This window comes from Calidris pugnax, unplaced genomic scaffold, assembly GCF_001431845.1.
Source record: "Calidris pugnax isolate Ruff unplaced genomic scaffold, ASM143184v1 scaffold20, whole genome shotgun sequence".
Classification (NCBI taxonomy): domain Eukaryota; kingdom Metazoa; phylum Chordata; class Aves; order Charadriiformes; family Scolopacidae; genus Calidris; species Calidris pugnax.
The window spans coordinates 19,502,566-19,566,193 of record NW_015094510.1 but is presented as its reverse complement, the minus strand read 5'-3'; the positions used below and the strand labels follow the sequence as shown (position 1 = coordinate 19,566,193).

The 63,628-nt window shown below is 44.5% G+C and overlaps 2 protein-coding genes across 4 annotated transcripts; one reads left to right on the top strand and one right to left on the bottom strand.

Annotated features, from left to right (window-relative positions):
- Window positions 1-9,553: 9,553 nt before the first annotated feature.
- RFXAP (regulatory factor X associated protein) lies at window positions 9,554-17,280 on the top strand. The gene is made up of 4 exons (XM_014965744.1): window positions 9,554-9,581; window positions 9,687-9,937; window positions 12,485-12,592; window positions 15,679-17,280. The coding sequence occupies exons 1-4, from the start codon at window positions 9,554-9,556 to the stop codon at window positions 15,787-15,789; spliced, it is 498 nt and encodes a 165-aa protein (XP_014821230.1). The 3' UTR covers window positions 15,790-17,280.
- Window positions 17,281-22,513: 5,233 nt separating this feature from the next.
- Window positions 22,514-48,840, bottom strand: SMAD9 (SMAD family member 9). 3 transcript variants are annotated; one of them, XM_014965707.1, is made up of 6 exons: window positions 48,227-48,840; window positions 40,496-40,753; window positions 37,524-37,661; window positions 35,630-35,851; window positions 30,874-31,130; window positions 22,514-26,019 (listed from the first exon to the last, which is right to left on the bottom strand). In XM_014965707.1, exons 1-6 carry the CDS (start codon window positions 48,636-48,638, stop codon window positions 25,876-25,878), a joined length of 1,431 nt encoding a protein of 476 aa, XP_014821193.1. In that variant the 5' UTR covers window positions 48,639-48,840; the 3' UTR covers window positions 22,514-25,875. The 3 variants fall into 3 exon arrangements, with proteins under 3 accessions (XP_014821193.1, XP_014821194.1, XP_014821195.1); XM_014965708.1 differs by having other exon boundaries at window positions 37,551-37,661; XM_014965709.1 differs by lacking the exon at window positions 22,514-26,019 and having other exon boundaries at window positions 30,587-31,130.
- Window positions 48,841-63,628: the final 14,788 nt, after the last annotated feature.

Genomic DNA, 63,628 nt, shown 5'->3' with positions numbered 1-63,628 from the left:
CAGGAGAGACCCCTGTAGGACAGGACAGAGGCGCTGCACAGCCCCGCCATGGGAGGAGGCCCGGAGACCCACCAGAAGGTGACGACACAGGAGCCTGAGGGCCAGAGGAAGACAAGGGACTTGGTGGCCTTGCCTCGCTCTTTCTTGGCGCCATCGCCGGCCGCCTCCTTCCCGCTGCCCAGCACCTGCAGCATGGCCAGGGCCAGGCAGAGCTGCGGGCGCGGGGCGCTGCCACGTCTGCAGAGAGGAGCGGCAGGGAGTGAGCTGGAGGTGGCCCAGCCCGGTGGCTGCCCTCTAGCAACCGCCTGCCATGGGTGCCGGGGGCCGGTCCTTGGCTGTCCCCAACCTGGGGCCAGGGCCAGGGCTTGGGAGGAAAGGCAGCTGGGCTCTGCCGCTCTTACTTGGCCTTGGCGATGACCAAGGTGTCCCTGAAGAGGAGGAGGTCCCTCTTCCTCGTCCGCCGGCCCTGCGTCACCTTCACGCGCTGCCGTTGCAGCGGCTCGGGTGATGCTCCCCCAGGCAGAACCTGCTGCACGGGCTCCAGGTCGACCCTGCAGAGCAGACGCCATCGGGCATGAGAAAGGCGGCTGCTGCTGGCCCGGCTCTGCCGGCGGGTCCCCAGCCACGGGGGGAGCTCACCTGGAGCCACGGCAGCAGTTCACCTGACCCATCTTGCCGAGCTCTAGTCAAGCCTCACGTGGGGCTCAGGACGGTGCCCAGCTGACCCAAGTGAGGCTGCCAAGAGGTCTCCCGGTGCAGACAGACACACGACAGGAACGCTGCGCAAGAGCTGGACTCTCCTGAGCGCCGCTCTGGCTGGAACAGCACCGTTCCTGCAGGCGCTGGGGCTGTTGCCGGGCCAGCGCCGGGGCAAGCCCTGTGACATCAACAGTCGCTTTGGGGGGGTGAGGGGCACTCAGGGGCTCTCCCCAGTATGCCCTTCTCCTCTGAATTCTCTCTCCTCCACTGGGGAGGTGTGCTGCTTTGTCACAACCAATTGACCGCTGCTTTCTCCTATGTATAAATTCACAATATCTTTTCCCAACAAACGCATTGCATACAGTAGAAATATTACACCTCAGGGTTTTTTTCTGGAACAAAAGTGCACAGAAGATGGGAACAGTCTAACACAATGGAAACTGCAGAACACAGCCCCTACTCTTACCTTATGACTCCTTTCAATTGAGTATGACCATAACAATTAATTAGTTATAATTTACCTTCTGAAACATCTTCTGAATTATTTTTTTTTTAATTTATTAGGGATTATGTTCTGCTTTGAAACACAAAAGTCTAAATACTATGAGGAGGTAAATACCTAAGAACTTATAATTCCCTTGATGCTTAGATTAACATTGAAGGAAGACAGGGAGTAGGTATAGGTATTTTGCTTGGAAATATCCTGCAAGAATTGATATTTTCTCATAGCTGAGTCATATAATGCAGAAAATCAAGCAGAGAGGTCATTGCTCAGGTGAAGCAAAGGACTAGGAACATAAAAATTATGACTCCTCTCTTCTACCCTACTGTTCAGATTTTTTATTTTTTCTTTTTTAAGTGGTGGGTGGGGAGAATACAGAAAGTGTTGGTTTTTCTAGTCTTTTTTTTTTCCTCAAAAAATCCTCTCCAAAGAAAGCATGCAATATGAGAATGCAGCATTCTCAACAGGCCACTTGTACAAATTATTTTTTTAATTCATACACATATTCCAGTATAGGTTATGAGACAGGTTACAGGACTACTTCTGTGGAAGTATTGCTAGGTTTACCCAGAGCATGTGTCCAGGTTTGCCTATGTGTGTAAGGCAACATCACCACACTTTCTGAGTGACATGTAGCATACAAAAAGTACACAAAAGTACAAACAAAACTACAGAGGAATGAAGGGACTCACTCAAATACAGTCACAGGTTGTGTCCGTACAAGTACCTTCAGTATGCCTAAGAATATTTCCAGGCAAACCAGTATTTATTAGAATTGATTCAGTCACAGACTGGACAGTAGAGTTAGATGTATAACACAGATTTCTCTAGACTCAAAGTTGTTCAGGATCCTAGTCTGCAACTGTACGTCATATTGCTGAACCTCTCTTTTGACTCTAAGGCTAAAACGTGGCTTTCACCTCACCCAGCTCTTGAAATGCCTTCACAAAAGTCCCTTCATGGATAAGTCAAGTAGGTATCTTGCAAGTATCCATCCTCCCTAATTCCCTTCAAAACACATCTACAGGCAGTTTTCGGATAGTTCAGAGAAAACTAATGACTGTTCTAGAGGAACTGAGTCTGAACCACAAAATCATCTTCCACCTGGTTTCTGTCTGCTGAGTGACTGCTAATGGCATGATGTGTGTTTTGGTTCTGGCTCATTACTGGTGGATCTTTCAAAGCCATTAAATTGACCTATTACCACCAGAAAGGCAGAATTGAACTGATAATAGCAATGAAAAGTATTTTTTTAAGTTTTCCTTTCATTAACTAGAGAAATTATGTTAGCCATCACACTGTTTGAAATTATTCAAACTTCATTTTTGTATATTAATTTTCTTAATTTGTAACCTAAAAAGGAGGCAGTGTTATGCTTGTATGTGAAAAGAGAAAATGATTGACACATCTTGGGGAGAGCTGTAGTGGTACAGGGCTGCTCCAACTTACTGGTTGTCCTGGCTGGAGGCAAAACAGAATCCATTTTCTTGTCGGTCATTTGACTTGGCCTCCTCTAAGTAACTCACTCTCTGAAATTAACAGCATCGTTTTCAGACAGTGTCCACTTCTAGCAGATAAGGTCTGATGTTTCTAGCAAATACCAAGGCATGGTACGCAGCGAGGTTCCTGCTTCTACCTATTGCTGGAACAACCAAGGCTGGCTCACTTTATTTATGCACAAAGTTGGGGGATCGGAAGGTGTGTCAGGGTCACACCTGCAGGGAGGAGCAGAAAGGACAGGTGACCCAAAACTGACCAACAGGGTATTCTGTCCCATCTGCATCTTGCTCAGTAGGAAAGCTGAGGGGTGCTAGTGGTCAGCCTCTTTCTTCCATTACCAGTGTCCAAGGAGGACTCTCTCTGTCTGCCTTTGATGCCAATCCGTGCGTCCCTGAATCAAGAGGTGGAAACGAGCTCCTGTCCATTGCTGAGTCCAATCTAGGACTGTCCAAGTGCCTGCCGGTGACGTGGTCATCATCCTGAGAGCTCAATATGGATCATCTATATTGCAGCTAGTTCATTATTAATATTCTTTTATTTTCTTCCTATTATTGTATAAATAATACATAACATAAATAAACAATCCATAAAAGTAGCTGAGTTTCTTTTAAATTCGTAAGTCTCTCTCTTTTTCTCTTTTTTTCTCTCCCTCCTTCTCAGAAGAGGAGAGAGGTTGAAGAGGGCATCTGTTGTTTGGTTTAGTGCCCAGCCCAGCCCAAACCACAGCAGTGGTGTGCAAGTGAAATCTGCCGGCCAGAGCAGAAGGGCAAGCGTGTGTCTCTCCTCGCCTCCGCCGCAGTGGTACTTGCCCAGGCATCAGAGCTCATCCAGGAAATCCAAGCAGGAAAAAGAAAGCAGCACCTACAAGGACAGAGTCAGAAAGCACGGATGAAACCAAGGAGGCAGGAAGAGGTGTGACACTGTCTGCTCTTCTTTGGGAATCACAATGAAAAAGGGGCAGTTCCTGGCACAGGAGAGTGAGATTTGGCCCCTTCTCAACATGTGCACTACCCTCAGGGCACGGCAAGTAGGCAGAGATGTGCAGTGTCCCTTTGCCAAGCAGTAGGGCTGAGCAAGGAGTCCCCAGGGAGGAGCTGTGATGAGGTCCTGTCCAACACCTGAGCGGCGGCGTCCCCAGTGGTAGGATGGCCAGCTGACAGGAAAAGCAGGGGACTTTGCCTCTTTGTGTAGGGAGTGGGGCAAAGAACTCCAAATTGTGAGTCTTGTGACCTTGCTGGGGTATCTGCTCAGCCTTGCACAAGCAGAGCTTCAACAAGGGACAAATGAAAATGGCCAAGGCTGGAGCGGTCTGTTTTTGTCTGTGTTTGAGCAGGAGAGCCAGCAGGTCCTGCGGGGCAGAAAGGAAGAGAGTTGCTTGGCTGGAGACAGGCTTTGGGGGAGGTGAACCTGCCTCAGGGACAGGAGCAAGCGTGGACAGCTTGCTGCGGGTCCTGCCTGCTGCCAGGGAAGAGAGGGCAAAGAGCTGTGGAGGAGAAGTCCCCAGCGGGAGCTCCCGCACCCTCACAGCACTGTCCCCCCACCGCTGAAACATGGGAGAGGTGGCGTTTGGGAACATTTTAGCTTTTTTTTCAACCCTTTTTCAACCCTTAAGTCTCTCTCCCTTACTCCCTCTCCCTTCCCCTTCTGGGTAATAGCAAACATCTCTTGTTCGTCTAGTGGCCAGAACTTAACGGAGCTTCAGGCATATTCTAGATCCTGTCCTGAGAACTTTTATTCAGCTCTGGTTTTGATTGGTTTTATTATATTGTGGAGGCTATTTTTATTTAGAAGCTGATCAATTTTTCTCTAATTAAATGTAAATAAATGAAAAGGGGTATTTACTTTCATCAGACTTTTAATTTATCTGTTGTCATGGGGCAAAGATAACCATGCAAAATGAGAAGGGCCTGGGGAAAGAAACCCATTTCTGACGGCCATCTGATGTCATACATATACAATAACCAGAATACATACCCATAATGCAAACCAAACTTCTGTTTAATTAGTTTTTTATTTTCATGATTTGCAAAAATAGATTTGTCTGTAATTCATAAAGTCTAATAAGTTTATGACTTCCTAGTATCATTAAGAAACAGAAACACTTGAATAGTGTAAAAAGGGATGTTTATAAGATTTGATTAAATTTTCATCAAATTTTGGTACACTTAACTGAAAATCAAGTTTTCACAAACTGACTAGAGTGAGTAGCTTGAAGTAATATGCTTGGCTATTCATAGTAAGACTTCAGCACTCATTGTCACCTGGAAATTCATATCAAAATTGATCACTCTGCACTTTGCCTTCTGTTGAGGGAAGATTGTTTTGAGGCTGAGGAGCTTTGGAACTTTTCCATGACTGTATCACTGTACAATTCGACTTGAACCCCAAGAGATGGAGAGATGGGGAGATCACTAAGCAGTAAGAAGTACAATTAAGTAGAAAAATCTCTCTTGACTACATACTCACATCTTGATTCCCCCATCAAATTGTGTGTTTCTAAAGAGATGTGCTTTAAAAATCATTAGTTCTCAGTTTTCTCCAGCAGTCTTCATTCCCTTGTATCTTTCAAGTACCTTTCATAGCTGTTTTAAAAACCCAAATGCTCTGACTAGATTTTTTCATTTTATAACAGAGCAATAAGGTTACAAGATAATTTGCATTTAGATTATGTTTTCTTTGTAGGGATACCACAACACCGGATGTATGAATTTCATAGTCCTGCTTCTCACAGAAGTTCTGAGTATGGCCTCTGCTCTTAAAACACATGATAAAGGCTGATGCACTTCCGTGTAAAAGACAAACAGATAGATAGATAGACAGACAGACAGATATTGAGTGAACAGAATTCGTATCATCACTCATAGGAAAATGCTGAAATAACTTTCACAATTTGGAAATATTATTGCAACTCTAATCATTAGTTCTATCTTCGTCTGTAAGTCGGATAGATCAGCCTCTCTAATCATGATTACTTTACTGAATCTTACCCTGTATCTGTTTTTTTTAATTCATGTTGTTTCCTAAGATAATTAAGAACTGGATATTAAGAACTGGCAAAGAAACCTAGAACATTAAAATGAACTATTTCACAAACGCAAATTATAGAGACAGCAAAAAAATACAGAATCTATTTAAACAACTAGCTGTCAGCTACAGACAAATTAACTTACTAGTTTTCAATAATCACATTTGCCATCTCCTCTTAATTGTACCTGGGAAGGCGAAACATGATGCAGCTGCTCCTGGCAATGATGTACAGACTAGTGACAAAATTTTCCAAACACAGCCTTCTTTCCCCAAAAGCTGGATTGCCAGAAATGGAACCCAAGGAAACTGATACTTTGCCTGATTTCTTTTCCATCACAATGTTTCCCTTTTCTGAGCAAGCCAGGCAGGAAAAAGAGCATCAATAGCGGCTTTTTAAAACGAGCTTCATTTGTTAGCTGTCACCAATTTAATTCCTGTTTGTGTTTCTATGCCCTCAAGCAAGCAGATGATAAGGTTCTGGGATAAAAAGAATTGGATAATACATCATATTACAGTCCAGTAATAGGTTCATTAAATATCAAATCAGTTTGCTAATTAATTAACACCCTCAATATCTTTGTAAGGTATTGTTAGTTTTCTGGTGGTTTTTGTTGTTCTTTTCTCTTCAGATGAGGAAAACGAAAACTAAAGCGTATGCTTCCAGGCACACTCTCCAACGAGATTCCTGTGTGTTACCAGGGTGTCTGAGGTAGAATCCAACAGATTAAAAAATTCATTTGCTTGGAAACCTTAACTTTGGAAATATTTTTCTCATTTGGCCTCGAACGGCTTCAATCTACCGGTCTGACTGGCCTGTGCCAAACCTAGCTGTCTCAGCGGGGCTTCAGAAACGTGTTGGGGAAGGGCACAAGCAACTCTTCTTCCTGGGATTTAAAAGGTATAAGCTTCCCAATACTTGTTTGCATTTTAATTAGTCATAGTGTGGATACGTGCAGGGAGCATGGGGGGAGAAAAATGCTGGGTTTGATTCATTATTATTTTTGATTTTGTTTTAATTTATGTAAGGGGCACTTAGAATTTTGAGTAGGCATTCTGTCAAGACACATTTAAAGCAAAAAAAAAAGAAAAACAAACTAAAATTATTTCAATGGAAGTGTAATGTGAAAAAAATCCAGACATTTACTGACAACAACCACTGCCTCAAAGAGCTCACATCTTAAGAAGTAAGAGGGAGGAAGACTCCCTCCCAGTAGAGCTGGGAGTCACCTTGTCCATGTTAAGGGTGACTGGTGGGTCACAGGCGACGAGGACAAGGTTACCAAGGTTCACCGTGATTTGTCTAGGACTATACCACATCATTAGCTATTTTGACAAATGAGGGAGAACTGTATTATGACATGGTCAGGGGTGAAACCTAATGGCCACAACCGTAAACAGCATAACCATTTACCTTAACGACAGGAAAAGGGAGGTGTGGTAATTTCACTGAATTTCACTGAATTTTAGAGTTGGAAGGGACCGTAGAGATCATGTAGTCCAAATGCCCTGGTGAAGCAGGACCACCCAGAGCTTGTCAGGGCATGTTACTCAGGACTGCATCCAGGCGGGTCTTGAAAATCTCCAAAGAAGGGACTCCACACCCTCCCTGGGCAGCCTGTTCCAGGGCTCCGTCACCCTCACCGTGAAAAAGTTCTTCCTCATATTCAAGTGGAACCCTTTCTGTTCCAACTTGTGCCCGTTGCCCCTCGTCCTCTCACTGGGAACCACTGAAAAGAGTCTGGTTCCCTCCTCCTTCAACCCTCCCTTGAGATACTTGTAGGCATTGATAAGGGCTCCCCTCAGCCTTCTCTTCTCCAGACTAAAGAGTCCCAGCTCTCTCAGTCTCTCCTCATAAGGGAGATGCTCCAATCCTTGAACCATCTTTGTTGCCCTTTTCTGGACTCTTTCTAGTAGTTCCCTGTCGCTCTTGAACTGGGGAGCCCAGAACTGGATGGGTGGGGTCTGCACAGTTACTTAAATATGGGATGAACAGACGTGTGCAATGAGAAAGACAAGAACCCCCAGAGAGTAAGGAGGTAAGAAAAAATAAGGGGGGCAAACAACAGATGATCAAGGAGATGGAGGAGCGAGGAAAATTCAGTGCCTGTGACACAGAAGGAGGAAGTAGAAGGAAAACTGAGGGTCGATATGATAGTTGCGTTACAAGTAACTTTTTTCTTGGAATAAAATGTTAAGACTTTTGCAGAAAAAAAGGACTGGACTGAGGAGTGAAAAAAAATGGCTAAGATTATGGATACAGCATTCATTTACATTTCAAAATAAAGATGTTAACTTAGGAAGTTAGATGTTAACTTGGTTGCCCAGAGAAGTTGTGGATGCTCCATCACTGGAAGTGTTCAGGGCCAGGCTGGATGGGGCTTTGAGCAACCTGGTCTCATGGCAGGTGTCCCCGCCCAGTGCAGGGGGGTTGGAACTCCATGATCTTTAAGGTCCCTTCCAACTCTAACCGTTCTATGATTCTATGAATAATGTATTTGTAATGGCATAAGTTGGGTGAATTTGGTCTTAGCTCCTCAGATGAACATTGTAATATGGAAAAAGTATCCAAAGAGCCAGGAAGAGTTGAGCCAAGGAGAGAATTGATATCCAAATGAAGGAAAGGCAAAGAGCAGCAAGCTGAAAGGTACAAGAGCAATAGTGGGCTGGAGGCCCTAAAAAGGCCAAGTGGGAAAAGATACCAAACTGCAGCTCTGTGTTCCCACTCTCCAGCTGGCTGTGGTTGGAGAACACAAGCACAGCCAAGGGACGGTGCTTGCGAAGATCAGTGGTAGGACAGTTTGGGTCCGGATGGCCATCATGGTGATGAAGGCAACACAAATAAGATGTTGCTAAGGAGGAAAAGACCCTGGGCAATGAAAGAAAACAAATGTGTTGTATCAGCCTGTAGATTGCAAAAAGACACATGGAACCTAATCTGGGAAAACTGGGGCATTCCCTTAAAACTGCAAGGTTGCTAGCTCTTACAAAATGTTGAAAATAAAAAAATGTGTGTCCTTTAGGTGAACTTAGCTGGTTAGAATATGAAAACCACACCTCCAGATCTTAAGCTGTAGCCTGCCAGATGAAACCCCTACTCACCCAGCAGGCGTAGTAATTGGCAAACGTACTATACTTTTATGGAATCACGGAATTGTCGGAGTTGGAAGGGACCTCTAGAGATCATCTAGTCCAACTCCCCTGCCAAAGCACGGTTGCCTTGACCACATTACTCAGGACTGCATCCAGGTGGGTCTTGAAGATCTCCAGAGAAGGGGACTCCACGACCTCCCTGGGCAGCCTGTTCCAGGGCTCTGTCACCCTCACCATAAAGAAATTTTTCCTTATATTTGAATGGAACTTCCCATGTTCCAGCTTCTGCCTGTTGCCCCTTGTCCTATCACTTGAAACCACTGAAGAGAGTCCAGCCCATCCTCCTTCAACACACCCTTTAGGTACTTGTAAACATAGATAAGGTCTCCCCTTTAACTCAAAGCCAGAACACAAGCAGCCAAGAGAAGCTTACTGTGAAATTATGAGCTGCTGATGGTATTAGTTGATTTTTGAAAAATATTAAAGCTTACAATGTGTAAGCCAAGGCGTGCTAACTTCATGGAGCTCCCACCTCTGCGCAGACATGAAATAAAGAAAACATCTCGACTCTGCGCGTGGGCCGGCTCTTTGCACACCGGGGCACAGAACCCTGATTTGGGACAAGGACAGGGCCACATGCAGCCAGGGGACCAAATACGCAGAAGTGGCCACTGGTGGCAGTGACCCCCTGGCTGCAAGGGGAGTTCTTCGCACTTGGGTAGACGCGAGGGCTCCATGCTAGCGGAGCTGGCCCAGGCCCAAGGCAAGGTCCCAGAAGCCCGCCCAGGCCCCTGCGCCGCCTTGAGGGGGAACCCCGGGCCCGTCCCCTCAGCGCCGCCGGGCACGTGACGCCGAGACGGCCTGGTAGAGGAGGAGGAGGCGGCGGCGGCGACAACGACGGCGGCGGCTTCGAGCGGGGAAGCGGCGGGCGGCGGCTGCAAGAGCTGCACCTACCAGGGCTGCAGCGAGACCACCACGCAGGTGGTGAAGCAGCGCAAGCCCTGGATGTGCAAGCGGCACCGCAACAAGATTTACAAGGACAAGTACAAGCGCAAGAAGAGCGACCAGGCCCTGGGGGGCGGCGGGGCGGCCGCCGCGGGGGGCGGCCCGCGGGCCGAGGTGAGGCACCCCGGGGCTGGAGGTGGTGGGGGTGGTGGGTCTCTGCTGGGGCCTCCTCGGGTGGTGGAGTCTGGGTGGCAGCCCGACTGCCCGGTGATCCCCTGGGAGTAGGGGATTCCTGCGCAGACTTGGTTTCGGAGAGAAAACGGGAGAGAACGGGAGCTTTTTGCCCAGAGGGAAGGGTGGACGTCTCGGGCAGCCCTAGAGCTCGCTGCCACGGCAAACCTTGCCTCTTTATTTTTCTCTGATACAAATTGTAGCAACTTACAACTGTACCAGAAGATTCCAGGAGAAAAATTCTTGCTAAAGAGGAGGCTCCTGGGAGACTTTATAGCAGCTTTCCAGTATCTGAAGGAGGCCCGCAAGAAAGCTGGGGAGGGACTTTTTACAAGGGCGTGTAAAAAAGACGAAGGGTAATGGCTTCAAACTGGAAGAGGGTAGATTTAGATTAGATAACAGGAAGAAATTTTTCACTATGAGGGTGGTGAGGCACTGGAACAGGTTGCCCCGGGGAACTTGTGGATGTCCCATCTCTGGAGGTGTTCAAGACCAGGCTGGATGGGGCCAGGTGTCCCTGCCCATGGCAGGGGGCTTCAGACTCCATGATCTCTAAGGTCTGTTCCAACCTGAGCCATTCTGTGATTCTATAAAAGATGCTTTGCTGTGCCGCATGTGTTTATTATGCAGGAGGAAAGTTAAAACTGTAGATCTGAGAGAGATGTTGGTCTTCTTGACCAGTTGGTACTGAAATGTGAGGTTTTAAAGCCCCAAAGGCTGTTTGGTATCAGATTATATTGTATATAAAATATTAATATAAAATACTAATATAAACTGATATTGTATATCGTTGTGTGGGTTCTTAAATATACTAGCTTTTTATTTTTTTATTAAATGGCAGTTAAATATTTAGACCACTAATAGTTTATACTTATTTTCATAGACTTATATGTATTGTTTAAATGAGGAAATATTGTCAGTGATAGAACTGATGCTAATGTTTAAAGACTTTTTAGCTAGTCTTTTTTCCTACAGTTTGTGACTCAGGATAACAGTTTCTGGTGGTCACTAGTACTTTTGGTTTTACTTTTGAAGGTGCTGGCTAATTTGTGCTTGAAGGGACAAGTATAAAATAGTGGTTGCCAAAAGAAAAAAGTCTTACCTGGCACTCCTGCTAAAAGTGGCCCTTTTTTGTCAGCACAGCTGTCTCTGGAGTTGTGACTGTGACTGATCTAACTGCAAGCTAAACATCAAAAAAACTTTACTTTTTCTGTTTTTCTTCACATAAATATAGTAGTAACCATACTGGGTGTTGCACCAAAGAATCTTTTTTTTTGTCTAGCTGTAAGGCAAGTGTATGTGATGCTGCTAGGGTCAGGCTTGCCTCTAGCTTGTTTCCTTCCTGCGTGAAAAGGCGTAGCATGCTCGCTGCCAAGTGAAAAGTTTTGTACTTTTACCATCCTTGTTGCCGTTCTGTGAACCTTCTGTAGTTCTACCAGCTACTTCTCTTTTTGATGAGAGAACAGAAACTGCACACGGTGTTCAAGATGTAGGTGAATTCTAGATTTGTATACTGGCATAATCTCTCCTCTTTTGTCTTCCTTTCCTAATAATTAATCGTGCTTAGTCCATGAAGTGTCTACCCAAATATTTGTGTTGCTTCAGAAAAGGAGAGAACGGTAAAATTGCTGCATTTCATGTAGTAATGGGTTAAGACTTTTTGATCTGTAACATGAAGTAGTGATTATTGCATGTTGGAAGAGAGCAGGCTTTCTTCTCCCAGTTTCTGCAAGTGCAGGTTGCTTTGAGTGTTATGAAATTAAGGCCTGAACTTGCAGAATAAAGCAAGATATTTAGTGTGAAATTTAGCGTGCTTTTTTGCAGTGGTGTCTATCAAGAATCTGTCATCTTGTGAGGTCAGAGTTATATTCCTAATAGAAGTTTCATTTTTCGCTTCTGTGGACAGCAGTGAAGTGAAAGATGTCGGGATACTTTGGTGGTGGTGGTGCTTGAATCCTTTCAGGTAAACGGAAGTGTCAGTAGGTTGTGATTCAACATTGGTTGCAATTTTCCAAACCATGAATATTTTCTCTACAGCAGATTGTAGAGACACGTTGTTTAGAAGACAGTCTAATTCATATGACTGCTGACTTTACAAGGAATAGAATAAACTTACAAAGAAAAAAACATGTAGGTTTTACTGTCTCTTGCCTATGTTTTTGACAAGTTCATAATAGTAATCTGAAGTATGTTTTGTTTTGCTATTAAAGATGTTATTCCTGCCTAATTGCAAATGTTAAATACCATTCACTTCCACAAGTTGGAGATTGAGTTGTGAATGGCTTCATTTTTAAGAAATGCAGTCAAATAAATTCAAGCCATTAACTGTCCATTGAATAGGTAAGTTTCTGTTCTTGTGTTGTTATTTTCCTCTGCAAACTGAGGCAAATATTCTTTACTCTGGGGACTTTCTGTGATGAAAAGTAAATTATTACTACATCAAGATTTATAGTCTCACTTTTTTTTTTAATATTTTTTTTTCATGTGCAGGATAGTGTTGAAGGTTCAGTTTCTGTTACAAAACAGAGGACAGGATCCATTGGGGATCGCCCAGCAAGGCCTACTCTTTTAGAACAAGTGTTGAATAAGAAGAGGCTGGTAAGTTTTGTTTTCTTAGATGTTTTGAACTCAAATACAGAGAGTGTAACAATGGGGAACTGTCACCCTTGTGAAAGATGAAAATCAGTTTAATGGTTGTACACTACATGTGCATATTTTCAAATTTGAAATACGCTCTAGAGCAGATGTGTGTCTCAGTGTCTCTGAAGAATACTAAGATGACTAAATGTAATGCTCACTGCCACGTTACCTGAAGTTGAATATTTATGGTAGTATTAAAAAGATGAAAAAGATGTGGTTATTTCTTTAGAGTAAATAGTGCTTATACTGAGATGTATTTAACTTGTTAAACCAACATTTCTGTAAAGCTTCAGATAGAAGAATGCATGGACTTCAGGTCTGATGTAAGGTTTAATTACTGTAGTGTGTTTTAAAAGTTGTGAACCTATCATATACTTAAAATTGTATATATTTGTTTTGAAAAGCAGACTTTGTAAGCAAATAGTGTGACTTGTGATATTTGTAGACTGCATGCATGGCATGTGTTGTAAGTTCTGAAATGGTTTTGTTGCTCCCTTAAGTATATTTAAAGAATTAAGCCCAATGAGGGGAAATAATTCAGTACTTACTGTTCCTTCGTCTTCATTACAACTTTTTATGTTGCTGTTTTTTACAGTCTCCTTTCTCCAGAAGCTAACAGGACTGTTTGGCTTTTTTCTCTGTTAGCTGTGCAAAGCAATTTAACAGTCCTCATTAAAGTGCTGTAGTCCTTGTTCAGAATTTGAAAAGTCTTTAAAGAAACATCATATCAGTCTTAAGCATACAGTTATATAGATTTATTTATTGAATTCTGAAGAATAGCACCTATTTTTCTAAAACTTAGAGGGTGTCTGTAGCTCTTCAGACTTTACAAGAAAAAAGTAATGAACTATGAAGTTTATTTTTCACATCTGTCATTCTTCATGCCCTGCTTACTGAATTGTTGCCCCCTGTCCTGGCTGGTTTTGTTCATGTGCTTTTTTAATTAAATTTGAAAGTATCTGATTAATGAAACATTTTTTCCTAGAAATAGAACAATCAGAAGCTCTGAAAATAAATAAGTGTTGAGAGCTTTTGCACACAGTTATGTCAAGGCTTTTCAAGAATTGAGGTTTCCTTGCAGTATCCTGGGGAAGTAAGATTCAGATTCTCCTTGATCTGGTTTTTGCTTCTCTCTCTCCTGACTCAGTATCTGTCATTCAGCATTATTTCTTCTGGAATTTCTTCTTTGTTTTATGCATATCTACACAACACAAGGGATACATGTTGACCCAGAAAGGTCTCTCATGGCCTGCTGTATCCAAGACTGTCCCACAGCTTATGTTCCTGCACGTAGAAGTTACTGCATGTCACTGGTAGCTGCCTGCAGGTTTATAATGTAGAAGGGCTAAGTCCTTTGTGCTTGCTCATAAGTTTCTTTTATGTGGTTAATGTCTGTGAGAAGAGGCTTTTGTGGTGGCCCGTGTGTGCCTGGATGTGCAGCTTGCGCTGGAGAAAGGTGTAGAAACCTATAGCAAGGGACTGAGAAGCAGCAAGTTGTGGACCTGAGGCACTTTAATGTCATAAACCAGCAGCAAATTAAGAACTACTTACTGCAGAACTGCCCTGTGCAGTGAAGTGACGTGATAAAGCCAGTGTACAGTAAGGAAAAGGTGGCCGCGCATCTGCTCAGTGAGCCTGTTTGTTATCAATAACTGCTTTCAGTAGCTCATTCACTGTCTTCTCTGTTCATTGCTGGTGGAGGTGTGAGTTATGTGCAGAATAATTGTTTTCAGTTGTAATCTCGGTAGAATTTCCCCTAATGGCATAAAGTTTGAAACCCTGCCCTGGAAGTTCCTGGTCCTTTTGAATGTAAATCTGGATTACAGAGTTGCAGGGCCTCTTTGGTTGCATCAGTGAAGTGACCATGCATATATGAGCAAGCAGTTTAGGGAGTTAGTTCAGCTGAAAAATAACCTTTCTCCTGTGTTAATTTTTGGAAGGATCCATTCCCAACCTCATTTGACCTTACAAACACTTGTGCTGCCACCATGCAGGAATGAGAGTGAACAGCCAGGGCTGGATCACAGACTGCAACTGTTCAGGCTGGGAGCCAGATGCAAATAGTTTTAGATACTGCTGTCTTTTTGACTGAAGGCAGAGAGTTTTTTAAGTTACTCCTTGTGGCTGGGCTGCTGTTCTGAAATGTTGGGAAATTATTGAACACTTGGTGAGCATCAAATCATACAGTGTCTCAAGTTGGAAGGGATCTACAAGAAAAATTGAGTCCAATTCCCTGTTCCTCAGAGGATTACCTAAAACTAAACCATATGACTAACAGCATCTTCTGGATGCTTGAACTCTGACAGGCACATGAGCTTTGTTGTAGAGTTATAGCATTTTATTTATTTACTATATATTTTTAACTATCTGGAGTGGGAAATGCAAAAACCAACAGCATCTTCTGGATGCTTGAACTCTGACTTGTTGTAGAGTTACAGCATTTTATTTATTTACTATAGTATTTTTTAGCTATCTGGAGTGGGAAATGCAAAAATTGGCTCAAAATTGAAGCACAATTGGAAAGTGTTTGTTTTCAGTATGTCAGTAGATTACTCCTGTTTGTTATGTTTATGGTTTATGTGATATTGTATATTCTTTACATTCTGAATCTGCTTTCAGTACGTGTATCAATGCTGCTTCTGATTACCTGCTGATGGCCTGCAATGGTTTCAAGATAGTTTTTGTGAGCATATTTGCAGCTCTTCAGTGTCTAATTCAACTCTCATGTGTATGGGTGTACTGGTTTTGACTAAGATACAGTTAATTTTCTTCACCGTAGCTTGTATGGGGCTGTGTTCTGGGTTTGTGGTGAAAACAGTGTTGATAACGCAGCGATGTTTTAGTTATTGCTGAGTGGTGCTTCATCCCACTGGGGGGGAATGAACAGGAGGCTGTGATGTGCTTAGTTGCCTGTCGGGGTTAAATCACAATGATGAGTATTGTGCAAATTGATTTAATGGAAAAATATAATATAAACTTAATCATTGTAGCTATTTCATATATGTGAGTTCTTTAAAGTAAAGTCCACTTTCTGTTTCTTGCAGTCCCTACTCAGAAGTCCAGAAGTAGTGCAATTTCTACAGAAACAGCAGCAGCTGTTAAGTCAGCAGGCTTTGGAACAAAGGCAGCAACAGTTTCAAGGAGCACCTGGTTAATCAGAACAGATCCATGTCCTGCAGATGAGTCTGGTGCTGAAGGAGGAATAGGATGTGTGTATTTTACACAAATACAAAGAATCTCAATGCTTAAAGGAAAAGTAAAGTTGCTGCTGTTACGTGTTTTACTTGTTTCTTGTTTGCACTTTTGAGGTTTTGAGCTGCTTGGGTGTCTGCAAACTTGTGAGCAAATCTGGAGGAGTCTATTTTTTTGATTCTTTTTAAAACTTCATTTTATGTTTAATTTTTTTTTAATAGAAATTTGTTTATATTGGTAATGTTTAGCTGTACACCCTTTTCCTACCAAAGTCTTCCACTAAATTAACATTTTTCTATATAAGGATTTACTGTTAAACAAGTCACTCTTTGATGACAATCATTGAAGGAAGTCAGTTACTTTCTATGGAAGTTGTGAAATAAAGTCCTGAATTTGAGCCAGTCCAGTGGCATTGACCCAACGGCAATTGCTCAGGGATATGAGAAAATTATGTCCAGTGGAATCTTGCACTAAAGGCAGAGACAACGTGCCATCAAGAAGTCAATCCGGTGGCTCAGAAAAGTGCAAATCAGGTGATCCTCCTGCTATATATTCATTATCTGCAAGTTGAGTAGGTTTGAAGTGCTTCACTGTCTGTGCAAAGCATGTAAAAGAACTTGTGATTAAAAGTTCCAAAAGAGAGAAATGGCAAAATGCTTTGGAGAAGAATTAGGTGGAACGTATGCAACTGAGACTTGGTCCCTGTTCTATGGATTTATTTGTAAGGACCAACCTCTTATACAAGAAATACAACTTAATTACAGATGAGATTATCACTCATTTTTAAGTGGCTAGATTAAATTTAAAAGCTTTTAAGTCATAATAGGAAATGCATCCAAAAACTAAAATGTAATTGTGCATTTTTTTCCCTTTATGTAGTCTTCTAAAAAGAAAAAAACATAGGTAAATTTTTTCTGTTGCGACAACTGATACCTAATCAGCTCTCGTGCTGGACTTCTCAGGTTTTCAGCCAATTCAGATGAACTTGCAATTGATTGGGGTAAGAATCCAACCACTGTATTATGTACATGTTGAATCCCATGTTTTGTTTTGAAAACAAATTTTTGTATTAAACCATGTTTCCGAATAGAGTTTATCGGAATGGTCAAGGTGCTTAATAAAGTGCTACTTTGATATTGCAGCAGTTTGATCCGCTGAGTAATATCTCTTCAGGAGTATTTGTTAGTCTTACGAATTGTTACAAGCTGTGCTTTGTGTATGTATAGACCTTATTCAGTAGGGATTTATTGTGTAAGTTGTTATTTTCAAAAAAGAAACTGAAAAACTTTGTATCAACAGTTCTGGACCAATAAGTGTTTGAGTAAAATCTCTGTTTTTCTTTAAAAAACAAAACCAAAGCCTGTTCTTTCTTGATCTGTTTAATTTCTGTGGGGGTTTTTGTGTACTAAAATGGCTAGCTCTGACTAGGTGGCATTAAAACTCTTGTGTTCCAAGGCTCTTGTTACAGAAAGTTGTTTTAGCTTTAAGTAAAATCAGATTATTCATTTCAGTGTATATATATGAAAATGTAATGGGCCAAAATTGTAGAATAAAATATTTCCTGTTGTTTAGAAAAAAAGGCAGAGGGAGTGTTTGTTAAGACAGTGCTGAATGCCTTCTAATGAAGTCATTAAAGCAAATGAAACTTGCAGCAGGTGTGCAAGAGATGTTCAGTGCAGCTCAGCCCTCCTGCGTTTCACAGGATCACAGAATGGTGGGGGTTGGAAGGAACCTCTGGAGATCATCTAGTCCAATGCCCCTGCCAAAGCAGGTCCACCTAGAGCAGGTTGCACAGGAACTTGTCCAGGTGGGTTTTGAATGTCTCCAGAGACAGAGACTCCACCACCTCCCTGGGCAGCCTGTTCCAGTGCTCTGTTGCCAAGCTGTGTGAACCCAGCAGTGTCCATGTGGCTCCCAAGACTGTTATGTCTTCTACTGCCTTACTTCTGTTATTGCAGAACAAAAATCTGATTTTTAGGAAGACTGAAATCTGACGTCTGTAACAGTACATTCTTATGGTAGCTGTTTTCCCTTGAGCAGTTTGAGACCTGCTCAGCTGCAAGTCTCTTCCCACTGATGTCTGCTCCACAGCGAGGGCTTCGATCAGTGGGCAGCATCGCGGCTCGTTAATGGCCTGTCAGGATCAGTGCTGCCTCCTCCAGAAGCTAAGCTGAGCCATCCTCTTGAATCTTTGAATTTACCACATTAGTGAGGGATGCACATACTTCATATACAGATTTTATGCTGTATTAATTTTCAGTCCATTTTACAGTGCCTAGCATCTTTATGCTTACGAGTATCTAAAGGGTGGGTTGAAGGATGATGGAGCTGGACTCTTCTCAGTGGTTCCCAATGACAGGATGAGGGGCAACGGGCACAAGCTGGAACATGGGAAGTTCCATTCAAATATGAGGAAGAAGAACTTTTCTGGTGGGGGTGACAGAGCCCTGGAACAGGCTGCCCAGGGAGGTCGTGGAGTCCCCTTCTCTGGAGATCTTCAAGACCCACCTGGATGCAGTCCTGAGTGATGTGCTCTGGGCAATCCTACTTAGCAGGGGAGTTGGACCAGATGATCTCTAGAGGTCCCTTCCAACTCTGACAATTCCATGATCCCATTCTGCTGGAAGTGTTGCTTCATCCCATTACTCAGTGAAATCACTGATTCCTCTTGCCTTATTAGAACTGATTCCTATTTAGAACAAAGTTTTTCTAAATACTCTGGTTTCCCAAAGTCACCGGTGACTGGACTGGGACCTGCAGCTTTCCAGAGCCAGTCTCTTCGAAGAGAAAAAAGCAAGACAACAATGGAAAGAGCTCTTAAATTGGAAATATCTTTATTAACAGTAAAACACAAGACGTGAATAATCCCTTTTACAATAGAATAATTCCAGCCAAAGAAAATGGATTGTGTTTAAAAAGTGTATTGTTTAAACATCGGACTAAATATGTTGGACTTCAGAATGCCTCGAATCGAGCGCAGCAGGAGGAATGCTTGTGGAAATGTCCGCTTGACCAGTGGTGGTTAGGTCTTTCTTGATCCGCCAGGGCATGGGATGGAGCACTCTGGGGCTGGTGGGAGGACTCTGCGCTGCCCTCGTCTCTCGGGCTCCTGGAACTAAGCACCTCTGAGATCTTTCATTCTCAGGAGGCAGGAGTCCAAATCGCCTTCTTTATCGAGCCATTGACGTGGTTTTACAGAACATCACTAACTGTGAATAATACTTCCTTTTGGATGGTGCAGATGCTTTTTTGCTTTGATGGAAAAGAGAGGGCAGAACTGTTCCTAGACAGAAGTGACGCTATTAAATCTATGTATAATTCATGTTATTTTTCCTGCCCCAGCCTGTGGTAGCTCGTACTTAACAAAAAGAAACCCCACACCTTGCTCAAACCCACCGTCTTGGCCCCTTGACTGCAAAGAACCTTTTGGCTTAATTGATCCACACAAAAAAGGCCCGTTTCTTCACATTCTTGTCTCGCTTCTCAGCCCAACTTGTATCACAGAGGCGATACTGAAATGAGGGATTAAATTGCTAACACTGAATTATCTGCAGAAAGTATGCTGTGGTACATTTCACTTGCACTTAAAAAGTATTATAAATAATTAAAAACTCCAATTGCTTGAGTGAGCAAAGAAAATTTATCTGAACGTGCATTATCTCTGCTCATCATTATGTTTGTTCCCTTGCTCTCATTTGCAAAGCTTTTCATGGACATAATGAATAAGATTTAAGACACTTCAGCATCAAAAAAACCCACTTTGAAACACGATGTGCTCGCTACTGTGAAAGTGCAAGGGGGTCAGACTTTACCAAGTGTTTTCTAGCTTTTCTTTGCTGATGAGGTCTGCGTTTAAAATTATTAACTGGTTGGTCTATTTCTTCCTATGCTATTCCTACGCAATATTATTTGAATACTAACACGGAATATAAAATAGCAGCATCCATGGATAATAAAAACACTATGACTGAAGATCTAAAAACCGTTCACGATCAGCTGCGAGTGTTCCCATTGGCTATGATGTAGCTGACTCCGGAGGACGTAGTGGTTATGTCTACCTTGCATAAGAGACACGGCCTGCAGATTAGACTCGTTATCTCTACAGGCACCGAGTTTGCAAGCGTGGCCCAGGTGCAAGTGGAGGTGTCCTCTTGATGGGTCTCCCGTAGGTCTCACCTCCCTGGCAGGGAAGTGTGGCATCAATATGGCAATATAGTGTAAGGCACGCCCGGGCAAGCTGTTTGGGAAGCCCTGGAGAGAACAGGGAACAGGATCCTGGCTGCTCCTGGCCACTCTGGAGCTTCCTACGAGCAGGCGATGGGTACCAACCCAAGGCTGTGTGTTGTGCTGGTGCACAGCATACAGAAGTCTCTGTCTGCACTAGAGACACAAAGCGGTTTCCCTCTGCTGAGCAAAGCCTCAATGCCCACTCAGACTTCTTGTACCTTGAAGAACGTCAATCCCAGAGCTGCCATGAGGAAGAAGCCCTGTTTCAGGGGCTGCAATGAAGCCTCCATGTTGAGAATCTTGTTATTCACAGACCTGAAGTCTCATATAATCTCTCTTCCTGCTGCAAGTTGGGACCAACTCTTTAGTTTTTTCCCGATGGCAACCTGACCTTTTAGTTGCTCACAGGGAGGCCACTCGTCCATTCCTGTTTCCTGTTAATAAACGTTATTCCCTTGTCAGGAGTCCTGGTGGAGGCTCCTGCTGATTCCATCTTCCTTTGGGCACTGCAATTTCCCACCTATGCATGAAGTGAGTTGCTTTGCTGCAGTTCCCAGGTAGACACTCCACACCATCCCTGTCTTTCAGTTGGGCAGTTTCTGTTCGGACTGTAGTTTCCTCTGGGGAGCACACATTGGGTGTGTTTGTAGCATCCTTGAATGGTTCCCAAAGCTGAACTCCTCATTCGTCCTGTCGTGAGGCAGAGGGTCATCTCGCAAGTGCAGTTCCCAGATGCAACCAGAGCCTACCCTCTGGATCACAGGAGATCTATTTGTCCCAACACACCTAATGGCTTACTCAGGAGGCTGGTGCACCCAGCCAGGCTGCATGTATAGAGAGCACCAGATCAAGGACTGTGGTACGCCAAGCTGCTCCTCAAACCCGTTGATGGTTAGTTTAGATGTGAATGTTAAAAGCTCTAGTGAACACAATGGCTGCCCAAACACATAACTGCCTTCACACCTCCTGTGATGACCACTGAGCGTCCCTGGTCATATGCTCCCTCCTCCCTTCATCCTCTCAATGCGCCTCTGGCTACAGAAACCAACCGTGAACTAGAAGCCCTCTAAAAATCTCAGCCCCATCTTCCACTCTCCCAGAAGGGTTTGGTTGGGTTCAGAGGTTCAAGTAACACCCTACACCCCAGGCTTCTCCAGAGCAAGGAGTTCTTGCCTTTGGCTTGGTGAGCACATGGGACATGTTACAGTCAGTACACTTCTGATGATATAAATCTACATTCTCGGCAGCACCTCTCAGCTTTGAAAAATGGTATTTAATTATTCTACTCTATGACTCATTAATCTTTCTTTATTGTGTTTGGTTTTGGTTTTACTGTTAGGTTATGGAGAGCTGGGGGGAGAGGTGAATAGTACAGCGGATGTAATGTTTCTGTCATTTTGACACATAATGCTCAAGTGTTCCTGAAAGCTACAGCTTTCAGCTATAGCTGTACCAGAGAAGTCTCTAATGAGCCAAGAAAATTGGCCATATACTTGAGACCTCTTCAGAGTTACTAAATTCAATCAAGCTTCTTTAGAAATCATTTCCATCCAGCCAAGAAGGAAACATTCTCTGCCTGAGCTGCCTCTGTAAATCCAGCTGTTTGTGCAACTCCTCAGTTGCTGACGAGACTTTCTGATTTGTAGATCTTACAGCAGAAGGTGAGTGTTTTAAGACAGGAAGAACAAGAGCAGATTAGGTAAGGCTACAGTCACAAATGCCCATTTTTTTTTTTCTTTTTCCATTTTAAGAGTTGTGTGGTGGAGATGATGTTGACAGTGAGAGATGTTTGCAGTGTTGATTATATACTAAGGGAACATTAATACCTTGTAACTCTGTCCTGAACTGAACTTGTGCGGAAATAGCTGAGGATAAACATGCTTCATCCTGAAACAGCCTCTGCTAACAGAGAGCTCCTGACTGGCCACCAGTTAGCACTGAATCTGCACAGACCCACAGAATAATGTAAATTGGAAGGGATCTCCGCAGGGCATCAGATCCCTCCACAAGGCAGGGACCACTCAGAGATGGCTGCTCAGGGTGGTGAAAGTCTTGACACAGTATCTGCTGGAGACATGAAGGAATTTCCTCAACTCTAGTTGATATTACTTGGGGCCACAGTTCCCCTGCCTGTTGCTGATACATTATCTTTCTGACTGAGCACAGCAAGAAAAGAATCATAGAATCAGAGAATGGTTTGGGTTAGAAGAGACCTTAAAGATCATCGAGTTCCAACCCCCCTGCCATGGGCAGGGACACCTCCCACTAGACCAGGTTGCTCAAAGCCCCATCCAGCCTGGCCTTGAACACTTCCAGGGATGGGGCATCCACAACCTCTCTGGACAATCTCTTCCAGTGCCTCACCACCCTCACAGTAAAGAATTTCTTCCTGATACCTAATCTGAATCTACCCTCTTCCAGTTTAAAAACTGTTACCCCTCGTCCTATTGCTACGGTCCCTGATAAAGAGTCCCTCCCCATCTCTCTTGTAGGCTGTAGGCCCCCTTTAGGTACTGGAAGGCTGCTGTAATGTCTCCCCAGAGCCGTAAGGTCTCCCTGGAGCTATAAGGTCTCCCCGCTCACGAGGAGAAAAGACGGTTGTGGGGCAGCCTCTGGTGGGGTGTGCTGCACTTCTGAATGCTGCAGCCATTGCTACATGCACCTGATCAGCGGTTACGGCGTGAGGACATGGGACCGAGCCATCAGAGCAGCAGTGCCACTGAACGGCTCCACGCAGTCAGTGTGCCAGATGTGCTTCTGTCACCTCTGGATGCAAATGGCACATTAATAGTGAAGAACTGGCAGCAGTTAAGCAGTCGTCTTCTCTCAGCGACTTAACAGGAGAACAAGTGGTCTACGTACCATGATGAATGTGCTCTATGCCACTGCCTGATCACACTCCCCACCACTGCCTGCTGATGCAGGGTACTCCTCCACAGAAACTTTCAGGAGGGTTTGAATTGTTGATGGCTCAGAAAAAAAAAAAAAAACAACATCTAAAAAAAAATCTGCCTTTGACTAAGTAGTTTCTCTGTAAGTGGTTTTAAATCTCTCAGGAAGCCTATCTCCAAAGCTCGAGTATTAATGAGTGCATTTAAAGGCTTTAAATTGACTACAGGATGATAGGTTCGTGAAGACCTTTCAGCAGAAAATATCTCCTTCCAAAATGAGGAGACATTAAAGTGAGATACAAAGTTACATTGCTGTAAATTATGAGAAACCTGTCTTTTTAAGTGATCTCAAATCACATACTAGAGAAGCCCGCGAGAGAGACTTTGTTCAAAAAGAAAGGGAAATGAATGGTTTGTTTGCCTTACTTTTCATCACTGCATCTGGGCAGGGGTTTTCCTTCTATTTACTTACTATTTACTTGTTTGCCACCATGCCCAAGAGCAGATGCCCCTCAGAACATCCCCCTTTGCTCTCTGCAAGGAAGATGACAATGCTGGGAATGTCTAAAAGTAACCCCTAGGCTCCTCTCTGTATTAGGAGGGAAGGAGATTTCAGCCTAAAAGGCAAGGAAGAATCCAGGATAAAGGACAGAACTAGATCCTGGATAGGAGAGGTGATTTTCTCTGTCTTTGGCTGCTAAGAAAGAAAAGGAGCAACATAAAAAGCACAGAGAAATTACTGGAGAAAGGGTGCAATAAACATGCTAAAAAACGTGTCACCACTACCTCAGTAGAGTGACACTGAGGGAAGGAGGGAGGGAACTGAGGAAAATGTCTTTTTCCAAGCTGATCTCTCTCAAGTCTGCTGAACAGCAAATGGCACACCTGGAATTTCTGTGTAACATTACTATTGGATTTCATTGCTCCAGGAGACTGTAAAGCTTTTCCTATCCCACAGCGACACTGCTGACGTCAAACGGTGAGAGAATAGGGTTCTTTGCATTTACAAATTTCCTATACAACTTGCTATTACTGCTCAAACTTAACAAAAATTTATCCTTCTGTGTCCTACTAATTCTGAAGCCGGAGACGCATTCAGATGAAGTAACCCTACTGGTTTACTGATTCTCCTGCTTTGCTGTAGTTACCATCCTGTAACAGGTGTTACGTTGCATCTAAGTTAAAACACGTGGAAAGTCTCTCCAGTGAATGTTACTTGAATTCGTATGTGATGTAGCTGAAGATTTCAGATATCCTCTTCTAATTATGCAGTAAAATATGTAGCACTAGACATTGTGTGAGAAGAAACATTCTGTAAAAGCTGGGGTTTTTAACTTGGGAAAGTTCTGGTGTGTTCTAAGGAGGAATGAGATTGGAGAAGTTATCACTCTTTCTGAGACTTAAAGCAAAACAATTTTCAGTGGACTGTTATGCCTGGAAAGAATTAATCCTCTGCCCTTTCAGCACGGTAATGGGGACCATCAAAATGCAGCAAGAGTTTCACTTGCCTCCTCAGAACAGGCAACCAAGCGAACAGCATTTTGTAAAGCTAGAGATTATGGGCGATGGGTTTCCCTGTGTACAGAAGGACTGCAGACAAGGAGCTTTTCAAAAAGGTTCTGCACATAGGTTCACTCTTCATTTTTTTGTGGCTTACGCTGCCTCACCATCCTCTGCCGGGAAGGCAAAAGCGCTGCCAATGATGAGACCTGTAGTATCTGAGATGAAGACTCATCCACGGGGATGTACGGAGTGACTGGCAGGGAAACCCTCTCTCAGACCCAAGCGTTGCAGACAGATCCTGAGGACTGGCCCAGCGCAGGGGGTGGAGGTGCCTGACTCCCCCCTCCTTCTCTTCGCATCCTGGGAGCGTGGGGCTTCCTGTTCCCAGTACAGAGACCACGCCAAGACGAAGGATAAAGCAGTTATTCGGTTCTTCAATGCACACTTCATTTCCCTTTTTTGAAGCACAGTTCAAGTCCCATTTAGACGTACCCTTGATATCAGCACAGTAGTCTAACTACAGACAGTCCTAACTTTAAAACAAACTACATCAATACTGTATAATGGATAGGATTCAGTTTACATGCCAGATACATATGCAAGTATGTATGTACTTTGCAGAAAAGCACTGGAAGTTAATTAGTTTTTAACTTATAGGCATATATTTCAAATTTTCTTCTTTATTTTTTCTCAGGAGCTTGTTGCTTTTCAGTGCAGCGGTACCGTACGCTACTGAGTTAACAGCATCAGACTACTCGGATGTGTCCAGAATGCTCTGACAGGGCTCCAGGGCTGAACACGTCCCGAGGGCCCTCTCCTCCTGCCAAATCCTAAGGGAGACAGTGGTGCCTCAGCTCCTCAGAGGATCTGTTGTCTCATCGTGCTTTGCAGTAAGGAGACTGACTGGAATTGCAGTTTAGTCCTTCAGTTCACTGGGTAAAAGTCATCTCTATACATAAGGCCTGTGCACCACCTAAGGTCCTCTTTTAGACCTGAAATTAGGGTGTAAAATGGATATAAACGGTGCAGAGATCTGACTTTGGTTGCCTGCAGAGGGGTGAATTTCACCTACTAGGAACAGCTACAGCCAGGTTTCTGAATCCGCATGGAAGTGCTGAGAATTCGCACCGTTTACTGGCTTGGCTGGGGAATGAAGATGCTCACAGGAAATGTTTGACACTTTTGCAGGAATTTGGCTTATTTTGTACTAGAGAACAGATACGCCATACCTGAATTTCTAAACTTATTGTACTGGCATCAGAGTAACTAGAAACCACAAAATGTAGCATGAAAAAAAAAAAAAAGGAGACTATGTATAGATATATTTACATCTACATACATCTACATATAGAAGCTTCTGTTCACTGGAAATCTTATAAGCCACTGCCTGCAATAGCATCCATCCTAAGGCAATTCTAGAGATGATTCTTAAGAGACTGAGGAGATGGGGTTATGAGGGGAGCCCATCTGTGTCAGCACCTTATCCAGCCATTGCAATGGTCCATGCAGGTGGATCTCGATCCAGCAGGGCGTGCTTGTAACATCTTGGCGATGATACTCTGCTCCCCAGCCCTATAAAAGCATCAAAGGACCAAAAGGTGAGGGTGGTTGTTTTTTTAAAATAACAATACTACATCACAACTCCAGTACTGTCAGTCTAACACAACTACAGGCAGTCCACCACCCAAGTTCCCAAAATTTAATGCTTTGTCCTAGGGATAATTTTCTCTAGAAACTTTGCTCCTTTCTAAGGTCATTGTTATCATAATTATCAGGGACTCCATAATATTAAATTTAAAATGCTTAGTCACACTTCCAGATGCTGAGACCAACTGGCATGGAAAGGCCTGTTTCCAAGCTTGGCTGCCTGCAAGCAGCCCATGGGGAATGGTCCCTGCTGTTCGCACCCCAGAGAGGTGCCCAGGAACGTCTGCCAGACTGTGCTGGCTGGCACAGAGGAAAAGCAGGCCAGGCCCTGTCATAACACTTTAACAGGAGCTGGGAATGATCCTGGGCACTGTTTCATTCCTTGGTAGAGATGCATCCTACGAATCTGAGAAGTTCTAGGTATTTATCTGAGCCTCTGGAAACTTCCAGCAAGGTTCCTATGTGCCTTACCTAACCTACGTATAGACATTTTCCATAGGTTTTCTATTCTTGAATATAGAATCATAGAATGGTTAGAGTCGGAAGGGACCTTAGAGATCATCGAGTTCCGACCCCCCTGCCATGGGTGGTGGACAACTCCCACTAAACCAGGATGCTCAAAGCCCCATCCAGCCTGACCTTGAACACTTCCAGGGATGGGGCATCCACAACTTCTCTGGGCAACCTGTTCCAGTGTCTCACCACCCTCATAGTAAAGAATTTCTTTCTAGTACCTAATCTAAAGCTCCCCTCTTTCAATTTAAAACCATTACCCCTCGTCCTATCACTACACATCCTCTTTTCCCTCTCTTCCCAACTGTCTGCTGTGGGAAGTCCTGTAGTGATTTCTCCAGCTCTTTTAGGGAGATAAGGGACACGGAGTGTTTGACGGAAGATGAGGATGCAGTGCTGGCAGGGAGAGAAGAGAAGCAGAAGTCCTTGTGCCTCAAGCAGGCACAGTGTCTGCTTGCTAAGGCAGCCACTGTGATTTCACAGCCCGAAGCTCGACATCCAAGTCACAGCCTGAAGTCTCACAGCTAAGCTGCTGTCTCACTGCCAGAACTGAACTCGGATTTCCCTAGGGCAATGTGCAAAACATGGTCCCACTGCAGGATGAGGCTCTTCATTTGTGGGCTGCTGATCAGAGAAGCTGAGCCTTAGCTTTCATTATGCTAGTCAGGGGGTTTGATATTCTTTGTTGTGAAAAAAGGACATGGAGGTATGTTAAGATTGATGCCCACCAAAGGCACCTAAATTGTAGAGCGCTGAACAACTCAGGCAACTGAGGCTGCTAGAAACCTCTTCTCTAGAACGATCAGCTGCAAAACTAGGATCAACACCAATATTAGATGGCACAATAAGTGGTCTGAGTAAAATTCTTTTCTCCTTAATGAAGAAAAGGAGGAAGAAAGCAGAAGAGCAAGATATGGACCCATCAAAGCCCAAAGAGTATTTTTAATCAGGCAGCAACTTTCTGACCTGCAGAGCATTTATGGCTAGGAAGGGCCTGTGTTCACAGGCAACTCAGATTTATATTCTGGAAATGTTTGCATAAAATATCACTTTCTAAACCAGCGCTGTCAGGCTTCTCAGTTTGTGAGGTCTACTCGGATGCAGAGAAGCTACACGGCCAGAAGGGCAAGCGCCAGAGGAGTCCTGCTCCTCTGCTGACTGGCAGGATGCAAAAGGCGGAGGAATAGGAATTACAGGCTGCAGGAGCAACCTGCCGGATTTGTAGGCGCCTGGCAGAGCCTGTCGGTGGCCGGGCATCTCCCTCTGCTGGCAACTCACAGACACTCAGTCTCCTTCCCCAGCCCGGCTGCCCCTCCTGGAGCTGCCAGCAGGGCAATGCCAGGAGAGCAGGACCCCCGTGCTCCCCCGTACATCACTCCTGGACCACAGGGAGCCTCCTTCATCCCCAGAGCTCAAACAGGCTCGGAGGTGGAGTGTGCTCGACAAGGGAATTAAATGAAAACAACTTGCAAAGCTGTGGTGGTGCTTTGCGCAGATGGTGGGAAGAGGCTACTGATACCCTCATGGGGACATGTCCCTTCCAGCACAAGAAAGAGCAGCCTATGGGTCCTGCTGCTCCTGCCAGACCTTCCCACCCTGTGGGCAACAGCTCTCTCCAGACCGTTGCCCAGCCATGTCCCACAGTGCTGAGCTGCCTCTTGCTGGTGAGCACGGCCAAGTCTGCTGGGTCATCTGCTCAGCTCCAAGACTTGGGGAAATGTGGGAGGGAGGGCGTTGGGTTCAGACTCTGGCTTAGAGAAACTCTTAGTCTCTCCACTTTCACGGAATCATGGAATTGTTGGAGTTGGAAGGGACCTCCAGAGATCATCTGGTCCAACTCCCCTGCTGAAGCAGGGTTGCCTAGAGCACATTACTCAGGACTGCATCCAGGCAGGTCTTGAAAATCTCCAGAGAAGGGGACTCCATGACCTCCCTGGGCAGCCTGTTCCAGTGCTTCAGGAACATTTTGTGTTCCTCATCTGTGGAGATGGGACAACAGCCATCCTGTTTTGATTATTGGCAGTGCTAAGCAGATGGAAACTGCTGTCTGCTCTGACTCACGTTGGCCTCAGGGCTGAGCTCCTCCCAGCTGCTCTGTGGGCTCATGAAGGGTATCAGAGGGGACAGGACCTTCATCTCTCTTGTCCCATGTCTTGCCTCCACAAGATGATGCAGTCCTGGTAAGTTTCTCATGTCTTGGTCCTTACCCATCTCTGCCTCCCAGCTCAAGCACTGAAGGGGTAGGAGGCAGGATCTCCAGCCATTTGGCTCTCGCTTGCTCTGGGGGCTGTAAGTGACCAGCAGCACCTGGTCACAAATCAGGGGAGAAACCACAGGACTGCCCTACACCTGGGGGCTCCTGGCGTGTGGCTCTGACAGATAATATGCTCCTCTGTGCACTTCGTACCCAACACCCAAGGGCATTCCTGCCCCCAGACTGAACACACTGGCGCTCACACTTTGGGAGAGAAATAATCTGAGAAGACTGACTACAGGAAAAGGCTTTTATAGGCCAGAAAGGAAGAATCTAGATAAGATTTGCATAGACATTTTCCAAAGGTCATGGGAAAGGGTTCAAAATAACTCCTAGCACTGGTCTTCTGGTGCCTGAGGCACTATAGTGGCTGCTATTGTTTCAACCAAGCAAGGTGATAATATGGCAGCAGCGCTACTGAGTGCATCAACACCACCATTGCTGCTGCCGTGCTGGGCATGGAGGCAGATAACACATCAAAGACACTACCCCTGAGTTGCTGAGATAATGAAAATATTGCATAACTGGCTACACTGCCTTTATAAACAACATGCCCATTCATGCCTTCCATTAAAGAAAATGCTGTTTGTTGGGTTTCTTGCTTTTTTTTTTTTTTTTTTTTTTTTTTTTTTTCTCCTAATGCTTGCGTGTGAACAAGATGTCAGTTCCTTCCCAAGCAAAAAGAAAGCATGGTCACAGGCAGAGAGATTTTGGCTTGGACTCCTGGGAAAAATTACAGGGCCTTCTTAATGCTCTCAGAAGGTTAAGCAGATGGGTCCCCAAGGATGGCTGGAAAGAGTCAGAACCAGAAAGGTGTGTGGGACTCAACTCATCTGCTTTGAAGAACACAGGGGAACTGGGCTGGAGCCTTAAGCAGTTTTGCAGTGTCCTAGATGTGAATTCAATCAGCTTGGTTCCGTCATTTGTATAGAACCAAATCTGCAAGACAAACGGACATGCTCAAGCCATTTTTAAGGTACCTAGCAGGACCAACTTGCTTCTAATGGTACATCTTCTCTAGTTAGCAGGCTGAACATTGCTGCCAGCTCTCCCCAGCAGAACTATAGACAGCCAGCCCAGTGCATCTGTTAACAGTCTTGAAATACTCACTGTTCTCTGGGGCTTAGATGCTACAATAGGCACCTAAGTAAATCCTAAGAGCTAAAAGGAGTCAAGAGATTTCATTCTGGCGAGGAGGCCATTCAGAAGATTTAAGAAACTCCCACAAAGACTGTTGCATCACACACAGAGCAGTCAGACTGCAAAATTCAGACACGAAAGACATGGAAACAGTAATGGCTTTGACAGTCTCCTGTCTCTTCCAAATAATACGGGGAAGGTAAGATCTTCTTTTGGGTTTTGTATTCTGCTTGCCAGAAGCCCTTCTAGTAGTGTGCCTGGCCAGAGTGAACGTCAACAGAAATTAAGACAACGTCTTCCCAGTGATCAGACCAGTGGCAAACAACAATTTCCAGCAAGCACAGTGGGGGCTGAAGGGGAACCCAGTGTTTCTTGACTAAGACCATATATACCAGTCTACATTAACGGTGAGACTAAATTAGGCTAGAGCCATAAGGTCATTCTTTTCAGATCTATTGCCCTACCGAGCTTTATTGTAAACCAGTGACGATAGGAGAAATCACGACTGCCTAAGATATGTGCCACAACATTTACACGTTGCTAAGCCCCTCTAAGTTGAGCTCTTTGTGCAATCAATGGGGGAACATCACTATTCAATCTCTGCTTATTTTCCACAAGAAGTGTACGGAATACCTAATTTTTGGAATCTAAGACATTTCCAGGTTGACCACAAAAGCTACTGTTTTTAAGCACCTAGAAGTTTAAGGCAATACTGGAAAACAGGCAGTCTGAATTGCTATTTGCAAGTTGGGTGTCTAAATCGCCAAGGATTTAGGAAGGGAAGGATCTGATGGGGTCTAGTTTAGCACCAAAGCTTGCAAGTGATGGGATTTGCCTTTTCAGAAACACATGAGAAAACAAAGAACCCTTACTTTAACAAAGCTCATTCGAATAGTACACATCTTGGTCAGCTCATACACCACTTCAAACCCATGATTGACTGACTGGGCAAGCAGCTGGGCGAAGAGCTGGTTGTTGAAGATCTTGAGGCTGCAGCCGCTGGGGATCTTGCAGACGGTGGCTGGGTGGAAACCATGCTGGTAGTTACAGTTGCGGCTTTGCACAAAAATACTGCTGTCACTGACACACTCAGCGTAAACTTCCCCACCAACATAGTAAAGATGAACACCTTGAACAAGAAAAAAAAACACTTATATTATTTCTCCATTGTTCACAACGCACTTTATACCAGTAATTCTTTAACTATCTTACTGGTGTGGGCGTACAAGCCCAGGAGCATTCCAAGCACTTGATCTCTAAGCGCTCACTGGATATGCTCTGTGTGCATATCCATGTATCTATACAATGGACCCACCAACTTTTTAAGAAGAAATTGTCATAAGCGCCATTTGGAGGTACTGATCTAGGAGAAAAAAGTCTTGGCTCATGATGTTCTGCCTTGTTTCTCAGTGAAGGTTAGTTTACTTCCTTAATCCAACAGCACAGAATCACAGAATGATATGGGGTTGGAAGGGACCTCTGAAGATCGTCTAGTCCAACCCCTCTGCCAAAGCAGGTCCACCTGCACAGTACTTCATGAAGCACAGAATGCACATATGTACACACACACATATATGTCCAACATATGTCAAAATATGGATCAAACTGTCAAAGAACGGACAAATCTGTTATGCATTGCACATCTACATCTATTTTCACTGTTGAGTACATTCACACTGACCAAGACCCACTTCATTGTATGCTAATTTTTTACTACAGGATCCTGTCTCATGCAGTTCAAACACAGCACAGTGTGTACTTAAAATAGCTTTTCTGCATTTTGTTTTATACATCACATCAGAACCATGTACTTGCATTTATGTGACATGACTTTCTCATCAGATCCTGTTCAAAGAGACCTTTAGCAAGAAAATGACTGCTTTCCTTCTGAACTTTTCAGTGCCCAAGTGACTTACCAACACTAATTCTAATTTTTTACTGTGCCTTGGGGAAATGAAGGTCCTATGGTCCCCCCAGGATGTCTACCTGCATTAAAAATACACCTAAACTGGTGAGAGAATTTATCTTAGCCCAATTCAGTAACCTTAAAGTTAGGGATCTTGTGTAAGCTAATTGTGGGGATGACTTCTCTAGCTGAAAGATGATGAGAAGCACTGTGATTACCAGATGATTCACTACAGCTGCTACAGAGCGTGGGCTCACAGCCAGCTCAAGCTGATGGAAGCCTGTGCAGGTGCTGAAAAGGCTCTCTTGTTCCCTGCCCCTGCTGCCTCTTATCACACCTGCCTTCACCCTGGCAGCAACGGCTGGGGACTGGGCAGCCACACAGACTGAGGCACTGAACCAGCCAATAAAATTAAAAACAAAGAAAAGAAAACAAGATTTATTTGCAGTGAGATCTTCATCCGTGGAAGGGTGGCACTGGGGCACCCAGACTGCTTAAACGTGAGCATGAAACCACACCCTGAAGGGGGGCGAGTCATCCTGTGAAGGTGCTTAGACACTCACCCTTCCCATGGCTAGATTAGGTGAGAGGAACTCCTCCCATGGCCAAGAGAGGTGGAAGAACTCAGTTCTTTGTTCTCACAAAAGCCACCACTAAATAAAAAGAAAGTCCTCCCCTCTGTTCCCAGGTATGGCATTCAAACCCTTACATACAAATGCACATGTTCACAGAGTCTCAGTGGACTGCCTGGAAACCTAGTGATAACTATGCTTTAATAATTCACTTGCAATTATTTTTATTCCTGTTGCCTTTCATACAAAAAAGACTGGTTACATATTCCCAGCCTGTTCACCATTCTGTGGTCATGACAGCAAGGGGCAGAAGCACATCCTTAGGACAAAAACAGCCTCTGAAGACAAGTGGGAAAGTCTTGGGGAAAAGCAGGTTGAGTGGGAAAAGAATCTGGGAAAAATACGCTCTCCCATAGACTTCCAGAGTGACTCAGACAGGAACCTTGAAGTCTGTCTTCAAGCCATCACTTGACTTTTACTTCTCTGTACCCACGAGCTCTCAAATTAGACGTGAGTGGCAGTGGGGGGTGTGGCTGGGAGCACATGCCAGTACTGCACTGGGAACACGGGTGAGATGACAACTCCAGTAGACCAGTCGTCAGCTCCAGTCCAACTGTACCGGACATCATGGGGTGCTGCACGTTGTGACTGCTCTCACTTGACCTGTGACTCCTTTCCCTTCTCTGGAAGATGGATAAAAGGGAAGGACTGAAAAGACAAAGGTCCTAGCTGACCTTGAGAGACTTCATACAACTTTCTGAAATAAACAGAGTGAGAACACAGGGTATGGAGAGGAGAACAAGGACATAAATGTTCACCACACTTCAAATCTTCAGGAGAGGCTACTTGTTTAGGGTGACCTACACATCTGGGTGATAAGGTGAAAACTTTTAAGTCTGGATTTTCAGAGTATATCGAGCAACCCAACTTCTGGAAAAAAAAAAAGAATGCTTTCAAAGGCATTGCCCAAACTGTGTACCACAATAACAAAAACACTATAGTCACTTCTGAAAGCAGAGGCTACAATTTGCTTTTTCCTTGTGGACTTTTCAAAAGCAATAAATACATCAGTAATGAAATGTCAGTGTATATTTCCATTCTTCTGGTACTCATTTGCAGAGACAAGCACCCTCAAGGAAGCCAAGTAGCTGAATACATATTTGCAGAAGACCAAATCAAGGGTCCATATGTTTTAGTGGGATTTCATTGCTCTCTGCAGAAACTGGAAATTCAGCAGTCTCCAAGCAGCCACATCTTCTTGACACTCTGATCAGAAGTCCCCTTTTTGTCCTTGAAGTCTGACTGCTGAAACAGGTCCAATTGCTAGTAGATGTTGCATTGTGTTCTGGATTGTTTTTAGCTTTGATGTGGTATTTCCAGGAAACCATTTCACGCTGATACTCTAGATGACAATTCAATCACATATCCTTATCCTACTGAGCTAATCTTGTTTACTCACTCTTTTTTCTCCCCTGTTAACATGTGACAATTGTATCCATTTCAGTAGCTTTCATCTGTCCAGAACGCCTTTGAACTACACACTTTTGGATCAGTTCTGTGCTCTTCTGCAGGCCTGTGCTGGTGCCACTTCTATTCCACTCGAACATGTTTTTTTTAAGATTTGCATAAACAAGGAAGAGCAGTAAAATTAAGGATCTCTGATATACTAAGCTCCTCTCTAGGCAACCTGCTCCCTTCCCTTGGGCAGATTCCTAGTGTAAGACTTTAAAGGACTTTTAATCAATGAAAACAGATCTTCAGATTTGAATGGATGAGGACATTTAGCATTTACCTCATTTTCTTCCTGTTCTGTCTGTTCCTCTTTTGGGGCAAAAAGTCACAGAACATAACATCCTCAAATGACAGCTTTGACTGAGACCTTTTGTCATTCTTCTTTTAGGGCTGGGCTCAGCTTTGACCTACATCCCTCCGACAGCTTATGCTGATGGAGAAGTTACTGAGTTACTTTACTGAGTAAATTAAAGCTAGAGGTACAACTCATTTCCACCCCTCACCACAAACTATTATGACAGACACTTGTAGCATCACACTAGCTTCACACAGTACATCTGCTTTCCCTTCTGGAAAAAAAGTGCAAGAGCTAAGTACAACATGTCTATGATTCTCTGATCTCCTGTGCTAGCCTTCAGGTTCACGGTTGTTTGTAAAAACTATGTCACATTCATCTCAGAGCTTCTTCGTATTCAGTCATTCAACACTAGACTATCAAGAGCCAATTAAAATACTGCTCTAGGCCTGGGAAATGAGGTGAGGTTGACAAGATAATAAGAGTGGAACAATTAGAGTTAATTAGCTCAGTGGGAAATCCATTCCCAGGCAGCTACTGGTGAGAGGCTGGGTTGGCAAGATAATGAGTCTAGACTGGATATACCAGAACAGGCAAAGCTTCATCTGCACAGAGAAGTGGCCGGTTCAGGGCTTCTGACTCACTGCCACAACCAACAGTAAGTTGTGGGAGAATATCAGGCCCTACACAGCCCTAGTGAGCTGGGATGGAGTGTGTGCAGCCACACATGTCCAGGTGTGGTCTCCTCGTACATGTCACTAGTAGCATATGCTCCTGCATGCACAGGGTATACGTACACCAGAAGTGGAGCATGCAAGGAGAACTGCTGGAGGGAGAATCCAAGACAATTTTACTGGCAAGAAGTTGACAAGGCAGGGAATCAGACGAGTAGGGGGAGAAAGCTACAAAGGCAACTTTGGTAGAGTTCTTCAGCTAAATAACCCAACTCTTAAGTGTTTCATCCATCTCCCTTTGTTATTTGGTGGTAGGAGAACCAGCCCTGAGGCACCAGCAATTATCCTTTTAGTGGCATTTCAATGGCAATATTCCCAGCTGCCAGAAGCTCTAATAAATAAAATGAAAATACATACTGCTAAATTAGAATACACAACTATAAACAACATTTTTCTCTTCGCTGGCCAAGTAAATAGCTTTTGTAAGGAGCTACTCTGCTGATTGTTATCCAGTCAGAAAAGAATCAGCTGCTTTTCTTCTATTTCAGGAGTAATCTCAGTGCTTTGGTTTTAAGACAAGCACACCTCACAAATCAGCTAGGTTTGTTAATGCAATGCAGGGTTCTTTCAAGCTCTGAATATTCCCAAGGAGAAGGGGTTTCCTCTTACCTTTTCCTATGTGTCTCCTGGTGTTTTCTATAGTGGAGTTGCGGTTTACATTTGAGAGCAGTCCCAGGCAGAACCTGTTTTTGTTATTTGAAGGATCCGTGAATCCATCTATAAGGATACTTCGAGAAGAAGCCTGGAAAGTTTCCCCTACCCGGTTGTTGAGTTCGTAGTAGGCAACTGAGCACCAATGTTGGGGTTCCTCATAGCAAACAGGCCGAAAGTCTGTAGGAAATAAAATTAATCAGCTGCTCAGGTCTCAGTAATATTTTTTAAACAAGCATTCTCTGTTTTCTTTCCTCCCTCCCTCCCACTCTAATTTCCACCCCCATCCTGGCTCTTCATCTTAACAGTTATTTATGTCACGCTTTATCTCAACAGCAGCTTCTGTTTCTTCTTAATTTTATGACTGAAGCCCCAAACATGCAAAGGGCTGGTACACCAGCTTAATTCTAAGCCTCTGAGGAGTCCCACTTGTTCTTAAAAGTGATAACTCCCTGCATTAAATTAAGCACATGCTGACATTCCTTGCTGAACCAGGGCCCAATCTCTACACTGAAAATAGCACGGGATACATCTGCTCTGCACACCAGCAGGAGCTAAGGATGACAGATGGGCTCAAAGCAAGTCAAAACTGAGCGAAGCCTTCAGCCTAATACCAAACTCTGAAGTTCAGAAGTAATCAATCACTCCCCCCAGTTTTTTGCATGCTCTGGGCCTTTCTGCTTCCATGTGGGACCGTAAGCTGAAATGTCAGCAAGGTCATTTATTTGGGATCTACCCCTGCCAGGTTTTCTTACTCAGAGACAGAGAAAGACTCAAAAATGTAACAGAATCTCCAAGTCTCATTTGTCCTACAGGAGTTAGTGGGAAACCTTATCCTGCCTGCACACCATAGGCATGTGAGACCTCCTGCCCCTAGAGCACCTCTGTGCATAACCTCAAATAAACTGCCAACTAACATTCACTAGGGCAGTGATCACAGATGGTAAACTATGGTAAAGAGATTAAATTACCCCAGCAATTTATTTAAAAGTATTGGTGTCTGATAACTAGTTATTATCTGGCCATTCTGCGTACTCATCTGTAATTAGCACTACCACTCTCACCTTCCCTCTGCTCCAGTTCTGTGATACACACATGGTCCTCACTGTTTCAGAAGGCTGGCATTATTTTTTTAATGTGCATGTGTGGACTACAATATGCTGGACTAAAAGAACAATGGTGATTTTTCCTTTGCAGCAGCGGGAAGCCAAAAGAAAACTCCATTTCCCCCTGCTGCTCTGCAGCAATGGGCTTTGAATGGTAGAGGCATCACCTACCACTACTAGGCTGGAAGTAGTGGAGACCTGCCCAGACCCTTATATTCTGACTACCCATGCCCTCTCCCATTAAAGCATTCTTATATGAAGACAAAGAGTTTAGTATTCTGTAAAAATCTCTTTGTACTTCACTAGAACGTGTCTTTTTCTAGCCAGCCAGTAATGTGACATTAATACAAAGATGGCAGCAGAAAAGGTCCCAACCACAAGGCTTTCAAGTACTTGGAATCAAGAACTGAGGGTGATAAAGAAATCAGTTCTGATATAGATAGTGCTCTTGTGTGTTATATCGCCTCACCATCCTTGATTTGATAACTTTGTCTTTACAACGTAGATAACAGTGTTTACTTTCATTAACAGCTTTCTAACTGGGTGCAAATAAAGTCTAAACTCTGCAACTTCACACATAATTCACTGAATTCTTAAATCAACCTATTCTGCTAGCTAATGGACAGGTCTAGTACACAGCCTTACAGTAAACCTGTCTGGACCCTATTATTACAGATCACTGAACCTTCTTGTTCAAATAACATTATTATTATTTGCTTTGAAGAATAGTACAAACGGTTATTTACTTTCAGCTTCTCCATCGGCAGATTTACCTCCATTGGGCAAAGACAACACTAGTTGACTTTCAGCTAATGCATCCATTGACCGCCCATTGTGGGTTCCTGGAGGTTCTCTTGCATGGTAAGGCGGTGGTGGAGTTTCCACTATTGGAAAGAAAGAAAAAAAAAGAAAAGACACCTAAATCAATACACTGTTAAATTCTCCCTGGCTTTTCCAGGTAAATACTGAACACTTCTCCAGCATTGTTTAGCTAGAGAAGGGCTGGAAACAAGAGTACAAACCTCAACCTGACCTCACTTCAGTCTCCAGATTAAGACTTGCTCAGGGAGGACAGGAATGAAGGGCTGTCAGACTGGACATGCTGCACTTGAAAAAGGGAGGGACAGTCCCAACAGTGCCTCGGGCCTAGACTGATGTCCAGTCAAGGTCTCTCTTAACACCAGGTGTTATCCTTAGGAAGTAACACAGTTTGATCCTTCAGTTCCAGACTTCTCTTGCAAATTTAAAACTTGAAGAGGATGATTTAAGATCAGAAGCTAACTTTAACTGATCCTCTGGGAATAAGCTCTCTTTCTTCATGGGCTATAAAAAAAGCCTATGGAAAGCCTTTACACTCTACAATCAGAGTTGGCAAAGCTCCCTTCAGATTTGTCCTTTTTACCTGTGTGCTACAAGGGAAGGCTGTCCCTCTTCTGGCTTGTTCAGTCTCCCATCAAAGAGCAATGGATACGACGAAAAAATCTGGAGAAAATGTATCAACTCACAACCTGTCCAGCTCCTGATTTGTTTCATTTATGGCATAGTAATCTAGAAAACAGGTGACTCTATATTGGGGATTCTCAAGAAAGACAAGGGGCTTTAGAAAGCCAAAGAAAAAGGGACTTTATTTTTGTATTAGAAAATGTCGACATTCACTGCATAAGCACTAAAAGCAAGTAGTTTTATTCATTTGAGCACAAACTCAGTGGGCTTATGTGTAGATTATAGCCAGATACAAGATTGCAGGACTAAGGATCTCCTTAAGAAGACCAGGGTTTAACTTGGTTCCATGTTGAAATTTCTTCTTGTCTTCAGGCTCCGTTGGCTGGCCCTCAAAACAGAGCAACTTCACCCAGAATGGATAAGTGTGAACTGTCTCATAAGACAACCATTGAGTCTTCCAAGTCAAATACTGCACAGGAATGTTATTCTATTTAAGCATTGTTCGGGACTTAAGAATTTAATACACTATATGATATTTCTATCATATAGATGGTATAACCCTCCTGCAGAAAATGCAACAAGCTAGACTAGTAAAACAAAATCAAGAAAGAGTGGAAGACAATGTGGTTATACAGATATTTTTGGTGTCTACACCAAAGCTAGTCACCGTAAGCTCGCTTTTTTACCCACTAAAGTAAAACGGCACCTGCAGACATGGTGCATTGCAGCTACTTTACACATGTACCATCAGATGCAATGTTCTAGGAGTGCCTGTTTTCCTCCACTGATTACAGAGAAAGTATAGACAATTGCATGAGATGTAGAAATTTGCATTGTTGACATCTGTATTTGGTCACACCAATCGCACTCAAGGTTCTTGATGTAACTCCAGTTTCCTTTAGATTGTCTTCCATCCCTGATTATTACACAGGCAAATTATGCTTATCAGCACACTGTGTGCTGTGATATACTGAAGCTCAGGTTGAGCCACTTCCATTTTTAAGTAGCTTTGCAAGGTCCCAAGTTCAGTTAAATGCACGAGTCAGAGTCATTAAATAGTTGGAATGGTCCTGATTTACCTGTCAGGACCAGCTCCACTGAATTCAGGTTGGTTACACAGAGGTGAAAGAAAAAGATGGGAGAAGACAAACAAGTCCTACTACTTGCTGAAATGTTTCCATGTCGTTAAATACGATTTAATCTGAAGTATAGATCTAGAGAAGAAATGAATGAAGGTCCATTCAATGAATGGAGAGGGAAGGAAAAACATCACACTGTGTTGAAAGTCTCTAGCTTGAAAGGAAGTTCAAATACTACAAATACTTTGTAAAAATAAATGCCTTTCTTGAACTTAAAGTCAAAATAGGCATATAACTAAGGACAAAAATTTAAATGCTTTGTAGGTAAGACATTAAAACAATAAGCCACAAGAATATGACTTGAATTCATCTTTGTGAAAAATTTGGTATCATTGAAACTATTTGAGAGTTACAACAAAATGCAGAAGTGAATCTGAGCCATGTTTTGATATTAAAGCCAACTGTCAGCTGTGATGCATGACACCTTTTTGGCGTATTTAACAGTCAAAGCATAGTTAAATTCCCAGGCAATTAGAGCAGTACTAAGTAAGGAGTTCACAACACAAACAATCTGAGTGACAATAACCCTGCTGACCTCAGAACTGTGGGGCTGATGAAACACGTTCCAAAGTCATAGGAATTTGCCTGGTGTCTTCACCAAGTGTTAGGCCAGATTGTCAAACACCTTAATTTCCTGAAGTTTATAAAGCTAGTGGGATCACCATACACGAAAAAATATTTCTGCGTACCAATTTCCCCATTTTACCTGGTCTTTCTTGATGGAGTGTCTAAAGGTCCCTACCCTGACCATCTCTATTAGAGTTGACAAACTTAGGTGTTGTAAGTGCTCTTTTTCATGGATTGTATCAGAAGCTTGGATGGGCAGCTATAGGCAGAAGGTGGGCTGGCACATCTGCTCCTCTCCTTAATTCTCCCCTTACAGTAATCATGAAGTCTCATCCAGGCACTTCTAGGAGTGGGATTACTACAATTCTTAGTCCGTCGAGCATCTGTCAGAAGGACTGGGAGACAATACTAAGAGGTAGTCACAAGAAATCACGTGCCAAATCCATCCTGTCCAACATCTTAATCTGTAGCTACAGCCTTTAGGGGAGCACACAGAATTGGCACCTGACTCCAGGCCCTGGCCAGAACCTCGACTGCCTCAGTCAGGATGTCTGAAAGCTCATTCTTACCCGTGAGCTGATAGGGGCTTCCTGGTCCAGAAGAGCTTCCTGGTGAGTTGGGGTAGCTGATGCTGTTAGGCGACTGGGAGAACATGTGGCTGGGTGATGATGGAAAAGGGGTGCATGGAGGATGCTGGAAGGAATCAGGATAGGTGGCATTGTGAGGCATCAGTGGCTCGCTGTGCAGAGAAGTGTTCCGAAACTTGGCGAGGAGGCTGAGGTGAGGGTTAAACTCACTGTGTCTTGGAACGAGTACAGGAGGTAGGACTGAAAATAAAAACAAAACCAGAAAAAATCTAGTTAAAAATGCACTCTTGAAAGTATATCTTTCTAAGTTAAACAGAGGCATATTCCGTGCTGCCCAAATATTGTTGTCTATATACAAGTCATTGAAGGGCAGCAAACCTGTCCAAAAACAAGAATCAAAAGCTGATTCTTGGACCCTTTTTTCCTAGATTTTCAGCCACTTGCAGCAATTTCATATGCAAAGTATGGACTCATTTCTGACTTGAGCAGGGTACGGTAAAATTCACAGGTAGGGCATGCACACACAGCCCTCTTACAGAAATGAAAAAATGGCACATTTCTGCCTCTCAAAATTACCTATTCCTTCCTGAAAGACTGAACATGTCAGGGTTTTGCTAAATATTGTCACCAGGATTTGCCAAAACCACAGCCAAGTCTAATAACAATTAGCAAGGTTCCACAATACACTGCATATTTTACTACAAACATTTTACAGATGGGCAAAAGGAAGGACAGACAAGAAGCTAGACACCAGATTTAAAAGGTTTTCAGGTACTTGAAAATGCTGCCAGGCAGACAGTGGGATCTTTAAAAGGAAATGTAAATGACAATTCAAATATTGCAGTAATATTAATTTAGGTCTTGCAATATAGTTATAAAAGATCTAGCAAGAGGAGACAAATGTCAATGGTTGGTAGTTAAGACATGAAAAATGCAGGTCAGAAAACTGAAATCCAAATTAATGCATGTAAAAATTGCTCTAATAGAAGATACTGTCTCTTTTCACAAACTCTTCTCGCTTATATTTGATACTGTCAGTGCTGTAACAGCATTGCTGCATTGAGAAACCTCAAGTTGACACAACATATTGTGGATTCTGATGTATCAGGACCAAGAGCAGAACTGGAGTCAAAACACTTTAGAAAACCCAACTAGTGAGTTACCTGTGAAGACACAGCCCCTAGGCTGAAACACAAAGATGTTTGCTAGAGTTCTGCATACGGGCGTTCAACTTGAGGCTTTAACTGGGTCCCTCATAGTCCATGGGGGGAGAACAGCACATACAGTGGGTGATTCATGTACCCCAAAATTTCTGTATTATTTACTAGCTCCTGTAGCGCCTAGTTTTCTTAGTTAAGGCCTTAAACACAAGTAGGGGGGAATGAATCCCCAGTTGCTGTCATGCAGATCTAAAAGTTGCCAGAGAAGATAAGGAGGCAATTTGCGTTATTGTGACAAGGATGAATTGTCCCAACAGTGGGAACAGTTCAGCAGGCTCGTATTGATTGACCTAGCGTCCAGAGTTCCTCTGGCCTAAAACCCAGCAGCATGTAATTTTTCAGTCTATCCTTACTGGTTTACGGAAAGAAATAGCAGGGTGCCCTCTTGGTTATAAATGCTGACAGGAATATATGGTTTGAACATGTTTTAACATATTGTTTAGGCCCAAAAAGCTCTCTCTAGGTAAGGCTTATTCTTTTTAGGCAGGTTAGCTAACACCTTTTAATTACAGTGAACTCTCATTTATCCAGCATAATGAAAGAGTGGAATAATTGCTATAAAGCAAATAATATAGAGATAATGCAAAACATGTGCATGAGAAGAGGCTGCAGGAACACCCTCCTTGGAGTGCACCCTCAGTCACTCCATTGCTCAGGGAGCTGGGGCAGTTCAAGCGGGAGGGGGAGGACCCGTGCCTGGTACCAATGGCAGGTTTACAGCTTCTTGCTTGATGGAGCACTATGCTAAACCATGCTCCTGCCCACCCACTGGCATATACCATTTGGGAATTTGCCAGGCACCCATGAACTGGAGAACCGAGCTCTAAAAACACCCAGAAGTTTGGACCGATGACACGGGGTTCACTGCAGAAGTTATCTTCTTCCCTGCCTGGAAACACAGGCACTGGGATATCTGTTCAGAGACTATACATAGACCCTTCTCCAGCCTAAAGCATTTCTAATTAGCTTTTGACCAGCACAAGGATGGTGCCCTGGAGATGATTTTCTTTCCTTCTGCCCTTGATATGCCCCTACCTGTGGCATGAAGATTTTGCTGCCACCCTCTTTAAGTCCTTTGGTAGAGAAAGGTATCTCTGCTTCTTTACTGCTTCTTTAGCTTTTTGGATTTCCTAGATTCCCCAGGTAGGACTCACACAGGCAATACAGGCATTCACATCTGAGATGCATTGCCCAGTCCCCCATGGATCTCTTTGTAGCCAGTGTAGAGAAACAGACTCTTTTAGTCCTCAGTTCATCTGCTCTATACTGGGACAAGGCCAGTACCACCACTGCAGATGTGGTTTTGGTGAGCTGGATCCCTCCCATCCCGTGTTCCAGTGGGCAGCTCCAGGCTGTGAGCTGCTGCTGGAGTTTTCCTCTGCTGCTCCATGAAACTGGCATGATGCTTCCCAGGTGTCCTGCTACTCAGCCAGCTCTGACCAACAGCCCTAGAAAACGAGGAACTGGTGATCCCTTCGCACCCAGCAGAGGTGCTGAGCAAGGGACAGCTGTGCTACAGCAACGGCGTGCAGTGCTGGGAGGTTGGCACCTTGCTGTGGGTACCACCGCTAAGCAAGTGGCTTTCTTCTGCCCTGTGAGAACTCAAAGCAACTCCTTCTCTAAATGAAAGCTGAGAATCTGGATGTGTGAACAGCACTTGCCAGGAAAAGCCTTTGACTCGCCCTGAGTGAGTCAGCAAGAGGAATTTTCAAGCCTTGAACTCCTTCCCAGCTCTGACCAGGGTACTTTTAATTTCTGCTCTGCTGTACAGTTTTTGCCACCTCACTCAATGTTTCCACTGACTGCTCTGTGGCTGCCTAGAGGGCTAAAGCCTCTGTGGTGGTGAGGAATCCAGAGATTTTCTTGTTTGTGGTTAAAAATTCCCTAGAGGGCCTTGTTCTCCTTGCTCTTTTGGTAACAGATGTCACTCTCCAGAGCTCAACAACTCTAAAGGAAGTGTGACCACAGGCATGAAACTGAGTGACTGAGGGCATTGGGACCTGTCTGTCCTCATAATCTACCTTTTCTTCTACCTGCTATTCACCACTGAGAGCCAGGGATGGATCCTTCTTTCTATATATGCCCAAGTGTTGATGATCTTTGTTCAACTAAAGACAAATACAGTCATGTCTGAAGTCCTTCCACTGCCTCTCCTGCAGCTGGCTTTCTCCTGTTCCCTTTAGCTGCAACAGTTCTTGCTGGAAACCTGGCTGTGCCCAGATCCTGTGACTTCAGGTGCTAGCAAGCAAACTATCTGCCTCACAGTTTAATTCCAGGTACAACATCCACCCTGCAATTTCTCACACGCCAGCCCATCTTTGCAGAATTTACTACCTTCTGAGACATATCCTCCAGTGAGATCCATCTGTTCCCCACGCCCATGACCATTCACAAACACCAAACACAGGGCCACCAGCGACATCATCAGGTGGTCTTCTAGCTGGGAGGCTCCCACATCTTACTCCCCCTCGGGCTTGATGAAAGCAAGCACTTAGTCTAAGTCAAAAGTTCATGTAGGCTCCTGCTCTCTACAGCTACGGTGCACACTAGAATTTCCACTATCTACACGTAAATGATCTGATATAAAAAGAATGGGTAAATGTTTAGGTGGCTTTTATTTTTTTCTGAAACTGCAGCTTCTCCTGACAAAAGGTGGTCTCCTTCTGAGCAGCTCTTCCAGGCAAAGCAATGAAGGGGGAAGCAGAGCCTAACCACCATACCTATCTCCTTTAGGCTAGGTGGTGTAATCCCTCTCTGCAGTCGGATGTTGCACAAAGAGAGGAAATACTTCTGCTTTCTTAGTAAATGGTAGTACCTGTTGCTCAGCAGACCTGAGAAGAAATCTGTTGGAAACACTGGTAGCAGCAATAAAAGCTATGCATAATCTGTGCAGTATTGGTCAGCATAGACTAGGACATGGCTGGGCAGGCTGAGGACACCGCAGAGGCAATGAAAGTCCTGAATCCCAGACCAGAGCTTAAAGCTGCTCTTTAGTTATAGAGCTCTAGGGATCTGCCAGGCCATTAAAGAAAGGGTGAGGCCCTCCCAGCTTTGACACAACTCATTCGTTCTGAATAAAAGTCAAAGGATCTGGTCACAGAGTGGCTGACTCAGCAAGACACACTGCAGTGATGGAAAGTGAGCCCCAAAAGGATGGAAAGGGTTGTCAAGCATTGGAACAGGCTGCCCAGGGAAGTGGTTGAATCACCATCCCTGCAGGTATTCAAAAGACGGGTAGACATGGTGCTTAGGGATATGGTTTAGTGGTGGGTTTGGCAGTGTTAGGTTAATGGTTGCACTTGATGATCTTAAAGGTCCTTCCCAACCTAGACGATTCTATGACATTTATATGAAAATAATACTGGCTTGTGGATTATAAAGAAATGCATTGCTGACTAATTTCATGGGTGGATTCTTTAGCTCCAGAAGACGAGACTCAGAGAACCTCACATCAGCCTAAGATCATCAACAGCCAAGATGCCAAAGATTTCCTGTAGTGAAAAGGACTGTTTAAACATACTGGCACCTAGATCAACCGCTCCTGGTGTTCCTGGTGGTAATCTCACTGCTACCACTGTCTCCTGAAGCTCATTTCTTCTCCTGCCTTACCACCACCTCCTTGAAGCACTGCTTTCTAACTGCCTCTGGCCTGGAGCTGCACTGCTGCCCCTTGCAGAGGTGTGTTTGCCAACGACACCAAGCTGTGTGGCGTGGTCGACATACTGGAGGGAAGGCATCCCATCCAGAGGGACCTGGAGGACAGGCTTGAGAGGTAGGCCTGTGCAAACCTCATGAAATTCAACCAAGCCAAGTGCAGGGTCCTGCACCTGGGACGTGGCAATCCCAAGCACAAATACAGGTTGGGCGGAGAATGGCTGGAGAGCAGCCCTGAGGAGAAGGCTGCTCCTCCAGCACCATGAGCCGGCAATGTGTGCTGGCAGCCCAGAAACCCAACCGCATCCTGGGCTGCATCCAAAAAAGCGTGGCCAGCAGGTCGAGGGAGGTGATTCTGCCCCTCTACTCTGAGCTCATGAGACCCCACCTGGAGAAGAGAAGGCTCCCGGGAGACCTTATAGCAGCCTTGCAGTAACTGAAGGGGGCCTACAGGAGAGATGGGGAGTGACTCTTTATCAGGGAGTCAATGAGGTTTTAAACTGAAAGAGGGTAGATCTAGGTAGATATTAGGAAGAAATTCTTTACTGTGAGGATGGTGAGACACTGGAACAAGTTGCCCAGAGATGCTGTGGATGCCCCATCCCTTGAAGTATTCAAGACCAGGCTGGATGGGGCTTTGGGCAACCTGCTCTAGTGGGAGGTGTCCCTGCCCATGGCAGGGGGCTTGGAACTCCATGATCTTTGAGGTCCCTTCCAACACTAACCATTCTGTGATTCTATGAAGTTACTTCTCCTGCTGCTGCCCCAGCACACCCAAGTAGGTTGTTCTCCTTGCTGCACTGTATCTTTAGCAGGGAGATGACTCACTTGTGAGCTTCAGCTTCTAAGCTGTCCCCATCAAAAGAGCAATAGAGGTGAATACAGCAGCCCACGAACAATTCCTGGGTCCTGTGGAGAACTGGCACAGCACAGCTTGCACCCTCGCAGTTGTGCTCTTTTTCACCTCCAAAACAAGGTGGTCACGTCTGAAGTGCCTGAAGTCCCTCCTGTGGGCTAATCCCTGCACCCTGGTAACTGCCAGTCCATGTGAGCCCGCGTGGGTCAAAGCTGTGCCCAGGAACACACCACCAATTCAGCAATACTGAGACCTGCACCTTGGCCCCATCTCATTTACTAGTAGAGATGCAGCCAGTCTGCTGCAGAGACAAACAGGAGAGACATGTTCACAGCTGAAAGCTTCTGAGTTTCAGGGTCTGAACAATATGCTTTGGCAGCCATTTAGCAGCTGCTGGATTACCCCAGTAGTAGCGTTTGTCAGCTGGCGCTGAACAGATCAGAAGACCGGGGTTGAAAACAGCACTGTGCAGTGCTGTCAGCCACCACACTGAGGAGACTCCATTAACTACGCTGGAGTTACACCAGAAGAAATGAGAAGGCACTAAAGACTGCAGCCTTCAAAGAGAAAGATACACAAAGTGGGATATTTTATGAGCATCTTTTCTTAGATTCTTGAAGAGTTTATTTTAGCAAGGCAGGAGATCAGCTCTTTCCACTGAAAACTGTTGACAACACGCACCACTCACTGCAGCTGTAAAATTTTAGTTGTGACAATGTTTACAGCAGTTCAGATACAACTTCGAAATGACAGCTCCACTGCAGTGGAAGGGCTATCAGAAAAGGGAACAGCCCCTGTTGTTTTTAACAAATGTTAACAAATGTCTTTCCCTTATTTCATCTGTGTGAAAAGAAACATCCCACAGTTCACTTATCTGATCCCAGTGTCACCTCAGAGTAAAGTTCATGCCAGACAAAGAGTAATCACAGAATAATAAGTATACACTTACCAACCGTATCCATTAGTAAATTAAATTACTGTGATTTTTGGCAGCAAGGGAGAGGTAGGTTAGGCATGAGAAATCATTTTGAACTGTACGGATAGCAAAGCAAGAGATTCATTTACCTGGGGAGGTTGTGGAGCCTCTATCACATGGGATTTTTAGAGCTCATTAGAAAAACATCTGTCAGGAATGTACCTGGTAATTTGTTTTGGTTTGGAAGCAGGGGCAGAGGAGAACAGGATGACTGCTCAAGATCTCTGCCAACCCTGCTTTCCAAGATCCCTATAGAAGTCAACACTGAACACTGTAATTTTTTAACAGCTGTTTCACTGACATAAAGCCCAATTAAATGACCTTTCAGTGAGGTCATAAGCTTTCAGTGCTGACCAAGTCCAGTCTGACGAGGATCACCAGTGGAAAAATTCAAAGTTTTATGTAAACTTGGGGGATTTATTTCCTATGAACCATCCATTCAGGTAAGTAAATCCCACTGAAGACAGGCTACCAGGCATTTTAGGAAGAATTAACTGACCTGGTTTCATATCTACAGCAAAATAAGTCATCTTACTGCAACTCTAATCTTTAAAGACAGAGAGTGCGATACATTTGTCCTGTGGATTAATGAGTCAATTGCTGGTTTTCACACAATGAGACATCAACCTAGCCAGGGTGGTTAAGTCTAGGATGGTGCCTAGACTTCATGCCAGTGGACACCAGTTTGCAGAGGGAGGGTTCAGAGGGCAGCCAGCACCCACGTCCACGGAGAGGTGGCTTGTTTTCAGCACCCTGGACAACATCCGGGCGCCCTCAGGGGGTCCCACGGGACACGGACCCCACAGACCCTACGGAGCAAGGTGCTCCTTACTCCTGGCTGCCAGACCTGTGATGCCATTAGGCAGGGAAAGACCCAAGGTCCTTCCATCAAATGGAGCCTGCCTTTTCAGATTTCAGAGCAGAACTTGGTCGGCTGCACCACGACTAGACCTGCCAGTGCAAGAGCTAATAGGGAGATGTGAATCATTCACAGACGACATAATTACCTGGGGTTTCCACCCGCCGGTAGTGGTAGGGGTTAATGCACACTTCTTTCTGTTTGGAGCCAAATGGGAACTCGCAACATTCCAGTGGTTTCAACTCATGGTGAGATTGTAAATCAGGCCAGCGCCACACTCTGCAGTATATGACGTGGGGAAGCCCCTTGCGGTGGGACACCTGCAGCCGCCCGTCCAAGGAACGTGGGATGGTGACACATTTACTGGGCTGACCGGGGCAGCTCAGAGCCCTTTCCAGTTCTTCCATGGCACCTTTTTTCTTCTTTAACTTCTTCACCAAGGAATCAACAGCTTTTTCTGCCCACTTTTCCTCTTCATCTCCTTGTTTCCAGCCCAGCAGCCTTTTCACTGCAGGGCTGGTGAAGGAGAACAAGGAACTGATAGGGGTGCTGGAGTGCATAAGAAGCAGAGATTACACACAAGTGTCAACAGAAGCACAAATCGCTCTCCTGCCTTCCAAGGCTTGCACGGACTTTCCACAATATTGAGATGGACACTTCCTTCAAGGACGGGTACAGGTTTTTGTAGTCTTAGGCACTGATTACAAGTAGTCCAACGGGGTGGGTCTCAGAACTTTCCAAACATCAAGAAACTGCTGATGAAGCCTGGAATAACAACACAATACATCATTAGGCTTCACACACTCCTTTCATTGTTCCTTCAATACAGTCTTTCGAAAGAGAAACGATTCAAAGTGTGTCTTTAATTTTCAATGGTTTTCTGTTTGTTTTTTGCTGTTTATTTTGGGTCCAAGCCTCTCCTCCCCTCTACCCTCCACACTCAATTTAGAGTTGGACCTTGGAAAGCATTAAGTGTCCAGTCATTTCAATTTGTGCTTAGAGTTTAATGCAGTAAGCAAATTGTTGCAAGACTGGGGTTATATTTACTACAAAAAAAAAAAAGTAGCTTTTTCTTTATGCTGGTAGCTGTAGGTTCAGCTCAAGCATCTTTTAGGAAATTAAATCTGTAATATCAAATTTTATGGTGGTAATGAGCAGGATATTTTTCTAACTTCACCTCCCTCTCTGCCCCTCCAATCTCACTCGATTGTCAAGAGTTGTAAAATATTAACTGCAAAATTAATTTAAAATTCAAATACCCACAGATTTAATTTAGTGTGTTTGAAAGATCTATCATTATTCTCTGAGCTTATTTACATTGTCTCATATGCAAGGGAAAACCTTGTTTGCCTCGCCAGTCTGTTTCGCTCTCTCCAATTCAAAATTGTTGGATTAGAATCACAGACTTTTGGATACAGTTTGTGCTGGATGGATCCTGAGTTATTTCTGCTAGAAGTTGCTACATCTGACCAAGTCCAACAGAAAGAGCTTAGTTCTTGCGGGATTTTCTTTCTTTCTTTCTTTCTTTCTTTTTTTTTTTTTCAAATGTAGCTGGAGTCAGTCTAATTTTAGCTGAAAATGACATATTTCCACTGACTGGAACCCTGAGGAAATCGTCCTTGTATGTCAAGCTATTTACTGCTTTAAATATACTTCATGGACCCCCTGTGCATACCAAGTCCAAAGGACTTTACTATACAGGGGACACTTAAAACAGGAGATGACAGCAGCTTATAAATGGACGCCTCCAGAGAAGCAGCTTCTAAATGGATGTGTCAAGAGAAGCAGCTCCATGACTGGTCTACTCCACCCTTGTGGGAGGACTTCAGTCCTTCCACAACTTATATGCAGCCACTGAGAAGACAGAGAGAGATAGCTCAGTGTTGGGAGCAGCGGGGCCTCATAAACCATATTATTCTGCAGTTTCCTTAAACTGTAAGAGTTCAAAGGGCACTTGAGGACACTGAGTGCAGGCACAGGTACAACATATTGAGACAGGAGGAGACAGGAGGCCAGTCCCAAAGACTGGTTCCTCAGCATAGCCTCATATGCTCAGCACCACACAGCTTTGGAGCACACTGCAGGGCAAGCACACATGGCCCAGGGCATCATCAGAGCCTCTTAGACAATGTGCAGTGTTTGCTGAGGACCAGTGACCGCCTAAAGCTGTTTTCTTCCTAGCCCTTCTGCTTTGTTCTCCTGCCCATTCCCCTGCCCCACTGTGTTACCCTTTCAGACACCCAGCACCATGTACACATAAGGAGCTTTTCCCTTCTTCCACAAGAGCAGCAAATGATGAGGGCAGGGGCTCAAATTCCCAAAAGCCTTCCACAGAGCTAGGGAGATGGAAGCACTTGGCCCCACCAAGGAGAAAGCACAAAAGTGACTCTTTGGCATGTCACAATCCTCAGCAACAGCTGCTATTCCCCCAGGAGATTCATGTTTCGAGCACCAGTGGACAGGAGGCTGCAAGAAAATATGAACAGAGGGACTACAAAACTGGAAGGAAGAGCAGGCACACCTTACTTCAGGCACCCACCACAGCACTGAGCTCTGCCTTATGCAATTTCTACATTATTGATCTATGTGTACATCCAGTTTTCCTCAACTGTCAAAAGAGCTCTTCACAGAGCAGGGAAGAAATCCCCCCACTTGTGCCATTCAGCGATCAATTCCACGGAACAGTCCAAACTTGTCCCACCACGCAAAGAGAAACTTCAGATTCCAGATTTTTTTCCCTGCTGTATATTAGTAAAAATCCAATGACCTGGAGCATTTAACTGGATAGTTACTACTGCCTCTTAGTCAAAACCAAAGTCTGTTCCAAACACTTAGAGGGTACATGTGAGAATTAAATAAGTTCAGAATGATTTATCACAGGAAAAAACCCTCGAGCTGCTTGTAAAACATAATGTGGATAAAATTTATGCAAGCGGTCTCCAGCCTTTGTGGGAGCAGGCTCAGCCTGGAGAGCCCAGCCCCAGCCCCATGTAGGCTCCCGTGCAGTGGAGATGCCTGTCCCTCACTGCCCCGGTGAGAACCTGGGGAGGATCCACCACCACACCGCTATCATGGCTTGGCAACATCAAGCCCATCCTCACACAAGAAAACGAAGCACTGCTGGGATGTCTGTGGATCAGCCCTGAAAGCAGCAGCAGGAAGCGAGGAGAGCCTGGGATGAAAGCCCACAGGAGCAGCAGTGGTGCAGCAGTCTCTGCTCCAGGCTGAGAGGGAAAACGGCTCACGCTTCTTATCTGAGAGGGTCTCCCAGGCGTTAGCGTGTGTAAACAACTGCCCCTGATAAGTTAATGCAACATTACAAACATCAGATATGAAAACATACATGTGCACGTAAAAGTATTGTCCCAAGATTTTCTTTTCCATTTTGACCAAGGTTTTAAATAAACACATTAATCTCATTCAGTCAAATTAAATAACTCAACAGTGACATCAGTATGAGTCTGAGCACTATTGTTGCTAGTGGGAGAGTCGCCAAGACTATGTGTATAAAAGCAAAAGCCGTGCTTTGCAGACCATGTGATGTAGTCTCAGATAAATACATTGCACAATTTCCTACCATGCTCCCCCCAGTTTCTTCTAAAATCTTTTTTCCCCCGAATTCAACTGACATACAAAATATAAATGGTATTAAATAAACTAAACAGCTTTCAAATAATATTATTATCAGAACATCCTAGTTTAATGTTATTAAATTACATAATACTGCATATTATTCAGCAGCCTAAGCCATGTGTTGCTAGGCTTAGATACTCCATTATGAAATACCTAGGCAGACACTCTGCTCCAGGGCTGTACTGATAGAGATGTCAATTCATAATTTAATTTTAACAATCTTTCAGGACAGTAGTTGCTTCAGCTGTAGGCCTTTTCTAACAGGCAACTTGCCTACCCAGCTGGAAGCTTCCAGCATTGAAACATTTCAAAACCACGTTTGATATATTTTCTGTGCTGATGATCCATCATGTTTCTCAATACTCATCGTTTGTGAGTGCTGCGGGGGGAGGGAAGCGTCACAGTTTTGATCATAACTCCACCACACGTATCAAGCCCTGGGACAGACCATGATGCAAGTCCTGGTCTGGTCACCTCTATCTCCCTCAGTGACAACATGATGTACTTTTGTCAGGATGAGTCAGGCATCATTCAGGGTACATCCCCAACATGATTCCCCCCTCTGGGACTACAAGGAAAGTTTTGTGTATCTGTCAGGTAAGTGACTGGTCAAGACCGAACACAGACAATCTTCCATGCTGTAAATCTTTGTTCCATTGCCGGGTTTATCCTAAGATCTGAAGCTTGCTTTAGGGGAGAAGACATATGGCATGTGAGCATGGACCCACCCTCCATTTCCACGGTCTGCAAGAGCAGGAGAAGGTGCGACTGGAAATGCTTCAGCCCAGTTCACCTTCTCTACTCACCCTAAAAACAGGGTGACTACCTTAGCTATGGCTACACTAGTGCTGGGGAACATTTCTGAGCATGGGAACTTGATTATCTATAGCATGGATTGTTACCACAGTCTCTGGAATGGCTTTGGTCTGTGCCAGTAGCGCTCCCCCAAGTAACAATTATGCCCGGTACAGGAGTTAGCAGGGACCACGGGCCACTCCTAATAAGAAATCTGCTTAAAGCTACCCTGTTTTGGAGGGTGAGACAACCATTGCATGGAAGCAAGCCTCTCCATCCCAGTTGGCCTCAAGGCTAAGAACAGTATCAGGCACATTTCATTTATTAGTATGGAACAGCTTTTCAGTAGAATTTACTTGGCCACATAAATATGTCCTAATTGTTGACACTCGTATCTGACCTAGTCACCCTCAAGTCCCTAAATACGTACTTGATAAAAACATACGTGTACATGGCATGAACCATTCCACCCTAAAGTAAACACCTAGAAAAAGATCAGCAAAACTAGGCCCTGCATACAGCTAATGCTGGGTGAGATGAGTCTACCCTCAAATCTGAATGATTGCCAGGCTAAGACCCAGCAACATGGACATAGACTGAAGGGAACTAGGATACTTTCTCCTACTCCTAAACTCAGTTTTCACCCCACCCCCCCACCCCCCAGTGTAGTACTAGCCTGTAGGTCCTCCTACAACATGTTTCTCCAGGGACTCCATCACAGTAACTTTCACTGCACTACCGAAGAACCTGGCACACCAAAAGCAGAGAAAAGAGATGAAACACCATCATCACGGGCTTGCAGATTCCTGACTTGAGCCAGGTCCTCCTGCAGTCCGTAAGAGGGGTTAGAGAGCTTGTGGAAAGTACGCTTGTCCTCCTCTCTATCTTGTGTGGCAGCATGCTGACACCTCTACTATGGAAAGACTTTGAGAAAATTTAGATTTTGCTTAATGTAAAAAGGATCCACTGTGTTGGGGAAGATTCATATCACCCCTCAGCAGAATGTCTCTGCAGGCCAACGCAGTGATAAAGTCCCCCTCTAATTCAATTTCCATGGGCATAGCAGGGGAATTGTGCCACTCCTCGTTACATTTCATTCCATGCTTTATGCAGAAAGGAAAACCTCATGGATGCTAGTGAAAACAGGCTTAAAACACAACTGTGTAAAAGCACAGCGCCTAACCTCCCTCCAAAGCGCATCTGTGCACGCATGCGTCAGTGCATGTGTGTGCAGATGTGTGCACACATCTGGTCTTGGAAGAAAGCTCCAAGACGCTGCCTCCCCTCGGAGCGCCCGCCTGGGCTGACTGAGCCGTGAGAGGCATGGCTATCAGTCTCGAAAATGGCTGACATCATCAGTCTCGGTGTCACTGCAACAGCTAAGTAAGGCCACAGAGGGAGATTTCTCAGAGGGTCGTCTAGACATAAGCTGTGCAGTTCCTGGAGATGCGCGCGGCTGGAAAATGGAGTAGTGAGACAATTATAGCTGGAAGCCTGCCGCTCGGTGACTAAATCACAACAGAATGAGAAGGGAGAAGATTATTCAGCCAACCACCATAAAGAGGAATGCTGTAGCCATGCACTTGGTTAGCTATTTTTACCTGTCACTGATTCAGTTACTCCTACCTCCTACAAAAGAGAGAAGCGGGTGAGTTTTCTCAGAAAAAACGAGTCTTGATTTGGTTTCAAATGCTTTGCCACCCAGGAGCTGGCAAAGAACCTCCCAGGGCATATCATCACTGCCACCTGCTATGGGGATCTTCCACACTTAAGCAGGTGAAAGCATTTAAAAATAAATAAATAAATAAATAAATAAAAGTGTGGTTACAACTACTTGGGCCTCAAATGAGCAAGGAACCTCACCAACCTTGCCCTGGGCCTGCTCCCACACCCTCATCCTGAGGCACCAATCCTGGCACGGGGGTTTTGCAGGCACAGCGGACCAGAGCTGGTCAGGAGAGGTTTCACACGTGCGTTCACTCTGGAAGAGTGGTGTGGAAGTGCCTGAGCTGCACGGCCACCGTGGCTGCTGCTCCCATGGTCAGCTCATGGCTCAGGAACAGTGGGCACATGTTACTCTTGAGACATGTGAATCACTTGAAAAGGCTCATGTTCCACTCATGGCACCTACAACATCCTTTGGGATTCCTCGGGGCTTCTTCTTGTGCTTGGGACCAGCCAAACAAGGGTGCTGTTATGAACCTATCTCAAACCACTGTCTTCTGCACCCAACAAAATAGAGTGAATGAATTATTCATTACAATGTTACCGAGTTCTTCCACAACCACAGAACCTGACACCCAGGGTTTTAATTAAATGGGATGTAAAGAAGGTTGTTATTTTTTTTTAATTAAGAAATGAAATTTCTTCCTGGTTTGACCCTGGACTGCTCCTATTGAAAACAGCTGCAATGATAGGAGGTGAAGTACTTGAGATTCAAATTTATCCACGTTTCACACAGCCCTGGCAACACCTCATTGTTTATCCCTGTAAGCTTAAATGAATAATGCGAACTTCTGAAATACATTTTCTTGATTTTTATCAAGTTTGCTCTGAAAGCCCTTCTACATTGAACTTTACGTGAAGCTATCAATACCAAAGAGCAAACTCCACAGCACTTCATGCCTCTCTGGCCACCTGTCCACACTGTGGAGCCTTCACTGAATTCACTACCTCCTGGATAAAATAAGGACAAAATTGCATGCCAGTGCCAAAAAATCTACAACTTTCAAATAATTTCTCTGAGCTTGTGGAACTACTCAAATATTAATTCACCTGCTCAGCATAGTCCAACTTCTCTTGACAGGAATAAGACATTCTCATTTGACATAGAGAAAGAAAGATACAAGCTGCACATCCTAACACAGCTACACAAACTTCCATAGGCCAAACACTTGTGGATGTGTTTAAGAGGCATAAATTCAGTGACAAAAGAAAACTGAGTACCCAGCTCATTTTTGGTATGCACATGATGCCTGACTGGGAAGGGATGTACCGGTTCCTGCGGTGGGACTGCTCTAGCTGAGCACATCGAGAGATACTTCAACAAAGCTTTGTTTGTGTGACTTAAGCTGGGGAGAAGAGAAGAGGCATGGACATGGTAGCAAGTATGCCAATGTGCAAAAGGCTGTCGCAGGCAAGATAGGGGTTATCTGTCTTTCGTGTCCACTTGAAGAAACAGGGAGAACGCATGAAAGACCTAGGAGTCCTAGTTGACAACAGGATGACCATGAGCAGACAATGTGCCCTTGTGGCCAAGAAGGTCAATGGCATCCTGGGGTGCATCAGGAAGAGTCCGCCCAGCAGGTCGAGAGAGGTGATCCTCCCACTCTACTCTGCCCTGGTGAGGCCCCATCTGGAGTACTGTGTCCAGTTCTCGGCTTCCCAGATCAAGAAGGACAGTCAACTGCTGGAGAGGGTACAGCAGAGGACTACAAAAATGATTAGGGGCCTGGAGCATCTCTCCAATGAAGAGAGGCTGAGGGACTTGGGTCTTTTTAGTCTACAGAAGGCTGAGGGGGGATCTGATCAATGCTTACAAAAACTTAAAGGGTGTGTGTCAAGAGGACAGGGACGGTCTTTTTCAGTGGTGCCCAGAGGTAGGACAAGAGGAAATGGGCACAAACTTGAATATAAGAAGTTCCACCTAAACATGAGGAGGAACTTCTTTACTTTGAGGGTGGCAGAGCACTGGAACAGGTTGCCCAGGGAGGTGGTGGAGTCTCCTTCTCTGGAGACATTCAAAACCCGCCTGGACAAGTTCCTGTGCAACCTGCTCTAGGTGGACCTGCTTTGGCAGGGGGGTTGGACTAGGTGATCTCCAGAGGTCCCTTCCAACCCCATGTGATTCAGTGATTCTGTGAATGGGATAGCTACGTGTTGGGATAGTCAGCATTGCTGGAGGCCTGTGAGGGCAGATTACACAATTATCTTCAAGAATAACTGAGCTGGCCTTGAGGAGGAAGAAAGGACTGGAAAACCCCTTGAGATGAGCCCTTTCATTCCTATGTTCCCTATTATGACCAAGAGTCCCTCTCTTCAGGTGCAGCACTAAGCCAACATGGCTACACGGGCCTTGGTCCCTGGGCTACCTGCATCCTGCTGCTCAGGGTAAACCCAAACCAGAGGGCTGGATGTTCTCAATGATTCGTGTCTTTGAAAGTCTCCCATGATATTTGAAGGCACCCCACAAAATTACCACAACCAAAGTCTGTGCGAAAACACGAAACCGGACCAATTTATCACTCCGATCTTTCTTTGACCGCGCTTCCTTCCTCGGTATTAATTTTTAAAGGAAACTAGCAACTGCGATGTTTATACGGAGTGAACTGCACTGTGTTCCCTGGCTGGGCCACACCGAAGTTTCTGAGATGCAGTCCCACAGGGACACATCCTCTTCGCTGCCCCACGCCCTGCTCCCCACGGGCAGGAGGAAGATCCATTCACCCAGTCCCTGCCTTATCCCTTCCTGTGGTGCCTTGCTCAGGCTCAGACCGGCAGCTCTGAGGAAGAGCCCCTCTCTAAGCTGCCTTCCTCCCGCAGAGCCAGAGGCTAAGGAGCACATATGCCATGGGAGAGCTCCAAAAAATGAGTTTGTGGGAGACAGCAGGAGGCAGTAGGATATGATGGGGAGGCGCATCAACCTGCCCTGGGGGAGCCAAAATGTCTTCTCATGGCTCTGGTCATCCCCATTTTATAGACAGTCGGTCCTGCATTCCTCACATACCCACCATTCCCAAAGAAACTGTAGCAAAGCCCATCGGTGTTTCTAAAAATGGAACGGTTGGAAATACGCAAAAAATAGAGTTCCTGCTTTTAAAATAAACGCTGACTGGTCTCTAATACAAAGCATGCAGCCAAGTGCCTCCAGAACAAACACTTCACAAAGGAAGAAGGGGACTAGAAAAGAATTTCGGCTTCATTGCTGGCCTAAAGTTTATATCCACACTAATCGGATCCTGTAATCCTCGTTATCAATCACTGGCATTCTTGGAGCCATTCCCAAATACCCATTTTAGGAAAAGGATTTGCTTAGAGTTAGACATTAAGAATGTTGTGAATAAGGATACATCTAAAGAACAATTACTTCACCAAGGATGTGGCGCTCAAGTCTGATGAGAACCTATCCTGAAAGTTTAGTGTCTTAAGTTGTTAGAAAGGAATGCACTTTTGGAGCTCGGGTTGTACATTTACAGTGCACACCAGGGAAACGGATAAAGCAAATGTTCTCCTCGTCCTGTATGGTAGCACATCCCATATACCCCACAGGAGACCTGAGAGCCAGCTGGGTGAGGTTCAGCACAGTGCCAAATACCTTCATTTCTTGGGGGAATACACCGAACTGAGGGGAGGCTGGCAGGTCTGTGAGCTCTGAAACTGGCGATGGAAACCCTGATGTCTGGTTCTCCTCATGCAAGGACTGCATCTCATGCTTCTGAGATCTTCTGCCTAGTTGTGCCAGGTATCTAATACCCTAAAGTCAGAGAAAACCTGTGACACTGGGAGCTAGCTGGGGAGGCTGTCGCCTCTAAGCACCCCACATCGATAGGGCACCCACAGCCATGCTCTGCCTCACACCCAAGAAGGTCCCAGAGAGAGAGAGAGAGACATCTGAGAAGTCTGCCTGAAGGGTCACTTACTCAGTTACGGTGTTAACACAGCAGACATCTTTTGCAGAAGATTTAGCATCACATAGCTCGGCAAGTGAAATACAGATCAATAGATCATCAATAAAACACACAAAAGGAAGAACTTCCAGAAGTGCTTCCTCTCTGGCTGACAGCAGGCCTGGAGGGGGAGCAGCAGTACTGCCAGCCATCTCTCCTCCCTCCCAGGTGAGAAAACCTGGCCAAGTGCGTATGGGGGCATATGTTTCACACACAACAGTCTTTGCGTATACATCATGTTAGCAGTTTTCCATGGAATCACATTAGCATTTCATTGTGTTCAAACCATATCACATTCAAATCTGTTTTTCCTAAAAGGCTTTCATTGTGCATCACTGTGGGAAATTGCTAATGCAATAAGATTGACATATAGGTTCTCCTGCATGAACATCCGCAGTAATCTGTGCTAATTGAGCCCTCAGTGGCTTGTGAAACCCTGCAGGGGGGGAGGAAGGGTGGAGCATCCACAGGGCCTACATCTTGCAAAAAATAAGAGTGTGGAGGACAGGTAAGCACTAATATTAGGGTGCTTTATCCACGTAAATGCAGGGATTGCCTTGGACAAGGGGCCAATGCTCCCAAGCAACAGCACCGATGCATTTTCCATGAAAAAAATCTGGATACACTTGGAGTGTCTATGGAAGTTAATTCACAACAACACGACTAAGAACAAAAGGAGCAAGAACTTGTTTATCTAGTTCCCTCCTATGGGGGAAAGGAGGAGATGGCTGGACATTCCCAGTGGCTTCAGCTGAAGATGTGGGTGCTCAGCTTCTCTGCAAACCAGAACACTTGTTTATGAGATTAAACAGGCTTCATATGCCTACATTTGAGCCCGGGAGTCTAGAATGAGGGCTGAATTCCCTTTAGCATGTAGGATGACATGCCATGCTAAAAAACAGCTTCAGAAAACACAGAATACCAGGCAAAAGGCAGAAATGGGGTACCTCAGTCTTTAAGAGAAACATACCTCTCTTCTGCAGCCCCACCCCAGGAGTCCAAGGAATGCCCCATCTCTCCAGGGCTGCTTTTCCCCTTCCTTTCCTCTCCTAGGACTCAGCTCTGCCCCAGGCAGCCCCTCCAGCCCAAGAGTCCCAAGCAGGTACCACCAAGAATCCTTGATCCCAGCATCAGTCCCACAGGACACGCAGCAGGGCAGGCAGGGGAGCTGCCAGCTGCTGCCTCGCACAGGAATGAATTTTGGTTTCTCTACTCTAGATGTCCCTGTGGAGGCCTCATACCCTGCATGAAGTAATTCAAGATCTGTTGATGAGAGAGAGATAAATTAGCTACCTCATTTGTGCTGCAGGGTAAGAAACTGCACGTTGGCAGCTGGACCAGAATAATTTGACAGAGACAAGTAGGTTTGGATGGGCCAGGCCAGCAAGTCTCCATCAGGGAGTTGTGAAAAGCCACGTGAACTGCGCGGTGCCTCCGGTCAGTTCTGCACCTACTGGGCAGCGTGTGGGATCACATCCTGCCACAGGCCTCCGGGTAAATGGTTTTCCCTCAGGTGCCTCAATTTCTGCATCCCTCATACAGGTACCCTGATGGGGACAGCTGGTAAAGCACTATGAACTCTCCTGATGAGGAACGTTGCACAGGAATGCTTAAAAAAAGGGGGGGGGTTTGGGTTTTTTTGTTTGTTAAGAAAGGCAACACAAGAAAACACACACACAAAAAGATTAAGTATTGTTGAAATGTACTGACCTCAGCAGCAGGGTAATTTGTGTCAGAAAGGATTCTTCGTTACAGGGAGCTTTGTGATTAGCAGACACCACTTTCTGGAACGGGTACCACCACCACCAGCTCCCTGCCTGCTGTTCTTCACTGCACGGCTGCGTGACCAAGTACACCAGCAGAGCGAGCAAACACAGAATAACCGTTATCAAGAAATGGCCAATCTGGCTCCTATTGTAGCCAGGTAATGAGGGTGAAAGGAAGCTTGAAGCAGAACAAACTGTAATGACCCAAGGGTCTGTTAATTTTCTTTCCTCCTCATTTCTCTCTTTCAGTGGATGGCGAGTTTGAGGCCAGTAGTTCTGGGGAACTCTGGAAATGGGGAATGTTTTCAAAACCCAAACAAAGACCAGGCATTAGAGAGACTCCAGAACAGGAGTCTGCATGGAGACGTTTCCAAAAGAAAAGCAAAAGATGCAGGATTTTGGCAGGGGTCACGCTGACAGGGAGCAGAATGTAGGTAGGATAAAAGAGCTTGTTGGGAAACAGGAGGTTGCAGTATCAAGCTGGAAGGTTGCCACAGTGTGGACTAATGCTTTGGCAGCTGCAAACAAAAGGAAGGAGGAACGTAAGAATTAAGATGAAGAAAAAGTGTCAAGAGATACCTGGGAGTACCAAGACCTGTGAGGAAACAGAAGAGAAAAAGATGATGCTAAGTTTGGCAGAAGGAAATCATGGTGACGCTTCTGACAAGGAAAAAGAGTGGGAAAGAAACAAGTTCTGGAGAGAAGGATGTGGGAAAGATAAGGCATTTCTCCTCCCAGTCAGAAACATACCCCAGTCCTAATGCTGTCTCAGAAAAACAGAGATCGATCATCAGATGTTCTTCTGTTTTGCTTCGTGTTTTTATGTAGGGCTGACTGTGTAAACTGGGAAATGGACACCACTCGGTGTCCACCTCCACCGTGTCATTGCTGTGCCCTTGTCCAGAGGAGCCGAACCTTCAAAGCAAACTGCTCAACCTTACATCTGTCAAAGATGTTGCAATAGTTCTTGCAGAAACCTCCAAGTGGTCCTATAAAACAAACTGTCTAAAAATCACAGGTATTTGCACAAAACTTGGTCAAATGATGTTTTGCCTGCTTTGATTTAAACACATACACGTATTAATCAGGATCTCAGCCTGGGCTCTAATCCTGCAGTGTATTAGATCCACTCATCTGCAAAAGCACAGCAAGGTTTTCAGCTGCTGTAATAAATACACGGGGCCTTAGACTCTGTAATTCACCTCTTCTCTGTAAAATTCCCACAGAATCAACAATTCAAACATTATAGACAAAATATAAGACGGGAAATAATTTGGGATATTTTTGAAAAAATAATTTTATTATGCTGTATTCAGAGTCTAATGCTTCCTTACAACAAATGTTCTCAAAGACAGTAATAGGACAGCAATTATTCTCTCAAATTGTCCTTGTTATTAGTATCTTTTGCTGTTAATATACAAGAATACTAATGATTTTTTATACCTGCCTGCAGCAGGAAACCAGGCAGTCTACAAGAACAACCTTTCCTATGTATGCTTTTGCTGTGCTGTTTTCAGTTAAAATATTTATGATGGTTTTTTTTTTTCTTTCTTCCCCATCTCTGTAATTATTATTTGTAAGGGGTATATTGCACAGCAAATGGAATCTCCGTACAATTTCACTATATCTTTTGCAGCAGACAAATTACCCAGAGCATATATATATATTTTCCCTTCTGGCTCCCCTTATTCTGTTAAGTTTCTTTGAAAGCTTTGAAACGGGTTGCCTAGTACTGCTGATGCTGGAATTACTGTTAGCCAGTATCAGCACTGGAGATAAACTCTAGCTAGTGTTTTGGTTAGAGGTCACTTGTAATTAGTAGTCATTGTCCTTTGAATTTAACAATGGAAAAATAAAACTTTATCGAGACAGATTAGCTTGGCCATCAAAATTACAGCACTTTAGCATTCAGGGGAGAGGATTACATGACACACTATCTCCCCGGCTGATAACAGCAGATAGCTAAGGATTCAAATGAGAGATGCAGAAAGTCTGTAAAAGAATAAAAGGAGAGAAACGAGGATTAACTGTCCAGATGTTATGTGATACATTATACTGGCACTTCTACACTCCTGTTTTACTGAGCTAGGCCTCATCTCGTGCCCACTGAAGACAATGTGGGGCACTATGACCGGTTTCCATGAGAGCAGCTTCCAAACTCAAGGTGCTACCCACTTTCTCTACACACGTCCCCACGTACATGCCTCTTAGCCTTGGACAAGTGTGTTAATAAAATATTAATACTCAACTTCTTCACAAAGTTGTGCAGTTGACAGCTTTGTGCCTATTCGTTTCAGTTGCTGCATGTAAATAAAAGCTTCTACCTCCAACTCGTATCAATTTACAAATCCTGATTACCATAAGGATTCATGATAAAATACACTTGACCCTTATTCCAGTCATTTCTGCAGAATTACCGTTTATCAGCTTATGTGCGAACCAACAAAGTGAAGAAAATGTTTTCAACTCCCTCACAAAAGACAGATGAGAATGGAAGCTATTGCCAAACTCATCAAGTATAATGCAAGATATCCTTTTCGATACAACTCACTTTAAATATATTTTTGGGCAAGTTTATTTTAGCTACTATGTCAAATTAACTCAATATTAAAAAATACCACCCAAAACCAAGCCCCAAACAAACAACAACAAACAAACCACAAACATCCCCAGCCTCTGCTTTAAAATCTAACAGGAAGCACACATGAACCAGCCAGACACTGGTACTTATCAAATCTGAAAGAAGGGAGTTGTCTGGCTGGATTAAAACGGATGAGGTTTGTTTGAGTGATGACATTTGTCCTACCATCGCTGAGGGGAAGAATCTTGCAGCGCTTTCTTCAGCTTATACTCCTGGAGATGAGAAGATTAGTCCGACCGCACAAACGCACGCGCGTACAAGGATGCACATTTCCACACATCCGAGATACAGGGTCCTGAAACTCGCCTTATCTGCAGTGTCCTTCCCAAACCACCTCAAACTGGAACACGTTCCCCAGCCGAGCCCATCGTTTCCCACTTCTGCCAAGGGAGAGCTCATTCCCTGAAAAGTGGACCATCCCGAGCTGAAAATTTTTTTCACTGATTTATCAAACGCGAGTAATTAACAGCCCACACGTGCGTGTGTGTGTGTGCATGCGCGTGCGCCCATGTGTGTATCAGTTATTTTTATTCCCACTAATGCTTCTTTTATAGCAGACCTGGCTAGCATCAAATAAATTTACCCATAAAATCAAAGGAGGAAAACACAAAGTTACCGCACAATATCCGAAGTGTTACAAATGAGCCGAACTTTGAATCCCCTTCACTTAGAGCTGCCCGGGCACGGAGATAAAATTACAATAATTCATAATTTGCCATATCGAGAGCTATTGTGTTTGGAAACGCTGGTTACTTGCTAACAAGTAACGTTTTAACTTCGGAGCCAAACAAAAATTAAAAAAAAAAAAAAAGCGAGAGTCCCCGTTTCTCGCTGGAATACAAACCCAAATCCCTGCCATTCTGCTCCGTTTTGCTTGGGAGCGTGTCCAGGAGCGGGATTTCTTGAACAGAAAATAACCTCTGAAAGGAAAAGTCTTTCCAAACGTCTCGGGGGGAAGGGGGGGGGGGGGGGTGGTCGGGGGGTTTTCGGGTTGGGTTTTTTTTTTTTCCTTCCTATTTAAACGCCAAGGAAAGAAATCCTAACAGACT

Bases quoted from the DNA above. Each gene is read 5' to 3' on its own strand.
- RFXAP (XM_014965744.1), top strand. From the start codon at position 9,554: ATGCTAGCGGAGCTGGCCCAGGCCCAAG. The intron at 9,582-9,686 runs GCAAGGTCCCAG...ACGGCCTGGTAG, and splicing joins GGAGCTGGCCCAGGCCCAAG to AGGAGGAGGAGGCGGCGGCG. The intron at 9,938-12,484 runs GTGAGGCACCCC...TTTCATGTGCAG, and splicing joins GGGGCGGCCCGCGGGCCGAG to GATAGTGTTGAAGGTTCAGT.
- SMAD9 (XM_014965707.1), bottom strand. From the start codon at position 48,638: ATGCACTCCAGCACCCCTATCAGTTCCTTGTTCTCCTTCACCAGCCCT. The intron at 40,754-48,226 runs GTAATTATGTCG...TTTTATTTTCAG, and splicing joins CCGGCGGGTGGAAACCCCAG to TCCTACCTCCTGTACTCGTT. The intron at 37,662-40,495 runs GTAAGAATGAGC...TCTTTCCAATAG, and splicing joins AAGCCCCTATCAGCTCACGG to TGGAAACTCCACCACCGCCT.